We start from the raw sequence: 65087 nt of genomic DNA on the forward strand, positions 1-65087 counted from the left end.
GTTTCTCAGGGGAAAAAAAATAACAGAGAATTTGAGAAACTCCGAGACCCCTTTTTATTTATGTACCTCTTGCCACCAAAAATGCTTACCGAAGAATTCAAGAAATTTCATTTTAAACCAAAGTCAAGGGATTTATTTACGTTTTTCGAGCAATTTTTTTCCAAGTTCTCCAAATCTTCTAATATTGCGAAATTATAGTACTTTGCACCTATTTATCGAACGAAAATATTGAAATTTTAGTATTTTTTCCTATATTCAAAATTATAGTATTTTGGGCGTACTATACCCGTTTTATATCGTACATACTACGCGGACCAAAATTATAGTACAAACACTATAATTATAGTACGGTTGGCAACACTGGCGTCAAATAGCTTTCAATTTTTATAGCAGTGTTGTCATTTTTTTACAATACTGAATTTATTACAAAGATGTAAAAAATATTAAACTTAAAAAAAACCATAGGTAGTACACAGAACATTGTTCGTTTTGTCTCCTTCAATATTGTAGTATTCGTGGTTTATTTGGCGTAAAATAATAGTATAATATACTTTTATATATTTTCGCGGAATCATTCAGTTGGCAACACTGACGTGATGTTGAACAGAGGTCCATCGATGATGATCTACGTGCGCTAGCATTTTCATCACGAAAAACGGCCAATCTGAAACCGGTTTGAGGCGGGCAATGCGCAGGCTACACATGCAGTGAAATGCGTTCATCTAGCGAACGAAAAAATGCCCATTATACGACAGAGTTCTCTCGCAAATAACTCATGCTTGAGGGATCATGATAGGTAGGTATATGTCACATAACAGATCAATGTGATAAAAATACGAAAGCCAGTCGCTATAGACGGCAATTTTGGTGTATGCCTTAATCCAGTGCTTCTCAAACTTTTTTTATACCACGGCCCCCGAATTCAGAAAAAAAAATCAAGGCTCCCCTCCCCGAAAATTTTAGTCTTTAGCGACCAACAGTACTTTATTTAGCATTAAAAATATTGTTATATGTACATTTTTATCATGATTTTCTAGAATTCAGATTATGGTGGATGTATTCTTTTTGGTGTCGCCAAAAGTTCCCTACAGAAAAGCAAATCGTCATGAATTTGGGAATCGTACTCATAAGTATCTTACAAAAACCGTTTGTCATATCAGTAGATTCATCGATTTGTACCGCAAAGAAGTTGCTCTGTTTAAATTATTAAATCACGTTTTTATAATTTTTTTTCAAAATACTGAAATATTTCGCGGCTCCCTGGCAAGAGGTCCATGGCCCCCTAAGTGGCTGCGCACCCCAGTTTCAGAAGTAGTGCCTTAATCAACACGATGAGAGATATTAAAGGCAAGCAATACAGACCCCCCTGAAAACCTTCAAATATTACCAATATTTAATGCGATTATGATACGTAGATTTTGGAAATATTTTTTTTTAACACATGTTTAGGTGTATCCCATATTTATCCACAGTCGAGAATCATACCTTCTAACAATCACATCTAGAAGGTAACGCATTTTCCATTATTTTCGTGTTCCCTGTTATCTATCTTATAGCAATCTGAGAGAAGATGAATTCTAAGGCTGCAGACACAGCATTGCAATTGACGTGCGTCGACGCAGGTCTTATTTGATTCCAATTACATCCGATTAGAATCACCAATTAGATAAAATAAACCCAATTGGTGATTCTAATCGGATGCAATTGGAATAAAATAAGACCTGCGTCGACGCACGTCTACTGCAATGCCGTGTGTCTGTATCCTTAGTTAGTTGTAGGCGATGACCAAAGTACACAAAAAATAAAAACCTGTTCGTAGTTATTTGAATAGTCCGACAAACCACGAACAGCTGACTACATTGATATGTGTACATCGGTGGGCTCTTTTTCTAGCATATTATGAGAGAAGATGCCGTGTTATTAGTTTGATGGCCGAAACTGAGAGAGGGGTATTAGTACATTTACACGAATTTAAGTGAATTAGAAATATGTATCTTTAAACACTACAATTTGATTAATACAGATATGTTATAAGAATGATTAAGTATATTATATTAAGGTGATACATCAGTGAAACGGCAAATAATTTTCAACTATAGGCGCGACGAAATTTTGGACTCGCTGCCATTCGGAGAAAGAACGTCGAGCTGGAAACACGTCGATTTGTTTCGTGGTGGCGACGGGCGTATTAATTCTTAAATCGTGTAAAGATGGCTAAAAACGTTACCCATTTACTTTAAAAAGAAAACATGTCAATTAATATAATATTACTGTTACTGATGTTACTGTTACTGAACTGTTACTGAACAATAAACAGAACAATAAATGGACACATGTTGGATTTATATGACAAATTATTTCGTTTAACATGCGTCATTTGCACCCGCGACCCGCAATCCGCGCATCGCCTAGCCGCAATCTTTTTAGACCGAACCTCAACTGAGGTATACTCACTCAGTGGCGAAGGGTGGAGGTAGGCTGTTAAGATCCGCCATAAATAGTGCACATTAAACTTTTTCAGACATACATATTTGTTTTCATTGAAATAAGATTACAATTTACAGATAGTGTTGGTTAGTTTTTAAAATTCAATTAAACCCTGAGAAACCAAGCCATAATAGATAATAGTCAAAAAATAAATGTCTATCTATAAAACATCTAAAATTATACAATTAAATCATACATAACTTTGAATATTTTATAAATAGAATAATATTTTTTATTTATTATAGTTTGGTTTAGTCAGGGCTCAATGAATTAAAAAAATTAACCAACAATATGTGTAATATGTATTTTTAATCCAACGAAAACAAATAACTATGAATGAAAAAGTATCCACAATTTTGACGTATTCCCCAAATTAGACCAAAACTAGTATGGTTTCGTTTAGGCATGGTTTAAGTGATTTTTAAAAACTAACTAGCACCATCTGTAAATTGTAGTCTTAGTTCAATAAAAATAAATACATATGACTAAAAAAGTTTAGTGTGCACTATTTATAGCGAATCTTAACAGCCTACGTCCACCCTTCGCCAAGCCTTAATAAACGAATACTAATTCACAAGATTTATTAATGTAGGTACCATTATTATCTATTTAACATACGTACCTACATGGTTTGGAAACACTTTTGAAACATACCTATTAGAAAAAGTTCTATCTCTATTAGTAGCGGACATTATTCGAACCGGTATCCATCGGAGTCCAGTCAATGTGTTTCAGTGGCGAAGAGTGGAGGTAGTCTGTTAAGATCAGATATAAATAGTGCATATTAAACTTTGTCAGTCATACGTATTTGTTTTTATTAAACTGATACTAAAATGTCTATCATCATCATCATCATCATCAGCCGGGGTCAATCCACTGCTGGATGAAGGCCTCCCCAAGCTTTCTCCAACTCTCTCGGTCCTGTGTCGTTCGCTGCCACGTGTTTCCGCCGAACTTTACCAGTTCGTCAATCCAGCGGCTTTTAGGGCGACCCTGTGGCCGTTTCGTACCCCTTGGGTACCACTGGATGACGGCATTTGTCCAGCGGCCGTCCTTTCGGCGAGCAATGTATCCCGCCCATCTCCATTTCAGCTGTTTGGCAACGTCTATTACATCGCGTACTCTTGTCTGCTTCCTAACCCATTCGTTCCTCTTACGGTCCTTTCGCGTGATGCCCAACATGCACCTCTCCATGCCTCGCTGTGTGACTTTTAGCCTTTGGACATCTCTCGTGTTGAGGGTCCACGTCTCGCAGCCATACGTGAGCACGGGTAGCACACATTGGTTGAACACCTTACGCTTAAGACATAATGGTAGGTCACTCTTAAAGATAATATTCAGACGTCCGAAAGCACTCCATCCGAGCTTTGTTCTTCGAGCAATTTCATCGTGCATGCTTCCGTCTATGGACACCTGCTGTCCGAGATAGACGTAGCTGCTGACTTGCTCGAGTTGGGTGCCAGAAATACAGATAATCGCAGGGTCCGAAATACACCCTGCCTAAACCAAACTATAATAGTTTTGGTATACGGTATGGGCGATCCGACAAAATTTTGCACACTTTTTCATTTATACACAATAATATGTTGTTGGTCAGTTTTTTTTAAATTCATTTAGCTATGCTTAAACCATGCCATAATATATAAAAATATTATTCTATCTATAAAATAGCAAAAAATATTTATGATCGAATGTCATAATTATAGATATTTTATAGATAGATTAGTATTTTTGACTATTGTCTATCATGGCTTGGTTTTCGCATGGTTTAATTGAATTTTAAAAACTAACCAAAACCATCTGTAAATTGTAGTCTTAGTCAGCGCTCGAAATGGGAAAATTTACGAACCGGAGCAGTCTACAGTTTTCTGAAGATATTCACATAGTTATCAAATCGTATGTGTTTTTTATAAAAATAAGTGTATTAGATGTTCTATTATATGGCCTATCTAGCTCATTCGGTCAAATTATTTTTTCCACGAGACGGAGCGATAATTTTACCAATTTCACGAACAGGAACGGCGCTCCGGTGCGCTCCGGTCCATTTCGAGCCCTGGTCTTAGTTCAGTGAAAACAAACACGTACAACTGACAAAGTTTAGAATGCACTATTTATATCGGATCTTAACAGTTTACCTCCACCCTTCCCCACTGATTGATGGATGTTTCACATATAAATTAATATAATATACTTATTTACAATTTGTGTCATCCTTTGTTTTTTCAATGTATCTATGGGTTAATAGAATTGCTTAAAGTCTGTTAATCCAATGTGGAATGGAACTGGTAATGTAAACTATTACACATTTTACGCGGCATCATTCGGTTTGAAACACTTGCGTGTTATTGATAAGAAGTCCATCGTTGATATAATTACGTGCGCTAGCACTTTCATCATGAAAAACGATCGTTTTGAAACCGGTTTGAGACATACAATGCACCGGCTACGCATGCAATGTGATGCATTCATGTGAATAACGTTATGATTCCCAGAGGCTACAAGATGGCATCTGGTGACGTCATTATAATCATGAGCTCTACAACCTCTTAAAAAATCCTGACATCGTCAGATTTATAAAAACCCAACGACCCTGCGATGGACCGGCTACGTCACACGTATGTAAGAACAAGCGCCTCACCTTTCATGGTCCAGGAAGAAAACGAACTAAGGGAAGATCACGGCTACGATGGCTTGACAGGAGTAATCTACTGGAGAACGACAGCGGAGGACTGGGCATAATGGAGAAGAATGCTTGAGACGGTCAAGTCCCACTGTGGGGTGTAAATTCAGAGAAGATAAATGAATGTTTATTGAATAAGTCAACTGTCTGTTAAAATTTACAAATTATTCTCAAATTAAACTTAATAATATTTCAATAATAACTGTTGAATGTCTGATGAACTTGAGGTTACACTGTATCCTACGATGGAGGGGATACACGCATTGGCATTTACAATTACAATAATATTCGTCTATTTTTTAAAACCTGTTTTAAAACAGCTGAAAACACATAATGTGATAAAATTTCTGTCCGATAGAAAAAACTAAATAAAACAAAATAAAAACAACATTTTATTTATATTTTAATATTTATAAAGCGGACTGGATTTCATATTCTTAATTTTATTCCGTATTTAATATTAAATAAAATAATTACTTAATTAATTCTTTACAATGTTTGAAGCGATGAGTTATTCAACCATAGAGTTGTGTTATAAAATATATATCCATAAGATTTCAAATTCAGAACAGTTTGTTTTAAGTAGGCGAGAAAGACAGTTGACTGTCGACACACGGCCAATAAAATAACAAATGAATAATTGATTTGTGAAAAATTTATCCGAGAAAATGGTGCGTTTAAGTTTATTGATCTGTGTGGTGTTAAATATTATCTGTTTGTGCAAATATGGCAGTGCAAAAGCGGGTGATGATGTCCTGTTAAAGATACCCCAGGGAAAATTGGTGGGAGATTGGAATACGGCGTTAAATGGAAAACTTTACGCGTCGTTCCAAGGAATTCCGTTTGCTAAACCTCCCATAGGATCATTGAGATTTAAGGTTTGCTAATATATATTTATAATTCTTTACTAAATAAAGATTTTCAACGAACTTTACTAATTCTCTAAGTATATTTTACTATTTTTTGTAATTATTCTGCAGCATTTTAATCGTTTTCCAAATTTTTTATTCAACACTTTTCAACCTACGGGTGGGATGTGTCCCTTTAATTAGTTTAATTGTATTGATGTGCTGAAGATTAAACGAATACAAGTACATCGGTTAAGAAACAAAGTTGAGTAAATTGATTAGTTATATAGGTACCTACGTACATAATAAAAAAAAAAATTCCGACCATGTCCGATCCTAATAGGATCATATGGACCTCCACAGAAATTTTGTTTTTTACGAGCAATGGATGTCAGCCACTTGCTCAACCTATTAGGTCCATACCCTGACTCACACACGAATTGAAAAACAATATGTGTACTTGCCAGACCCAGGATTCGAACCTGATACCCACGGCGTGATAGTCCAACGCTTAAGCCGCGCGGCCACCGTGGGTGTAGAAGGGTGTAGGGTACATAATAAGATGCGATTGTAAATCCTACAAAACTGTTTTCTAAATTATATGACGGAAAAATAATATTACTACTATTAAAAGATGAAGCAATGTGTATTTTACAACGTTTTTATTAGGTCGTATTCTTATTTGTCCAGTGGTTGTTTATCCAGTACAAATCTTGCAATCGATTTTTAACTAACTTTCCGACTAGCTAGACATTTGAAACTTTTAGAATATATCAGAACACGATGCCAATGCATTATTTTAATACTTTTAGCCCCATATTTGTAGAATTTAATTCATTTTCAGTTAATTTTGTTTTGTATGAAAAGTTATTTCGACACCATTATTGGTTGCTAGGCTGGGGTCCTAGCAACTAAATTATTAATATACCTATACGTGCGTTACTATGGAAATCAATATGACATTTCAGTACTATTTATATCAAGTACATTTTTTTTGATCGTTTAAGCTAGCAAGTCAAGTTTATATGATTCAACAGAAAATTTAAGTTGTAAGTATATGAAAAGTTCTTTTTATCCTGTAATTATATATGTTTATTAATATGGTTGGTGTTTAAATAAGGAAGTAGGGCCAAAATATTCATAATACTTCGGTTGCTATGAAAATAATAACATTTTATTCACCATACCCATGGGATATAAGTACAAAAATCTTATAAATAAAATGCTTACATTTTTTCATAAAAAATAATAGCAGGTATATTTTATAATCTTGTTTCACGCATAAATAGGTACCTATGTGGTGATATGAAAATGGTTCCTAACAAATTTATTAATTCGGTTGTATGTCACTTATATTCGCTTCCCCTCGTCATATTAATTTTCTTGATAAACTAATATTATGTAGGTACTAGGTGCACACCTACTTTGATCGATCTACAGTAAAAGTGCTATTGATCAATGGGTAAACGACATTTCATAAATTCAATTATGGACAATGCCAAGTCTAATTTATTCGTATTTTGGATTATTGTTCAGCAACGTGTATGCTTCAGCCTGCTGTAAAGTAGGGGTTTTCTTGTTTTATACCAGTGCTCCGTAATCTTTTCTCACCCACGGCACACTAAAGGTCCTCCCAGAATTCCGCGGCCCACCATTCATAAACCAATTTCTACAGCAAAACATGAAACCCACATACTCTAAAATAGCGTTTTTTAAATGGTGTTCGAGGTAAAATAATTAATGATATTGATTCTATGTTAAGCGATTTTTTGTAAGTATTTATTAATACATCCGCTTGAGTTATGGTTAGTTACTCGGTTAAGAATAAGTATTGACATAATAATAATAATAAATTGTATCCTACAATCGCATGTTTTAAAATATTAATATCAACGCAATAAAATAGCGCCGCAGGCGACTTTTTTTAACTATTAGAGCAAATTTGCAATTTGTGTTTATCTCACTTATCTGGTTGACCTGCCACGCCGGCCCCCATAATCCTAAGTCCCGAGGCTAGGGCCCTGTCAGACCCCCCTCCCTAGTACCTTATTCGTAGGTCAATAATTATTATAAAACAATCATTATTCGTAGGATGTTTATCACATTTTAAAGACATAGCTTATAATCAGTATCTTTAGAATTGTCTTCAAATATGGTAATCTTGTCAGATTAGGGATCACAGAGATTATAAATATATTATTTTATCGTAAATATTTCAATAAGTATAATAATGTCAATATAAATTTTACTAATGGTTTTATAAATGCGTTTAAAAATTAATAAATCTAAAAAATTTACCACCACTGCACATGGATGTACTGAAATATGACCATATTCTAAAACATTAGATTGAGAGGTTTAAAAGAATACTACTTATTTTATGTAATAAAAATACTTAATGCAGTCAGCAAATGTTTAAACTAAATATAAAGGATAATAAGGCTTCAAAAATATATAAATAGATTATCTACAACGTTTAAGGAATGTTCAGGCTAATGCTTTGAAAATACCATAAAATCTCCATTTTGACCTACGTTGGGCATGTGGGCCGTTAAGAAAAGGAATTGAGACGATTTGCCAGACGAAAATTGGACTGAACTTTGAAAATCACCAAGGCCCCCAGGGGGAGGGGGAGCTGACAAGACTAGCCTGGGGGATCGACCAGATAAGTGAGATAAACGCACATCACAAATTTGCTCTAATCGTAAAAAAAATCCTTCAGTCGTATTAACATTTTAGAATATGTGGTTGTGTAATTGCATTTTTTGGTTCATGTTTGTTGATATACTGCAGGGGTGGCCACACTTTTGTTTTCTAGGATCGACAAGTTGAAAAAAATATTTATGGCGATCGACTGATATCACTCCATTGTAATTATATCATGCGAGAACAATAAAACCCCATTTTTATAATTCAAATAAAATATGTATTTTGAAAACAGATATTTTATACATATAAAAAATAGCGGTACAGAAACATCGAATTAACGACAATAATATAGGTACTTAAGTAATATTAATTATTATGTCTTTCACTTCTAAAAAATTGAGTAAGTACACATTAACTGTAATTTCGACATAATTACACAATTCACCTATATATCGAATATTAGAAATTTTGTAGTAGCCAAGATGCAACCCTCCGCCTGAAAACATACTTAAAATAAATACTATACTACATGAATTATAATTTCAATAATCATATCACATCAAATTGCATCGCACAGCCATGTATTTTAAAATTTAAATATCCCTTGAGAAAAATAGCCCGCAGGCGACTTTTTTACTATTCGGGCAAATTTGTGGGTTGTGTTTTTCTTACTTAACTGGTCGACCCGCTATGCCGGGCTCCACCATAGATAACAGACGTATATATATATATATATATAGATTCGTAAGTTCCATACAAGAAGATGCCCCCTATAATTGGCACCATCTATTGGCGTGACTAGAAGCTTTGGCTATGACAGAACCATAGATCCGAACCCAAAAAAGTATTTATAATTATAAAAACGAAATTGTGACAAAAATTAATAAAAAGTCGATATTTCAATTCAGATAGGTACACTTTATTGCAATGATAATCATATTGACAAATTATGAGTAACAATATAAATTTATGAGGACATAATTATGTAATAATAATAATAGTAATGCACTCCCACCATGGAAATTATTTGTCAGCACTTCCTGTCAGATTGATGACTTCATTACGTATTTCATATATTGTGTAGCTTGAAGATTTCTTTATAAATTTTCATCGCTTGACGATCAACAACATATTGATGTAGATTCTGAAACAATAATTTTAAAATCTAATTAATCTCAAAATATAAAATGACAATGGTCGCCATTTACACTTTTGTAAGAATGCGCAAATATAATATAGACATTTTATATATGTAGGTACGTAATTTACTCAAACATAATCTTCTTTATATACCTACCTATTTTTTATGTTTGCCTTGGTAGATTTGCAAACGTGAAAATTACAATAGGAAGGTACTATCATTATTTCGATACCACGACTGCAAAGAAATTTCAAGGGGCATACAATTGTATATACCTATAAACATAATATAATAAAAGTAGACTTACCCATTAACTTATTTTATCAGCTATCGGATTGCAAAACCTTTTATCAATATGGTTTAAAAACGCCGAACAGCAATATTATTCTGACACTTGACACTTGGACGACTGCTTTTGTTTTGAAAATATCATGTAGAATTGACATGAAATTTGAAAAGACTGATCGAAAGCTCGAATGTTGATTGGCTGGACCATGGGTGAGCTCTGATTGGTCATTGAAATGGCCTTGTATCATGCGACTTCGTGTGTGACCGTGCTACCATCTATTCTGAAAACTGAGTATTAGGTGGTCACGTTCGCTGTATGGAACTTTCATCCCCCTGGGCTCCACTCAGGCTAGAGCCCTGTCAGACTCCCTCTTGTGGGAGCCATGCCTGCTGGTGTATAATGCAATGATAACTGATAAAAGTGGGTACTGTTGCCTCACTTTTACATAAAGTAATAAACCCAACATGATTCCCAACCATAGCAGGAACTCCATCAGTCGTTACCGATACTAATTTATGAATAGGAAATCGAGTACGATTAATATTCGACTTAAATGCATTAAATATATTATCTTCTCTTTTGGATCAAACATGTCTTTAAAAACCAATCGAATAAGAACGCATAGTTGTGCAATATCCCTGTAATCTACCGACTCGTCAAATTGCAAGGATAGGAATTTACATTATTTATTTTATTAATATTTTCCTGTAGAATTTCTTCCAAGTTCTCATCACTTGTGTTCTTCGCATGAGTGTATTTCTTGATAATGATATGTAAGAGAAGAGATAAGACCCAGCGGATTTTAAGAGCTGGAACATCGAGTAGTTTTAACTCGTTTGAATAAGAAATAGTAAAATATTATTATGTCCGCTATCAACCAAAAACAACTTCGCGATCGACGCACTGGCCATCCCTGATACACTGAATACCCCTAATTTTACCTCTAACACCATTTGAACGCTACCATAGAGCGTCACACTGCCTTTAACCTTAGTGATAGGTAGGGGGATAGATTCAGGGTGTAGGAGCCATGGAAATCACTATATTATACTTTTATCCAAATATATATTGTTTTTACAACTTTAGTTGTTTATTTGTATTTGTTTGATTATTTATTTTTTTATGCGCTTCGTGGCATAGACCGTTCGGCAAGTACCGACGACTTTGTAGTAGTATAAAAGCTCGAAAAGTAAATGAGTATAACTCGCTGCATGAATTTAATATTAAATTTACGTTACATAGCAAAACTAGTTAGGCACAGATTTTGTAATACCTATGCAATATTATTATTTAAACCAGCGCTTCCCAATCTGTAGTACATCCGCAAAAAGATTTGGACGGTCACGCATTTGAACTGTTCGTGTAAAAAATATTTTTATGAATCACCATCGACGTATTAAATGGAGGAAATCTGTGAATAACAATAGGGCACAGTGCTCTATCTATATATGAATTTAGAATAATATGCTCATTCAGATTTATTATTAAACATAATATTATGAAAGTGACTACAGTATTGCAAGTATTTTAATTTGTATACGTACGTAATTATTGTTTAGGCGCATACACAAGCGGGAGTTTTCAGGTCCAGACCCCCCCCCCCCCACAGGAACATAAAAATTACAAATTGTTTACGTGAATGGAAAATACTTCTTTTTCCTTTTTATCAGGACCTCATGACTGAGGAAAATCATAGCAGCACAACTCTACTAGGTACTATATTTTAACACTCATTGGAGGTAAATGGTGCAGGCTGAATTTCAGAAGGAGATCTCCAAACATGACATAAAAGATGAACAAATAATAAATTAAGCTGATACATATTATATACCTACGTCGTCTGCTTGCGCAAATAAAACATATTGTGTAAATTGTATACAATACGTTTATATGCATTTGTTTTACTAAAAGTTGGTTGGATTAATTTCGACCGCAGGGAGCCTCAAAATTAGTCAGTGTCTGGGGCCTCCATGCGCAGTAAACCATAACTTTCCAACACCGATGACTTCAATTAAAATTTTAAATATCATTCTTTTTTAATTCTTCTATATAAATTATACTGATGGTTTTATAAATGCGTTTAAAAATGAATAAATGTAAAAAACCTTAACACCACTGCACATTTATGTACTGAAATATGACTATATTCTAAAACATTAGAGCGAGAGGTTTAAAAGAATACTATTTTATGTAATAAAAATACTTTATACAGCCATCATATGTTTAAAATAAAATATATAAAGGATAATAAGGCTTCAAAATTATATAAATAGATTATCTACAACGTTTAAGGAATGTCCAGGATCATGCTTTGAAACTAGAAAAAAGCTCCATTTTGACCCACGCTGAGCACGTCCGCCCTTAAAAATAAATTGTTTTCTCGATTATCTCAAAACTGTATTTTTGTAATTACACCCTTCTGACACTAAATCCCATTGCATTGCAAATTTATACATGAACCCGTTGAAAATATCTCACTATGGATTCTAATGGATTTAAATTCAAATTGCTTCGGTTGATAGTATTAGTATATCTCTTTATATTAAATAGGCATATATACAAAATGTGGATTTTAAAAAAATCAAGTTATACACATTTATATTACATTTATACTTAAATATAAAAATATTAAAACGATGAATTAGTCAAATATCTAAACGACGAAAAATTGAAAACTTAATAAACTAAATTTTAAAAATAAATATGATCATCTATATTATTATATAAAACAAAGTCGGGTTAGTTACACTATTTATAACTCAAGAACGGGTGGACCAATTTTTATGATCTTTGATTTGTTGGATTTGTCTCTGCCCCGAATAGCAGAATAACTATGAAAACATAGAAAAAATTCACGGAAAAAAAATATGAAGAAAATTCATTTTCTCATACATTTCGTATGGAACAGCTTGTTTGATGATATCCCGAGAACTGATTGACTAATTTCGATGATTTTTTTTTTGTTCGTCTCGGCCTCGAGAAGTTTCCTCGCGCATTGGAAAAATAAGAAAATCACAAAAAAAATCCGTGTTCAACGCCATCTCTGATACATGACAGAAACAAAACACGGACAAGAATGAACATGGCGTTGTATGCTGGTTCCGATGGTGTAGTGTGCCCAACGTTTCGTGCTGCATGTCAACAGCTCAATTTTCTTGAAAACGATACTCATTGGGATATGACAATCGCTGAAACAATTGTTTCTGCATCTCCAAGTCAGATACGCACATTATTTGCTATCATTATTTCGACATGCTTCCCATCGAATCCACTTGAACTGTAGATCAAGTACAAGGATGACATGTCAGAAGACATTTTACATCGAATTCGTGTCAGTTCAGGGAATCCCGACCTCGAGGTGAATGAGGAGATACATAACCAGGCTTTGCTTTTGATCGAAGACATGTGTTACCTCATGTGCGGCAGTTTGTTAGTCAAGTTAGAAATGCCAACGCCACATCGTGGAATGAACGACGCTTTCAATCGAGAATTGGAACGTGTACGTGAATATGATTGAGATGCATTGAACCAATCAGTTCAAACGAATGTACCACTGTTGAATCCCCAACAGAAGGAAGTGTACGATACGTTAATGAAGGCAATTTATGATGAAAATGGTGGCTTATTTTTCCTCGATGCACCCGGTAGAACTGGGAAGACATTCCTCATGTTCATGATTTCGCCACTGTTCGTGCGAGATCCGAAATTGCTGTAGCAGTTGCTTCTTTTGGGATAGCGGCCACGTATACGGATGCCGAACGGCTCATTCAGCGTTGAAATTGCCGTTAAACCTTCAAACAACTGAAAAACTGACATTCAACATTGCGAAACACTCAGCAATGGCCAAAGTTTTGGTAGCAAGTAAAATCATCACCTAGAATGAATGCACAATGGCTCACAAACGCGCATTGGAAGCACTCAATCGAACTATGAAAGATCTGCACAATGACTCAAGATGTTTTAGAGGCACAATGATTCTACTATCTGGCAATTTCAGCCAAACACTACCAGTCATTCCAAGATCGACAGCTGCCGATGAAATAAACGATTGCCTCAAATCATCGACTCTGTGGCTATGTGAAGAAACTTCAGCTGACGGCAAACATGCGAGTCGCATTGCTAAACGATCCATCTGCCGAAGATTTCTCCAAGAAATTGCTGACTATCGGTAACGGCCGTATTCCTGTTGACGAATCAAACGGATTGATTTCGTTTCCGCTGAATTTTTGCAATTTCGTCTCAGCGAAGTGTTCCCGAACATCATTGCTAACCACAAAAATCACAATTGGTTGAGTGAACGAGCAATTCTTGCGGCAAAGAACAAAGATGTGGATCACTAAAATTTCACAATTCAAAATCAAATCGTTGGTCCACTGCATTCCTTCAAATCAATCGACTGTGCAACAAACGAAGACGAAGCAACCAACTATCCAACTGAATTTTTAAACTCATTGGATCTGCCTGGCTTGTCACCGCACAATTTACAACTGAAGGTTGGCTCAGTAGTCATCATGCTTCTAAATCTGAACCAACCAGAACTATGTAACGGAACGCGGTGGTGAGAAAACTCATGGGCAATGTGATTCACGCGACGATAATCAAAGGATTGTTCAAAGGTGAAGAAGTTCTAATTCCGAGAGTTCCGATGATCCCAACCGATATGCCACTCTAATTTAAACGAATTCAATTTCCGATTCGTCTTGCATTCGCCATGACGATCAACAAATCACAAGGCCATTCCTTGGGTGTTTGTGGCCTGAATCTAGAAAATGAATGTTTCTCTCACGGTCAATTGTACGTAGCATGTTCACGACGTGTCGGCAAACCATCCCCTTTGTTCGTTCTCGCACCTGACAACAAAACGACAAATGTCGTATATCACAAGGTGCTTCAATGAATGGAATCGACCCGAGTGCAACCCATCCGCAAATAGTTTAACAGAAAGTAGTGCAACAATGCTACGCGAATCATTTTGATTCGCTTCAATAAAGCAAATACCTTGCTGCCACGTGAATTACATTCATTTCAATGTAATTGAAATACTTTTCATTTTGATTTGATTTTTGCACATTTATTGAACTTAATTCATTTTGAGTATTCATTTTAACTTAATAAAAAACTGAATTTAATTCAGCTAATAAGTTAACACAAGATTTCTTGATTCTGAGGCGGTACGAAGTTCGCCGGGTCAGCTAGTATAATATAATGTAATAATAAGATGTGACCCTGCAACGAATTCAAATTTTATTACATTTTTTTACAATTGTAAGTTTATCTTTAAATGCTAAAAAAAAATAAAAATCTTTTTGGTTTTCAGATACATATTAATTAATTAATACAGTTGAAATTGTAAATTATCAAAAAAAAATCTCAAATTGCAAGCTTCGAATTTTTCCGCTAGGTTCTCTGCTGGCGTGCCTACCCCCCTAATGCAGGCAGAAATGCAGCAATACAGCATTTAATACCTACTCGCGACTCTTGCGAGTATCGATAGTAGATGCGTAGATGTACCTCTAATGCGTATGGACTTCTTTCACGTATAAAATGTTCAATTCTATAATAAGATATTTGTGTACTCACGTCGGCGAGTTTAATTTCAGAATTATCTACTACTACTTACGCATATTATCTTCAGATGTTCAAGTCCTATAAGCCACGATTATTTATTTATTTGATTATTTATCGTAAAACGATAAGTAGAATGTGCGGCGTGTTTATTCTATTTCGATTGTGAAATGTTAAAAATTAGCATACTGTCAATAAACCTTATATCGAAATTGAGAGTTTTCTTTCAGCGACTTATAAGTACAGCTTGTGTTTGTTTGCAAAATATTGTTTATATAATCCATTCACTCGTGTAAAATAAACATTATAGGTAATCAGTGTACCTGCCCACTGAAAATTGTACTAATTATGTAGGTACCTGACTGCACTATTTTTTCTGTTTAATTTTTAGGTACCTGGCGGTTATTCCATAATACAACATTATTTTTTAATGTATTTATTTAGTATATTTTATTGAATTTCGAATGCCATCGACACACTTGTTACTGTGGTTATTTTTGGTTTATCTCACTTCTGTATTAATTGTATTATTATAAGAAAATTGTCGTGGAAATCACTTGAAATTACACAGTAATGTGCCTATTATTGTACATGGTCACATTAGTCGACGAATCATAATATTTACTTGCGTTAACGGAAATACATTGTCGATGTGACAGTGTTGCATAGCCGCTACGACCTACGCCGTAGCACTGCGCTGATGGGCCAACCCGCCCGTAGATTATGCCCGCCTCCAGCGTAGACGGGGAGGCTCTTCCTACTCGCGTAATATTAATAATTTATTGGTAAAACTATTTAAGCTCTCATACTAAATACGATGATTATGTTTCATTTCAGGAGCCCGAAAAGGCAAAACCATGGCAAGGAGTGTGGAATGCCAAACGGCTGTCCAGCGTATGTTTTCAATACCACCAGAAAGTATTGACATATGACCCTGATAATATTAAAGGTATTTACTTAATTATTACATTGTGTTCGACTTATAAAACATGAAGATTGCTAAGAATTTTTGTGTAACACGGCGCTGAGCGACGATAATATCTGGAATCAATTGTCGGAGATCAAACTTATTATCGACATCAGTTTGTATCGGTCTCCCCTCAAAGAGGACCGATTGGCCGAGATAAATTTCGGACAAGGAAGGCTAGATTCAATTTACACTGGCACCAATTTTTTTCAAAGCATTGTAATATGATTTTGCATATGCGTGCTATATCATAATATCAAAGACGTACTTATTATATTGTGAACTAAAACTACATAACATAGTGGTCAGTGGTCATTAACTCATTCACTGCTGACTAGATAATGATTTTTTAATTACATTACATCGATCGACCGCCTGGTCATTACGCGCCAGGTGCGTCTTCGGCGTCCAAAGTATTAAGCTATTATTTTGATGCAATCGATCATGACAACATATTTTTTTATCTTAGAATAAAATGAGAAGTAATAAATAGTTAGAAAATATTTGTATCGTATCGTAAATTGTATCGACAATCTATTTTTATGAAGTGCGCACTTCACTTCCACTAATATTATGCTCTGTTAAGTTAAGATTATTAGTATTAACTGTTATTTTTTAGCTAGGTGCTTTTTACCTATTCTAATCATTCGGTTAATTCGACCAAAATTTATATGATTTCAAAATAGAGGTTTTTCGTGAATATTAAAAAACATTATACGGACAATATTATACTTTCATATGACAACATATTAATGCAACCTCATTGTCCTCCTTAATCCTACGTAGTATTGGCAGTCCGGAAAGTTTCTAATAATAAAACATGTGTTTTGTCTTAAAAAATAAACTCCATTTATTTCAGGAAAAACTGAAATATTATTTCAAAACGGTCAACCATTTAACTAACGTTACTAGAGCAGAATTTCCCAAAATTCCCAAAAAAAAAACTCCCGGGCTTGAGGAATTAGATTATGTAAATATATTTGGACCTCACCGGGAATCGAACCCAGAACTCCGAGATGGAAGGATAGCGCCTTACGCACTGCATCACGAGAGCCGCCTAAAGAAAGCTATTCAATTATTGTAGGTCAAAATACCAATAAGCATAACATAACAAACTACTCGCAATAATTCATCGCAATAATTCATCGCAATAATTCATCGCAATAAGTGAAGTATTACAGTAAGATATAGTGTCTCTAAAGAGGTATCGATTGGTTATAAGTTTGGGAAACACTGTTTACACTGATACTACTGTATTTTGTATCGAATTATCTGATATAAAATCTACGGAAAATCCCAAAGTGTAGGTATTTTCTTAAATAATTACACAAAACATGCAAAGATACGTCATTTCAATCACTCACCTGACGGCAGACGAATAAAAAATGTCAATAATCACGTTGTAAAATAATAGCGTGCTACCTGACAAAAAACTCACAAATTAGTAACAGAAACTCACAGTGGCGTCGCTAAAATCTACGTAATATCACGATCATCACGATAGAACTATCGGCTCATGCCGCTGGGTTTCTGAAAGTTCTCCGTGGAATGGCCGAATGAATTTTAATTGTATTTGTAATTTTATAAATTAGCTATTGTCGATTTAGAGTATACAGTTATTATTTATTTGTAATATTGTGTTATTAACAATAAATATTACTTTTATTATTTCAACTCTTCATACCTGTGTACAAATAAAATTGCAATTTGATTAAAAATTGGTGATAGATACTAGGTATGAGTTCGTCTCACAACGCCTATAAATATTCGTAGTGATTCACCGGGCTATACCGTAATTTATAACAATAATACCTAAAATGTGCTTTTACTAAGTAAATTCCACTTCAATTGCTAAAACAATGTTAATGCCGCAATTTCAGGCGAAGAAGATTGTCTATATCTGAACGTGTATACCGCAAATCCGAAGTCATCGGCCAATCTTCCGGTGATCGTATACATCCACGGAGGAGCGTTCGTCTTTGGTTCCGGAACTCAATATTTGCCTGATTTCCTTTTGACCAAGGATGTCATACTGGTCACCGTTAACTACAGGCTTGGGCCATTAGGTAAGCAATCACATTATCACCATCACTCCACCTATTCAATATGATGTTCTTTTATTATTATTGTAGGATGTGGATAATAATTTCATTTCATTTATTTTTTTAACATATTGTGGACATTACAAATTATAAGTTTAAGGCGTTCACAACATGACATTATTACATAAAAAAAGAGATATATCAGTAGATGAATTAGATAGGTACAAGGAAGTACACCGGATGAGTTAAGCAGACCCTATTTTAAGAATTTATAAAACAACATCCACCTAAACTCATTTTCACGTAGGTGGAATATATCAACACCCGAAGCAATTTCGTTGAACATAGTTATCACTCTCCCAATTGGCATTACCAGTGGCAGGTTGGTTCTGCACCTTGGGAGAATAAACAACTGATGGTCTCTATTTCTAAGATCATAATATAATAATATAAATGGGTACATATTAATTCAATAACAGAGATACACATATCCAAGACGAAACTGATTTTCATAGGACATAGGTCGTAATAATACTATATTGGTATTCGGGGTACCCAGTGGCAAAAAATCAGCGGCGATTTTCTTTGACGCAATCGATTCGTCAGAAGATTTAAAAGGGGGGCTCGATACAGCTCAAACCGTCATACAACTATTAAATTATATCTGAATATTAAGAAGCCTCTGAGATTTGGCCTCAAGAGAAACCCGGAGACTAGGCATTTTTTAAATGTGGTGCTGAAGACGGATGCGGAGAGTTACGTGGACGAGTTCGCCTAACTAAAGGTTTGGCCTGGCGTACTGCTGAACGCCGCGAGGGATGGGGCCACGTCGCGGAGAAGGATGTCAGGCGGCCAAATCATCCGGGTCACGATCCTCAGTTATAGGATCCCGATTAACAGTCCCGGTCTGAGGGCGATCGAGTCCAAGTGACGTCGTAATAAAAAAAATGAAACGGTAGATTAAAGTTGGGTTTTAATTTCAATCAATTATTTGAGTATTAGCTACCAATATATAAAATAAAATTAATATAAATAAATATATTTTTTTACGAAAACTATAGTTAGGGCCTTGCTCCTCCTTGCTCACGCTCAATTGGACCTCTTACTTGGTAGGACCGACCCTGTTGATGACCCTACAAATTGCTTTTATCTTCGCTTGGAAATATTGTGGACCCCTAGTTAAATTGATGGAACACCGCAATAGCAATATAATGTATTAAACTTGTCTGTGTTGGGACTTCTGACTAACCTGAATAAGACTTGATTTCAATAGCCATAATATTATGTTATACACGGCGGCTCTCGTGGTGCAGCGCGTTATGCGCTGGCCTTCCATCCGAGAGGTCTGGGTTCGATTCCCAGTGAGGACACAATATGTATGTGTTTTTCTCAAAGCCTAATAAGAACCTATCTACATTGTAGAAGTGGTATACCCTACTGTGTATGATATTATTATCGTACCATTACATACCTACCTAGAACCTGCCTACATTCTTTACTCATTTACCAATATTATTTTTATTATATTACGCATATTATGAATTATTGTATACTTTACTAAGATACTAAGGCATATTTTTGTAATTCTGTATAAGTTATCATAGTTTCTCAATACATAACAAATCGTTTAAAATTAATTTTTTCACATTGTTTTTACAAAACTAGCAGAAACAATCCGCCATTGCCGACTAATTATAGTTATATCTTATATCTTTCAGGATTCCTCAGCACGCAAGACGAAGTGGTCCCAGGAAACAATGGCCTGAAAGACCAGACCATGGCTCTGTCGTGGATCAAGGATAATATCAAATATTTCGGAGGAAATCCGAACAGCGTGACAATAACCGGGATGTCGGCCGGCGGGGCCAGCGTCAGCTATCACATGCTTTCGCCGCTTTCCAAAGGTAACAAACATTATGTATAACTACGCCTCTGCAGCGCTCGAAATGGAAAATTTTACGAACCGGAGCGCTCGATAATTTTATGAAAATATTAAGGTTGTTATTTAATTGCATATGTTTTTTATAAAAATAAGTCTGTTAGATTTTTATTATATGACATATCTAGCTCAGGCGGTCAAATTAATATTTCCACGAGACGGAGCGATAATTTTGGAGATGTATGAACCGGAACGGCGCTCCGGCGCGTTCCGGTCCATTTCGAGCCCGGCGCCTCTGTCTCTTGACTCTTCACCCACCATGCCCATCTTGAAATAATAATAGTAACGCCACTCCACGCTTCCAAACATTTTTTGCATTTTTTTACAATAATATTGTTAATATACATGTTTAATATCTATTATTAATTACATGTTTTTCGCATCCGTGTGTGTAGTCTTTTCGGGCGCAATTGTTTTTAGTATGTACATAATAAATACCTTCATAAATACTTAATTATTTTATTCAGATTAAGTAATACTACATAACATTGTACGCCTTACTTCATTAAAACTGAAGGCATACGTTTTACGACAATAAATTGATGTTATTCGAATGTTATACGATATTAAATTAAGAATGTGACGTGACGTGTGCATCTGTGTCGGCAATCCACCTAGTCCAGACTCCAGCTTCAACTGGAGGAGAATTGTGAGCAAAGTCGAAAGACTGAGAATACGTATCCATTACGTGATCAATTATTTCAATCATTGCTGCAATATTTATTGGTTGGTTTAGATATCCGTCAAAACTTAATTTGTTTTGATTTTATGCCTATATTTTTTTTAAGAATGTAGGTAGGTACCTGTTGTTCTGAGCAAGAAATATAGTGACAGTGACATATTACATACAAGATAATAATATATTATTATACTTATCTAATAATATATTAATTTTATAGAATATCTGGATAATGTTAAACGCTCAAAATTACCATGCAATCCTACTAACTAAGGAAAAAATTCGTGCGCGTTATGTGTTGTGTTTTATTAAGTCTGTTTACAAAAATATTTTTCTTGTAAATTGTAATTTAACATCAAGGTAAGTTAATCAATCAGTGTATCGTTAACTTCCGTGTACACGGCATCACCTATGTGTATTACCTATACCATGATATTATTATATTTTTAATGATTTTTAAAGTGGAACCTACATAGGTATTGAACGTTATGTATAGGTATATACAGCAAGCACATTATTATATCTAGGTAGGTACTTAATATCTACTAAGATTGACAATATAATCAATTTTGTAATGATGGTTAATATAGTAGGTATGCAATGTTATAAAAATAAACAAAAGCGATCATCTTGTCAAAAGTTGTGATTCATTAATAAATCTCATAGCCGCCCTCAATCAGTGCATGGCGTGGTTACCCTCGCGGGATATCACCGGGGACCTCTGATCAATTTGTAACGAGACCCTCTGTCAAAATATTTATGCGACGTACACTGTATGTTTAAGAAGTATGTATTAAGAAAACTATGTTGACATTACAGGATTATTCCACCGCGGAATCTCTCAGAGCGGGACAGCGCTGTGCGGTTGGGCGCTGCAGGAGAACGCTCTGGAGAAGGCGCTGATGGTCGGGGAAAACCTCGGATGCCCCACCTCCTCCACAAAAGAAATGATCGACTGTCTACGGCATAGACCTGCGGCAGCAATCGTTGAAACTACATCTCTGTTCATGGTTAGTCATTACGTCATTACTTACTTACTAATCGTACCTTTGTATACCTACCCATCAACTGCCTGTAGTACAATTTATTGAAGTTAAACTCAGTGGCACGTTTAGTGACGTACAGGGCCGATGCAATGACAAGTTTTGAGGCCCCCTACGATAAAAACGAAAAAGCAAACTTTAATTTTCTCACGCTCTCGCTCGGCCATCGTGAAGTAATTCATATAATCACCAAATATTAAAAAATGTTATAATTCTGTAATTCTACGATAGAAACCGTTTGGACCAATGCCTTTCAGAAGACAAATATGGTGAAAATTGAATCGTGAAATTGAAAGTGAATCCACGAGGTGGTCGCTATCGCCGACGATGTTTATATCGCACCTGTTGTTTCATCTTTTATATATATTTATCTCACTCGACTCCCCCTACTCTTTCTTGATTCCTGTCCAAACTATCAAAATGTATATATATATTGTAGTGTAGGTACTTTTAATAATTATGTTACATGAGTATATTAAGATTTAAAAAATTATACACCTTACAGCCTTGGATTCACTCCCCATTCTCTCCATATGCACCAGTGATAGAGCCGGTCAACACGAAGAATGCTTTCATAACCCAACACCCATACACCATTATCAAGAGTGGTCGAGCGCAGGACGTGCCGTGGCTTGTTTCCACCACGACGCACGAGGGACTCTACCCTGCAGCCAGTAAGACTATTTTATAGATTGCTTTGAAAGTATTGAAAATACAGGGCATTCATTCATCACTGATTCAATAATATTAGTATGTACCTACCTAGGTATGTAGTACCTACGTACAGTTAAGAAGACAATTAACAATGCTATACATATTTTTAGTCCACTGAGGATTGAGATGTTGAAAGCATCTATATTGAGAATTGTTAACCTAAACTCTAAAGCAGTGCTCCGCAACCGGTGTGCCGCGAGACAATGCTAGGTGTGCCGCGGAGCAATGCTTAAAAAACACAAATTATTTTCTATATTATACAATATTTGCTTAATAGCCAAATTTGCGTACATGGCTACATTTGAGCACATGCATGAACTTAATAAAATATTGAATGGTCAGAATGAAAATATATTGACGTGGTCTGATAAATTAGAAGGAGTGAAGACAAGGATATCTACAAATGTACCAAAGGACCTACCAGACCACCAATGGAAACAAGCAATTAATTATTTTGGATTCGTCTCAAAAACATTTAAGTAACTTTGCTTCAAAAGAAATTTCATCATTACTTTCATACTATCAATACGACTGGATCCGAAACCCTTTTGCAACCAATGCCGAAAATTCTATAGAAGCGCTTTCCCTATAAATTCGAGAGTAATTTTACAGAACAACGGAACGCTAAAACTGAACTTCGCCCATGTTCCATTGGCTATGTTCTGGATTTCGGTTAATAAAGTATATCCTCGTATTTTTGACAAGGCTATCGCAGTTCAGCTCCCGCTTTCTACGACATATCTAGGTGAGCAAAGTTTTTTTTAACTGAAGTTATAATTAAAAATAATAAACAGTCTTGCCTGAAGGGTCGTGACCAAGAACTTCGGGTTGCTCTTTCAAATATCAAGTCAATATATATTAAACTTTTACGTTCATTGAAACAAGCTCAAGTATCACATTAATTAGTTATTTTATTGATAATACAAATACATGGGAATATGTACATTTGTTTCTTCGTCGGGTGTTATGTAGGTATATTTAATCATTTATCAAATAAAAAACATAAAGTATGTGAAGTCATTTTGGTGCGTGTCCCCCACAAGGTGGAGGGCTCTAGCCGCAAAAAAGTCGCTGTTTCCTTTCACTGACAATAATATTTTAAACATATGATTGTGAAAAACATATATTGTGTCAATACTCAACAAATAATTATTCTTCACCCGACAACTAACCATAATTTAAGTGGATGTATTAATAAATATAAAAAATCGCTAAATATACAATCAATACCATTAATTTTACCTCCAACACCATTTGAAAAACGCTATTTTAAAGTATCACACTGTCTTCAACCTTATCGATTGGTAGGGGGTGGGGGCGCCTACGATTCTGGCCTGGAGTCCATGTTTTCGTGTATAAATGTTTTAAGTGTGGTGTGCCGTGGGTGAGAACAGGTTGCGGAGCACTGCTCTAAAGGATATGACCCAAAATTGGGCCGATTGGCACGTTGAGTGGGTCGCAAAATATTTACAATACGTATGTTTGAGATCATCATCATCATCAGCCTGAATCTATCCACTGCTGGATGAAGGCCTCTTCAAGCTGCTTCTACTTCTCTCGGTCCTGTGCATTGCGTTGCCACGTACCTCCGCAGAACTTTATCATTGCATCGATCCAGCTGCCTCTAGGTCTACCTTGTGGACGTTTTGTACTTCTTGGATACCACTGGATGACCAGATTTGTCCAACGATTGTCTCTTCTTCGAGCTATGTGTCCAGCCCATCTCCATTTAAGGCTTTTAATAAACTCTATTACATCGCAAACCCTTGTCTGCTTCCTTATCCACTCATTCCTCTTTTTGTCCTTTCGCGTTATGCCCAGCATGCACCTCTCCATACCACGTTCTGCTACTCTAAGTTTCTGGATCTATCTTTTACTTAGGGTCCATGTTTCACACGCATATGTGATCACGGGAAGCACACACCGGTTGAACACTTTGCGCTTTAGGCAAAGTGGAAGGTCACTTTTGAAAACATTATCCAGGCGGCCAAAAGCACTCTAGCCTAGCTTTACTCTGCGAACAATGTCATCAAATATACATTCATCTATTGACACTTGTTGTCCCAGATAGATGTAGCTTGTCACCTGTTCGAGCTGTGTGCCATTGATGAGAACCTCTTTTTTGAACCTCTGAGCAGTTGGACATGACTTTCGTCTTTGTTTGAGATGTTTTGATAATAACATATTATTACGATACGTTACAAATGTATGAAAATACATCTAGGCATGAGCACAATCACAATCACACTTTTATTCAATTAGATTAGATGAACAGATGCCACGCTAAGATAAATTTAAGATTTAACTATGGGAAAAGTGGAAGAAAATAAACTTACATGTTTGCCATCCCTCAATTATTAGTGTATTGAAGATAAAAACATTAATTTTATTTGCATTGACATATAAAAACATGTTGTGCATTATAAAATTGTATAAAAAATATCAAAAAGCATTCTCTCAGTCTCAATAGAACAGCTAACATAATAGGTAGGTATAAAACGTTTCTGAAAAATGTAATAGGTACATGTTAGCAATTGAAGGATTCTTTATACGGTTAAGGGAGTCAGGACATAAAGCTATAACATTTGAACGGGCATTTTCTCATGAATTTGTTCCATGTATAGGTAAAAAAGTCACCTGCGTGGTAATTTTCTTTATTCTTATTAAACATTGTAATTTTTAAAATATATATGAATTTATTTTGTTATAGGTATTAAACAATTAGATGGAAAAAAGAATTTTACATCGTCATTAAAATTATAAAAAGAAAAGCTAAAATCTGCAACGTTTTAAAGTCAGATTTTTATGTGTCATGTTTTACGCTCAATTTTCGTCTACTCAAAAACTTCAAATTCTCGGTAGGTGGATGGAAATTTTAATAGAATACATTCTATTAAAATTTGATGGCGGTCCAGTAATCCAAACATGTTATTCAAAATAACTAACCTCTTTGTTAACGTTCCTGTCGATCTGAAACCGTCACTAATAGAATAATGGACTGTTTTCAGATAGAAATGTAAAAAAAGCTGTGTATCATCGCTCAACTTTTTCTAACAATGAAATTTAAAGATTGCATTAATATGGTAGAACCCCCCCCCCCCATACAATGTTCTACAAATTACTTATGTTAATCTATTGATCTGAAACTTTCACTATATTCCTCGTGGACCAGACGGAAATGTAAAAAACATGGCTGCTGTCACTCAACTTTTCGAGATAATACAATTGTAACATTCCATTAGTGCGGGTTGTGGTTTTGCGTGTGTAAGGGCAGGCGCAGCGAGTACGGCGGCCGGTCGGAGGGCGGAAAGCGGAAGGCGTTCACTGGTCAAAGCCCCCTAAATAAAATATTAAATGTATTTAATTTTTATCTGCATCTGTAGTTTTGTTTATCTTATTTATGATTATTTTATTCATCTTCTGTCGGGTCACAGTTCAATAGTAAACCCTGATTTATTACATGTTTGAATCATTTTTCGCCCATAAATAGGTGTGTGGTGATGTGAAAACTGCTCTCATTTCTTTTCCTTATTTGTTACTTGTACTACTTTAATCCTCAGTAAAAGGTTGATGAGTTACGTTAATCATTCTTTTAATTATGTATAATATATAGAATAGGTACATACCGTATAATAATTCAAAACTATCTATTGTAATTTGTAATATCATCTGGTACTCAATCACCACCTACAATAAACAAATAATTATACCCAAGTCACAATCCACCGCACGAAATGCATAATTATTTTACAGAGATTATTTATTATAAGTACCTACCTAATTATATAATTAGTACATGTATATACCTACCTGCTGTTGTTGCCTGTTGGATAATATTATATTGTCATCGATAATAAAATTTTAATGTTAGTCTAATCTACTTTACTACTAAATACCTAGTAATTATTTGTACATAAATTACAGCTGAGTTATGGCATTACTTATATTAAATTTGTCTATGTTGTCAGCGTATTTTAATTATAAAATATTAAATTCGCTTACAAAAATATCGAATCGACTTAATTTTATCTAATCTATAAACATGAATTATTGTTTAGAGCAGTCAAAGCCAGATGGGTGAAAAAGCATGAGGGTGAAAAAGGGCCGACCCTCAACCCGTTTTCATGTGGCTTCGTGTAATTATAGATACAATGTAAAATTTTACTAAAATAATATAAATTTAATGTTAATAATATATTCGCATATCTTTCTTTGTCATTATTGCTCTCGCTTTTGTGTTGTTTTTGTAGCCAACAGCAGTTTTACTGTAATATGACCTGATACGGCCTAATGGCCAAATACTGTTGCCCGGTTACCCATGCCCCTATAAGAAGACACATAGTAATAATTATTGACATATCTGCCAATTTCCATGATAAAACTAAAATATATTTTAATCAATATTGATTGACTTCATTTTCAGTCTTTCTGGAGAAAGATGGACTCCTCGAAGACCTGGAGAAGCGATGGGCTGACATCGCCCGCCACGTCTTCGACTTCAATTTCACGCTGCCGGCGTCGAAGCACACCGAAGTTTCACAGAGTATCAAAAACTTCTACACAAACGGAAAACCGATCACAATAGAAACGTTCCCGGGCATCGTGAAGGTCAGAGACTTATTTTTTTTACCAATCCTGCGGCTGCGAGCACTCCTCACTGTAGTGCAAACAAGGGAATCACGTAATCAGCGCTGTGTGCAAGGCATAGTGCAACCGATACTTCCATATAACTAAGTCGCGGGGAGAAGTGCACTCTATTGTACAAAGTAAACATATTGCTAAAAGTTAGCTTTAGTTAGAACATGTACCTACCTAAACGAAAAAAAAATATTTATTTTTTAAACGGTTGGTACATGTTCAAACACGCGCGTTAACATCATTTTACTCCCTACTTCAATTATAGTTTGTCAATTTATGACTACGGCCGTATTTCAAAAAAACACTACCTTATTATTAGGTCAATAATTATTATAAAGCAATCATTATTCGTAGGATGTTTATCACACTTGAATGGTCAAAGACATAGCTTATAATCAGTATCTTTAGAATTAACTTTAAATGTGTTAATCTTGCCCATTTTTTGAAAAATAAAATGCCCAATTCTTGTCAAATTTGGGATCACAGAGATTATCAATATAATTTTTTATCGTAAATATTTCACTATAATAATATCGATATAAATTATACTGATGGTTTTATAAATGCGTTTAAAAATTAATAAATGTAAAAAATCTTAACACCACTGCACATATTTATGTACTGAAATATGACTACATTCTAAAACATTAGAGCGAGAGGTTTAAAAGAATACTATTTTATGTAATAAAAATACTTAATGCAGTCATCAAATGTTTAAAATAAATATAACGGATAATAAGGCTTCAAAATTATATAAATAGATTACCTACAATGTTTAAGATATGTCCAGGATCATGCTTTGAAAATAGAAAAAAAGCTCCATTTTGACCCACGCTGAGCACGTCCGCCCTTAAGTATTTGTTATTTATTTCATTACTAATAATAAACACAGTGTTGGTTGAGTGGGAGCATTTCAAGGAATATTGTGATTTTGGCTCATTTCTATACTATGAGCCAGTAGCGAAGCGTGGAGGTAGGCTGGATCCACCATGAATAGTGCACATTAAACTTTGTTAGTCATACATATTTGTTTTTATTGAACTAATACTACAATTTACAGATAGTGTTGGTTAGTTTTTAAAAATCAATTAAACACTGCCTAATCAATCCATATTTAGTTTTGGTATATTTTGGGCGATACGCCAAAATTGTGTACACTTTTTCATTCATACTTCTTTGTCTTCGTTGGATTAAGAATACAATATAATATTACCTACACATATTGTTGGTTCATCTTTTTAAATTCATCCAATTTAATAAAAACTAGGAGAAACTACAAATATGCCGCCATGTATGGTGAAAATATGTAAAAATAATTATATGAAGAAGAGAAAGAGCCTATGGGAGTAATTTACATTCTTCTCCTTGGGCTCCCCCAATATTAAATCCTGGGTGCGCCACTGAGCACCACTACCCTTAACCTCAGCGATAGGTAGGTGGGCCCGCTTCAGGATGTGGGGCCTATGATAGAATCCATTTGTCAATGAACAATGATGAATTTGAATTGACTGCTATTGAAATTGATTGTGCTATTGTGTGTGTAGCGCATTCATCGCATGAAAAACAAATAAATTTAAAAATGAATATAATATAAGTAGTAAAACCTTGTTAATTTTTATATTTTTTTTTCATTTTTGTATTAGTACATTGTTGACTATTTAAAAAGGTGTCTTATTTAATGAAATATAGGGGGGTGGGAGGCGCCAAGATTAGATTTTTTAAAGGGGAGGTGTAATAACATAAAGTTTGGAAACCACTGCATTAAGCCCTGCCTAAACCAAACTATAATAGATACAAATATTATTCTATCTATATAATATCCAAAGTTATGTGTGATTTAATTGCATAATTTTAGATATTTTAAAGATAGACGAGTAATTTTTGACTATTATCTATTATGGCTTGATTTCGTAGGGTTTAATTGAATTTCAAAAACTAACCAACACCATCTATAAATTGCAGTATTAGTTCAATAAAAACAAATACGTATCACCAACAAAGTTTAATGTGCACTATTTATGTGGGATCTTAACAGCCTACCTCCACCCTTCGCTTCTGTTAATATCCTCAAGATAGCAAACAACAGTGAATCATAAAAAAATGTTTTGTTTTGTTCTAACTGATCAGGCTCTGGGAGATAGGATGTTTATCGTAGACATAGAGAAAACTATGAAACTGCAAGCATCCATTGGAAAGAAGCCGATTTACTATTACGAGTTTGGATATGAGGGCGTTGGCAGCTTGGGAAAGTTTTTGAGCAACTCTGACAAATCCTATGGTACGTATTTCAAACATAATTAATATTAGTTATATAATATACAAATCTCCAGACCAAGTTGACCTCTTTATTAAATTCTACTAATGCATAATTTCTTATTTATTATTTTATTGTTTAACATTTTCATAATTTTTTTGTTTTTTTCTCTTCTAATATTAATCTTTGCTTTATATTTAAATTGTTTTATTATAACCAGTTATTTTAAATGCAAATATCATGTTATAGACGTCCCGAATTCATAGATTGTTATGAGTATGTACATTTTTTTTTTAAATAATTGAACCCTCAGAAATGAAAATTAACCTATACCTACCGTACTTCGGTGCGTTGACGTATTACTATAATATGGATGAAGTCTATGAAAAATAAAATTGCTACGAAATTTTAGTCCACCCTGAAGTTTAGTATGCCAGAATTATTCCATATTTCTTTTTATTCTTTCATATTAAACAGATAAATTTAGATAAAGGTGTTGGAAAAATTAACTCTACCTGCATAATAAGAAGGGTCATTTCCCAAACTCCGTTAATTTGTATGGGACAATTTCACTGTCACTTCATTTTGAAATAATTATTTTATAGGCTATTTTTAAGAGAATTGCTATAAATACTTACGTATTGTATGTACCTTAAACTGAACTTTATCTACATTGCAATAAAGGTGATTCTTACAGAATTTTTATCAGACGTCTATTTCTGGGAAAAGTACCCATTTTTCTGTTGGATATTATATAGAATAATATACCAATATACCTATCAATCATAGAGGTATTAAATAAAAAGAGGGGCAAGGAATCGGCTTTCTCATACAACTGAATGAACCAGGCCAATAGCCGACAACTTACGAGAAATAGCGACGCGATTAAAAAAATGCAGGGCATCACGAAGGATTTACTTCAGTCAATATAATGTACCCATATAATAAAATGTTAACGTGGAAATTTTGCCACAAATTGATTACCAGCCTGCCTTACCATACTTGCCTGCTTCACCATGCTTTCATATAACCTGCTGCCTCTAGCTATCAATGCTTTGGTAATAAATGGAATTCATTAATTGACTGTTTTAATATCTACAGGTATCAGTCACGGAGACGACACCGGATATATCTTGAAGACAATTTATATGAATCCCACCACCACGGATACCGACAGAAAGATGATTGAATTCATGGTGGAACTGTTTGTTTCATTTGCAACCAAAGGGTGAGTTATTATGAAAAAAGCCACTCTGTATTTTATAATGTAATATTACCGTTTCCCCTATATCTACATAACATTTGGTTTACCGATCATGCATAATATTCTTCATATTGCGCTCATAGATATGTTGAGCAAATGGCCAATGACCAGCAATCAAAAGAAACCCATCAACATCCATACTAGGTAGTCTGAATCGTGACAACTTACAACTTACTGTTAGCGTACATAAGTGAAACGGCAAATAATTTTCAACTGTATGTAGAACGAAATTGCGGCCGCGTTGTCATTCGGAGAGCGATAGTCGAGGCGTCTGCACATCGATTCGTTTTGTCATGGCGGAGGATGAAAATATTCTTAAATCGTGTAAAGATGACTAAAAAACTTTACGTATGTACTTAAAAAGAAAACATGTCAATGAATATACTATTATTATTACGAATATGATAATAAACATAACATAAAAAGGACGCATGTTGAACTTTTATGACAAATTATATTTCGTTCAGCTTCCGTCATTTGCACCCGTGAGCCGCATTTCGCGGATCGCCTAGTCACGATCTTTTTACACCATGCCTCAGCTGAGGTATTATAGCCTTAAAGCTATTCCTCCATAAACCGAACGTCTACTGAATAAAAAATTACTATACCCCCGAGACATTCTCATGAATATGGATAAAATAATAATTCGATCATCTATTTGGTTATCAAAATATAAAAATTTCAAATATATTTTTTTTTATATACTCGTATAACAGACCTATAGTATAAGTAGAGACTAGGGCGTCAGAAAAGGATTGATACTACGATTAATAGTTAAGATCCACAGATTGACTTTATATTGAAAACCACCATAATTCCACATGGTATCCTTGCCCACCATGCAACCAAATAAATTTACGTGTGAATATAAATAAAGATAAAAGATTTTTTCATTTGAAGGACAGCCTCAAAATACCACCAAATCAGGTTGTCTATATCTATAATATTCATCTGAGAGCAGATTTGGTAAAAGACATCATCACTGGAGGCATAATCCGGGATCCAAAGTCGTCCTCAGTTCCAGTCCGGTGTACGCCCTCTGCATTTCCAATCAACCATCTACACCATACAACCACAATTTGGGTCTCCACATGGCTTCGCATAAAAAATTCCTCCCTACCGATCTGCTTTTTATGTCTAGGTTATCCGTGTGTCATAATTTGGCGAGCGCCATAGAATATGGAGCCCTTAGATTTGATTTTACTAAATGTGAGAACTTTTTTTTCGTTCAAGGGTCCCCAACATCGGTGGTGCAGAATGGAATCCTCTCAACATCGAAAACGACGAAATGAACTACCTGGAGATATTAGGTCCGCACAAAACGTCGATGAAAAAAAGCGCTGACCTCAGCCAGACAGACGGCTTCTGGAATACGCTAGGCATCAAAGAAAATGACGCCATCAGCTGTACCTCCAGCAAAGACGAACTGTAATCAGTATTAAGCATTATGCGATAAATTGTAAATAAAATTTTATCTATATAGGGAACAAACTCTCTGTTGACATTCCCAATCATACCTACCTTCCACTGGGACGGGACCAAATTATCAGCTCTGTCCATTTTATTATAATCTACTCACACGTATTATTAATTTAAACCATTCATTTAAATTATACGTAAGTAAGTTTAGACCACAAATCTCATTTATGTAAGTAATGTCTCCATTCAAATACTAGATGTTACAATTATATTTTATATATTTAACAGAATTTATTGTAAAAAAAATCATAAACACTTGTAATAATATGATCACTTGAGACAAAGACTGCTTGCCATCGTGTTGTAAAATACCTAATAAATCAATAAATACAACATCTATTCTATGCTAATATATTATCAATTATTTAGTTAGACCTTGGCAATAATTGTGGTCGGATAATTGTACTCCACCATTTCACTCCTGCCCCCTCCGCTTTTTGACAAGAAAAAAACAAGACAAAAAACCACAATGAAGCCTGGTTTTTTTGGGTGACTGCCATCTTTTATAACAGCACAATTCACTCACAAGAAGAGTTGTAGGTACCATGCGGATAAGAATAAAATAAAACACTTATATTTCAACTTATAAAATAATTATATTTAGGGAAATACCGACAGTGAGTGTGTTTTTACTGAATTTTTTAAAATTATAAATGAATCATAACTTATCTAGGTGAAATAATCTCTAATAATAAACATAAAGACAATAATAAAAAGCTTATATAGGTAATTTGAATATTCATCAACATTATAGCAAAAAATTGTCAAATAAAATTAACATACGATCTTCAAAATTATCATAGTATTTTTAATATGGGCGTCTAATTCCAAAAAGCGATAAGTCCACATTTGGTCAAAATCGAGAAAAAAATACGCACGTATTCTTTGTATAATTTTACACAATTTGTATTGATCTATAAATTCCAAAACGCGACATAACCCTATGAAAATGCGGAATAAATTTAAAAGTGAGATACAAATAGCGCTACGTTCAATTTTATTTTGCCTATATTTATTACATTTAAGAGTTTATCGGCTGAAACAAATTGCCATTTAGTTCTAATTTTGACATAGAATACAACGGAAAAATTAATCTCATGTTAATACAAATAATTGAAGCTTGAAATATAAAAACGTTGTTTCCCGAAAATATTGAATTGTGGACTTGTCGCTTTTTGTAATTAGACGCCTCATATGTAGGTAACTAAATTGTGTCTGCAAAAAAACAGCAGAGAAATAATATATGAATATTATTCATTGTACTCATTTCTTATCCTAGTTCAAACAAAGATGCACATACATCAGTTCTGTGAACAATGAACTTTGTAAACTGTTCGAAAGTTTAATCAAAAATTGTTTCCAAACATTTACGTACATTTAATATGGTTTAATTGGGTCTAATACGTCCATGTATTTTCATTTTCCATTTTGTAAAGTTATGGAATTTGTGATTAAGATTATCAACTCCATTATAGCTAAAGCTCTTAATCATCGCCAATTTAAAGATTTTTTAGTTGAAATGGAGAGTGAGTACGCAGATCTTCTGCTGCATAACAAGATACGTTGGTTATCAAGAGGAAACGTTTTAAAACGTTTCGCTTCCTTATTAACAGAAATTAAAATTAAAGCATTTCTCCTTGAGAAGGGTGTTCACTATCCAGAAATAACAGACGATCAGTTGATCCAAAAATTTTATTTCATGGTAGATGTTACGTCTCATCCTAGGGACGGCAACTTATATGAAAGTATGGTGAGGCAGGCTGGGAATCAAGTTATGGTAGCACTTCAACGTGCGTCACATTGACGCTCAGTTTGTATTGGTAAATCAACGTGGAAGGTTCACCTGAGCTAGGTAATATTCAGTAAAAATGGTTGTGTGTAGTGTGTTAAATTGTAAAAACGATAGCAATGAAAAGAATAAACGCTTAGGAGCCGTGACGTTTCACAAGTGAGTATATTTAATTACTTTTATACATGTTAAAATAATAATCTAAAATAATCTCGGCTGCTAACGCGTGGTTAAATTCGTTCCGAATTACTCTGTTTACATCGCATGACACAGCAATCGTGTTTGTATTGCTCAGGACCGCATTTAAGTGAACGCATTGATTATTAATATTATGATTGAATATAAGAAACACATTTTGATTGTATCGTATATTTGAGCATTGTTATATCATTGTATGCGTTGATACTTTGATATTATTCACTGTTCATTCTTCGTGGAATACCAGTACACAAGATTTTTTAAGATTGTAAATAACGTGATATATATTTATTTATTTTGTTTACAATATTAATTGATTATGAGACGTGTTTGTGTTCAGATATTTATAATCCATATACCTACCTATAGATATGTACGTACTACTTATATTATGTTTGCCTTAGGTTTCCCCGCGACTAGGAACGTCGGCTAAATTGGTCAAAAATAGTACGTGGCAAAGGACCATCACGTCGTTTGTTCGGCGCATTTTGACAGGAAATTTATTAAAATTTTAAACAAAGGACAGCACGTATTACAACAAAATGCATTCCCATCAATTTCTCCAGAATCATCGTCCTCAGAATGTGTGGTAAATATAAGTTGTTTATTTAACATACATAACTTGAAAACACCTCAGATAATATATACAGAAAAACATCACCGCCAATATTTTTTTTAAATGTTGTTTTTTATTGTTTATAGCAATCCATGAATGTCATAGAAACAGATGATGACATTGGCATATCACCCAGAAATGAAAATCTTCCCCAGGACATCTGTGAAACACCCCGAAAACAATATTTAAGAAAACAATTGAAACACTTTCAAGACTTAATAAAATTATTGATGACTGTACACGCGTTGAATTGAAGAGGCATTTCCTGCAAACCCACTTATTTGCACATCTTACTGAACTAGCCTTTTTGATAGTTTTAGTTAAAATTATCAATTTATTCAAATTATTTGTATAAATCACCAATTCTACAATATTTATGATCAATTTTAAATGTCAATATAATACATGTAGGTAAGTAGGTTTTTACTATAAAATAATGTTTTAAAGAGATTTTGATAGTTATATTTTTACTGATAAGTACTTTTTTATGTTTCAATGAATACCGGTATTCAATAAGAAACACCGAAAAACCGGCATTGATATTTTCATTCGGTATTGCAATCCCTAGGTAAACGTTTTGTGATATGTGATAATGTGATCTTTGTTTCTTATTTTTAAATGATTAGTTGTTATTAATTCAAAATTTTCTTATTAATTAATAACAGAAATTTTGGAAAGTTTTTTATATATTATATATATTGTAAATATATATAATATTGTAGTATAACTTAATTAAACCCGAACTAATTACAAATATGTAAGTTAAACTTAATTAAGGCTGAATTAATTACAGTGATGGGATATTTGCAAGAATTAATGTGTTTTCTATATCTTTATGTAAACTTTATTTTTGATTAATATAATATGACATATATTATCCTTTTATAATTTTATTTACTTTAATTACTTTATTGCTATTATTATAATCACTTTATTACTTGTATTACTTTTGAAAGACATATATAGTAAGTACCTAAATATCCTACCTATCTTTTCATAAATTCCCAACTTTCAAATATAATTATACTAAAATCCTAACAGTGTTGTTATTTTAAACCTTCCTTCGATGAACATTATTATATTATATGAGTACGTAGTAACTACGTAAGGTACTACGGTCAAAGGGCCAACGTAAATCCTCAGTGATGCCCTGCATTTTTTTTATCGCGTCGCTTTTTCTCGTAAGTTGTCGGCTGTCGTCGACATGCTTCATTTGGTTGCATGAGTAACCCGCTTCATTGCCTATCTCTATATTTATAACATCTATGGTCTCATCTAAATCAGCTTAATCGTATACTGCGGGAGGAAGGAAACACATTTTTTTCGATGTTAGAAGAAGTTATTTCATTTGAAAACAAATTTTCTCAACAGGTTTTAGGAATTCAGAAACAGCAAACTTAAATAAAACCTCTTAATTCTGCAATAACAGAATTAATTTTTTCTCCCTTTAATTTTGACATTGCCAACTTTGAAATGCAATTGCTGGATTTAAAAATTAAAGACTTATGGAGCTCTAAATTTGAACGTTTCTGTGCTGACAAGGAAGACATGATGATTTTTAACACTTTTTCTAACACAAAAATAATATTCCTGACTCATAATCGGTTGAAAAAACTAGCGTTTGCTGTTCTTTCCCTTTCCAGTATATTCTTGCTAACAATCTTTTTCAAACATTGACCTTATCAAGAGTAAATTGAGTAGTCGTCTTATTGATGAGAACCTGGAATCGTGCCTAACATTAAAAACAACAACATACAAACCTGACTTACCCAAACTTTTCAAAGAGATGGATATTAAGTGTTTGTCATGATTTAGTTTTATGGATATTATTTATAATTTAATTTTTATCAATAAATAAGATCAAGTATGATATCAAGTTTCATTCAGTGTACCTATAGTTTTGTACCTAACCTTTATAATTTAAGTTTAAGAAATTTGGCTCTCAAAAGAAATCTCAATCGTTGTATTGTTGATATTTGGCTCTGTTGACCAATGAGTTTGCCGACCACTACTCTATGCTACAAGGTGACATACTAATTGCGACAAATTTTAAGGTGACGCATCAGTGAAACGGCAAATAATTTTCAACTGTAGGCGCGACGAAATTTTGGACTCGCTCGCATTCAGTGAGAGAACGTCGAGCTAGAAACACGTCACTTTGCTTCGTGATGGCGACGGGCCAATTAATTCTTAAATCGTGTAAAGATGACTAAAAACGTTAGCGATTTACTTTAAAAAGAAAACATGTCAATGAATATATTATTATTGTTACTGATAGAAAAATAAACAGAACATAAAATGGACGTATGTTGGATTTATATGACAAATAATATTTTGTTTGACAGGCGTCATTTGCACCCGCGACCCGCAATCCGCGACCCGCAATCCGCGCATCGCCTAGCAACGATCTTTTTAGACCGTGCCTCAACTGATATACGGCCTTAACTATTGGCTTTTTTAATACCCACTCATCAGCGCTCTTCTAAAAACCAATAGAAAAAATCTTTTTGAAAAAAGTAATAGTAAAGGGAATCGAACCCTGCATCTCCTGGGTTTACGCCCCGCCCATGCATTATCCCCTATGCTACAAGGTGACATACTAATTGTGACAAATTGTAACTATTGGCCTTTAATACCCACTCATCAGCGCTCTTCTAAATCAATCAAGAAGAGCGCTGGTGAGTGTGGAAATGGGTAAAAGTAATATGCAAAAAAGTTACAATAACAATAGTTAAAAAAAATTAGCAATACATTCAAATGACAGCAAATTCATAAATTATGATTATAAATGAGGTTACACTGCATACAATTATTTTTTCTAATTATTTTTCAGGAAGACTAGTATTTAGTATTGTAACTACGTCTTTATATTTGATGATTAAGGTCTCCCATATATGATATCACCTTAATGGGTCGGGGGTCTGATATAATGTGGATGTTTACAGGCCCAGTCATAGAGCGTTTGGACTAATTTGGGTGATGTGTCCTGGGTCAATCAGGGGCATCACAAGGGACAAAAACAAACAAAAATTAAATTGAATATGTTATTGTGAAACATTTAAAATGTGGGGCCAATAACAATATTTTTAGACAAATCAAAGTGGCCATAATATTCATTCATGAGTGGACATCCTATATATGGATAGACTGGGAAACAAAAATGCCCCTGCGATGAGACAGATATTTGCCTTATAATAATTGATGTGAATGTAATTCATTACTGCAAAGAGCAGTACCGAAAGAAGCTTGTACCTACATTACCAGCAATGCAAACGAAAATGGTGGTGATTTAAGTTAGTTAACTAGTTTGTTCTCTGAACTTTTTGTTAAAAATGTGCATTTTGTAAATCACATATTTAAGTTTTGGTAATTTACCAGAATTATTTTACTGTAGAAAAATATAAATTTTTACTTTATCATATTAATTAACTTAATATTTTATTATTTTAAACTGATTTTTTTTTTAGTTGAACTGGTTCCTCTTGTGCCCTCTCTTAAACTCACAAATTATTAAAACAGGTAGAAAGGTCCAGTGATAAAATACCTTTTGTAATCTGTGAACATCAAATCAATTGGCATTTTTGTTGCAAGCACACAGCAGCGCAAATGGTTAATTATATAACTGTTCCTTGTGCAAGGACCTTTACCGCTTCTATAGCTTCAGATACAGCAGTATGAAAATTGTCGTGTGGGCGATCCAAATTCTTATTCCATCTATTGTCTTCAATCCCCATGAAGTAGTACAACGATGGTAAAACAATCAGTTTGTACACCACCAATGTATCGACGAATCTCTCGGGGAGACAAAATATATACTTTATTCTTTGATCAACAAAACACGTGGCAAAAATGGTCATTCCGTTAGGGATAAACAATAATTTGCTAAAATGAATTGTAGCCTGGAAGTCTTCAGTCAGGACATATTTTAAAATTTGGTCGTAGGGATGTGGTAAGTTTTTGGCGGCGGCGGTAACAACAATTATGTCACTTCTCTTAAACGCTTTCTCCATAGCTGCTTTCATAAGATTAGGTTCAGATTTCACCAAGCCCCCGTCGCTGTAAATTATGTTCAGTTCCCTGAAACAAAAGAAGAATATTTTGAAATAATATGAAATACTAATATATACTTCGGTGAAACTAAAAAATAATTTGTCATGAATTTTTTTCCATTAAATTTTGTTCGAATTTATGATCTACTTTAATGTTTGTACCCAGCTTCGCTTGTCGGTTTTCCTCGATGTTGATGTATTTTTAGTTTTCCATATTACTTAACGAATAACAAAATAATGAATGCGTTGTTAGTTCTCTTACCCAGTGTCAAGTATCAAGACTTAATAGGTTCTGATTGCGCATTTGCTTGGTTCATTGAACGATTGACCTTATTACTTACCATAACTTATGTTATGGAGAAGGTAAGGCACATTAAGTGCTCAGTCGTAGTGGTTTGGCGGGCGCGGCGTCGTCTTGCGAATCGCAAACGTATGATCATTGAAACAAGCTCAGGTATCATATTAATTAGTTATTTTATTGATAATACAATACATGAGAATATGTACATTTGGTTCTTCGTTGTGTGTTATGTATATTGAATTATTTAGCTCAGGGGAGCGGCGTGGCAGGTTAAGCAGATAATTGAGATAAACACAAATTACAATTTTGCTCTAATAGAAAAAAGTCGCCTGCGGTGCTGATTTCCTTCGCTGGCATTATTATTTTAACACATACAATAATTGTGGGATACAATTTATTATTATTTTGTCAATACCCGACAACTAACCATAATTCAAGTAGATGTACAGGCGGACCTCGACTTACGAACGTTCGACTTTCGCACAATTCGCTATTTCGCACATTTCAAAAAAAATCGTTTTTTTTCAAACGTCGCGCTGGCCGTGGGGTTAAGATATCCCCTTCTCGCTCGCTCACAAGCAAGTGCATTTCTTGCGTCACTTGCATCCTGCTCGCACCCATCACTTTTCTTGTGAGCTAGCTAGGATAGGTTTATTCTTGCGCAGGAGCGCGTGCGGGCGTGTCATGTTGTGCGTTTTGCTAATTTTATTCATTTGAAATATTTTACCCTAAAAATTTATAAACATGAGTGAGAAACGGAAAAACTGCAGTGTTGATACGAACGGAGAGAAATCAAGGATTTATAAACTTCACATGACGTTCTGATTGCGGTGAATCTTTTGCTTCAATCGGACGTTCGTATGATACAAACAGATCTACTACGATATGTTCAATTTTGAAAAGTAAAAATAAAATTAAGGAATATGTTCAAAATTGTGGAAATATATCTTTAAAGGTTGTTTCCAAAAGACACGGCATAGTTATGGATGAAATGGAAAAATATTTGTCATCATGGATCGACGACCAACATCAAAAAGATGTCCCTCTGAATATTTCAATTATTCAAGCGAAGGCTCTTAGTTTGCACAAAGATTGGAAGGCTAGATTAAAAGAAGATTCTAACACGATTTTTCAAGCAAGTAACGGTTGGTTTATATTAAATTCACTGGAGAATCGGCTGATGCGGATAAAGATGCTGCAAAAGAATTTATTTCCTCATTATCCAAAATTATTGACGATGGAGAATATTCATCTAGCCAAATATTTAATGTAAATGACACAGGTTTATTTTAGAAAAAATGCCTAGTTGTACATTCTTAACTAAGGAAGAATCAGTTGCCCATGGGCATAAACCTTCTAAATACCGATTGACATTGCTTCTTGGTGGAAACTTGGCTGGTGATTTAAAATTGATGCCAATGTTAATTTATCAACCAGAAAATCCCAAAGCATTGAAAGGGAAGGATAAAGAATTGCTTCCAGTAACCAAATAAGAAAGCCTGGGTTTACTGCGTTAATATTAAAAGATTGGTTCACTTTACATTTCATGCCAGCAGTTAAGCAATATTGTAAATTTAATGATTTACCATTTAAAATATTTTATTTAAAATAAAGAAGAACTTTTTAAGGGCCCAAAAAAAACACCCGCAAACCCCACTTAAACATGTCTCTTAAACATCTTATAATATTTCAAAATACACACTATTTAATTTTTTTTTTACTTCCCTCTACTTTCGAACATTCAACATTCGCACACCTTTTCAGGAACCAATTATGTGCGAAAGTCGAGGTCCTCCTGTATTAATAAATACAAAAAATCACTAAACATGGAATCAATATCTACGATTAATTTTACCTCGAACACCATTTGAAAAACTTTATTTTAAAGTATCACACTATCTTTAACATTAGCGATAGGTAGGGGGGGGCGCCGAAGATTCTGGGCTGGGTCCATGTTTTGGGGTATAAATTGTTTTACGTGTGGTGTGCCGCGGAATTCTGGTAAGACCTTTAGTGTACCGTGGGTGAGAAAAGGTTTCGGATCACTGATTTAGAGCGTTGTAGTATAAAATATACATTTTATTATTTCGACGAAGATTGGACCCAATAGATCGGCCAATAACTATATTTCGTAAAAGGTTTTTCAATTTAACTTCCATTCTGCGAGGGAGGGCCATATGCCTGAAGCAAAAATGATAATTTATTTTAAAAATACCAAATCATTATAAAAGTCACTCGATTGTCGCTAGTCATTCAAATTGGATGAACTTGGAGTGCCTGATTGTTTTCTGTAATGGGTATTTAAAATGGGGGATGATTTGTGCTTTGGGGCGAACTTTGGAGATTTGTCACTTGTGTGAAGATTGCTTGACCAAAATGGTCAAAAATCTGGAGTATAGACCTAATAGGTTGAGCAAGTAACTGACATCCATTTCTCGTTAAAACAAAAAATTGTCAATACAACTCGTAAATACAAACTTCCACTTTGTGGGGGCCCGTATGATCTTATTAGGATCGGACACGATCAAAAATTGTCATATATTTATAATAGTTATTCTACAAAGTGCAGTTTTGTAATCATAATGGCAACTATTCATAAGGTGTACTAAATTGTTAAAGAAGATAATTACATATAGGATCCCGGGATCGTCAAATTGTAATCCCGAAATCTCGGGATCAAAAATTTGGCTCGGGATTGGATTTCCTAAGTAAGAGCACAATTATTTACACTGAAATAACACAAACAATTATTATAGAAATGAAAAAGCAATTGTATAAACTTTGCTTTTTAAACACTTGCAGAACATTAATTTATATGTACGTTAAGTATTACAAAATTGTCACAATCACAGCACAATAACAGCACAATAATAATTGTTCAAGTAAAGAAGTCTCAAAAATTTCTTTTGAACTCACTCCACCATAAGGTCGTATTTAAACTGATCCCAAACAATCGACCAACTCTCAAGCCGGCTTGGCTTCTAACTAAGTAGTTATAAAGGATTTTCAATACTGTAACATCCAAAAAGACCCGGAAAGTACACATGACGAAGCTAAACATTAATTATTGTTGTGCCCTTTTTTACAACTGACAGCCATATGGCCACTAAATGACAGCTTACTGTTTTACAACTGTTTAAATCAATAATGTAATCATTTACACAGAGCAGTCAATTTTGAAAGCACAATCGCTGCTGACCTTTAAATTACCACATAATCCGTTAATTATATCTAATGGCCAATTACTTCAAACGCGCCAGTCACGGTGTTAGTGCAAGAACGTAGCGGTCGCGCGGGGGCGGCGTCTTGCGAAACTCAAACGTATAACCGTGTATAAAATGTTCGTAGACAGTGTGTTTTTTGGGGCATAATACACACGGTTATACGTTTGAGTTTCGCAAGACGCCGCCGCGCCGCGCCCGCCAAATGACTACGGACGATCACTTAGCACTAAATGAGTTAATTTGTATGGTTCCATGTATTTTTCAGAAAGTTGTAGAGGTATTTGCTAAGCAGCAACAACGCTAAATAGATCTTCTTTTTAAATAAGGTAAGTACATGTTTGTGCATCCTCACCGAAAACAATTTTATTATTTTCAAAATAGAGGCATTCAAAATATAATTTATTCCCCAAACCTTGAATGATACAATTGACCATTTGGAGCTTGTAGTTCCCCAGCCACAATGGGTTCTCCACTCAACATTTTTCAAATAAAATTTTATTTCAAATTTAAAGCTAACTGAAATACACAAACAAATCGTCATTATACTGGCAGAAAATGTTAAGTCAAAATTTAGGTGTTTTGACTTAATGCAACTTGATAGATTTTACTCTATCGTCTAGAAAAACAAGCTCATTCATATTCCATTAATTTTTTTCGTAATTTAAAGATGTCAATACGAATTAAGTCAATGATGTTCGCATTTCTTACTGGAAAATAGCTATAAGTAACTTTAAAGTTTTATGGCTATAGAGATTTAATATTTCTATAGGTGCACAAAAACGTCAACGTGACTTATATCTTTTTGGCTGTACACATTCTTGCCACTGCTCGGCTATTCGTACCAACTTAACTAAACTACATATGTCACCTGCGCATTCTACTCATCGATTTTAACAGTTGATTTGTTGACCATATATCGTAATAATATTATATACCTCTAGAACTACATCCGTGGTATGGTTGATTGGATAGGACGGCATTACCTGAGCCATAGGAATTTGATTCTGATGTGGAAGAGGAATAACATTAATGTAATTTATCTCAATTTGTGTAAAATTAAACGTGGCTAACATAATTAACTATTACTTTTGTTTTTTTTATAACATAGATTATAGGTAGGTAGGTACCTACTTTACTCTTGTTTCAATATTTGTGGAAATAAATTAATAAACAAAATACTATGTAATTTCCATTTTACAACGTTTTTCTTAGCTCGTATTCTTATTTGTCCGGTACAAATCTTGCAATCGATTGTTAACTAACTTCCTGACTAGCTAGACATTTGAAACTTTTAGAATATATCAGAGCACGATGCCAATGCATTTTTTTAACACTTTTAGCCATCTTTAAGTAGAATTGAATTCATTTTCAGTTAATTCTGTTTGGTATGAAAAGTTATTTCGACACCATTATTGGTTGCTAGAGGGGTCTGGGGTCCTAGCAACTAAATTATTAATAGATATATATGTGCGTTACTATGGAAATCAATATAACATTTCAGTATTATTTCTATCAAGTACAAATTTTTTTGATCGTTTAAGCTAGTCAAGTCAAGTTCATATGATTCAACAGAAAATTTAATAATGTATTTAAAAAGTTTTTTTATCTTGTAATTATTTTATAATAATGTCAAACAGAAGTATCTCTATTTGTGTGTAAATATCTAATTCATATAAAATTGCAAGTAAAAAATCCAATTCTATAATAATTAGGAGTCCTGTATATTAATTACTAGCCAACTATAACATTTTGCCTATTGCCACTCCATTCACTCCAAAGGTGTACTGATAGAAAACAATAAGTCACCATTTTATTTATAAATTCAAAAAACCAATAATAATTATTACAAAAAATACTTTCTTACGCTTGAATCGACTTCTTAAATGATTAATGCATTTGATAGAGTGGTTGGTTTAATGAATAATGATTTAGGTGAAAAAATAGATAGCTCCAAACTTCTTGATTTTAGAAAAAGTCGATTTTCTCAAAACAAGGATTTTTGACTTACAGCTTTCTGCCAGTGTACGGACGAAATTCAACGTGCACTGTTTCCAGATGGAACTTTTCGAGATAACTTAACAATTGTATTATTACACATTGTCATTTTGCGCCTATAGTGAAGGGAAGATAGGGTCTCAGGCGGGGGACATGGTAGAGGACATAAAGTGGCCAGGGGGACGGTGCCCGGTATATAATATAAGCACATTATAATTAACATACCTTAGATAACTTTGAATTATTGTCCTGTTAGATGCAGAATTCAACAGAAAATTTGAATGATTATCTGTATCTTCCATTGAAATGAGTGTGATCTTAGGTCTTGAATATACAGGAAAAACTTTATCTCCATTGGTTAGTAAAGCTTTTTCGAGTGGGCCAATCAAACTGCCTTTGGATATGATAACATCATTTTTCTTGGAATCCGAGTATACATTCATTCCAGGGGATGGTTGTACAGAAAACTCTATTTGTTCCGGGAATACATCTATGTCACTGGATTCCTGTCAAGAAAACAATAATTATTAGACATTACCAACAACTTTCAAGATATAATTTCACCAATATCTTTTGTTTTAAAATGTTTAGACTCCTTATTGGTTTACTAAATCTTTATTTTATTTTAATGAATCTTAGGAATGGCCCCCACATCCTGATACAGGCCCCCAAGCTAGGATCTTTGGCGGGCCCCTTACCAATTGCTAACGGCATTGTGATGTTCTACACCAGTGTTTCCGAACTGATATTCAGCGGAACCCTAGGGTCTATAATGAAATCAAAAATCAAATACATACCACATGTCACGCAACTACATACATTGAAATGATAATGTACGCGTAATAAAATAGCGCCGCAGAACATTTTTTTATTATTCTTACTGAATGATAATAAATAAAGAATATGATATGTCCATTATCATCAGTTCATTAAGAGAAAAATCATATAATTTTTATTGTATGACTAAATTGGTCCACGATGGCCGAGCGGTTAACGCGTTGGCTTATATTATTGTGTGGCAGTTTCAAATCCTGGGTCTGGAAAATACACATATTGTTTTTCAATATGTATATGTTCGAAGTCAGAGTATGGATCACATAGGTTGAACAGGCTGGCTAACATCCATTTCTCGTAAAAACAAAAATCTGTTAATAGAATCCTCCACCCACAGAGGCCCATTCTGATCTTCTTTGGATCGGACATGGTAAAAAAGAAATAAAAAAAACTTGGGAGATGCTGCACTATATCTATAGTATTTAGGATAAAATAAATCAATTGAAATGATATGGATGGACAATACAAAAGTCAATATATTATTAAGACACTTTTGTTCTCTGTTCATAATAATTAGCTTGCCATAGTTACAGGTTTATGTTATTTTTTTCACTTTTCTTTTTGTTTTGGTTTGTTTTTTTTTCTCCACTACCTACCTATACATAAAATTATAGTTTCATATGTTAACTCTCAGGTTGGATAAAGCTATGGGCTATTAGGGACGGTCAACTGATTGTAAAGATTGGTAGGCTCTGCAACTGTGCTCTATTTATCTCTGTTTCCTGATAAAATGATTTTATTACTACGAAATAATTCTGCACCTTTTTCAATGTCAAATGTATGTAATAAATGTAATTTTCATCCAATAAATGGTTAGCAAAAGTTCATGTATCTCTGATCTTTGGGCTGATTGATTTATTATAAAAATACCAAATTTATAATGACATCTTTTACATTCAATCGGGTTTTCATCTACAGCAGGGGTAGCCAAACCGTGGCGCATTGGATGATTACAAATGGCGCATTGCATCTTTGCGCATACTTATTCTTTTGAAGTAGGCACCGTAATTAAATCCATCTTCATATGTCTTCAAGTCATACAGCCTTCTTACTCATCAGTTCGTTCTTGACAGTTTACAATTAATTGTAGGAATAAAATGAAATTAAAACTGCTCAGTTAGAAAATGAGGATTTGAGTCAATTTCCACACTTGAAAGAGCAGAATGAATGTGCTGCGGATAATAGCAATTTGACCAAATATATCGAAAAAATCAAGATATTGCAAGGGTGATTTGAAAGTCGTTTTCATGATTTTGCTAAAGAAGAAAACTGCATGCTCATTTATAAACAAATTTTCACTAAGTGAACAAAATTTAATGCAGATGCCTAGTAACATGCAAATGGAACTGATTGATTTAAAAACGAATTCATTATTGAAAATGAAATTCGATGAGATTTTTCCGGATCGAAATGCTTCTGACATAATTAATTTCTGGCGTTCATTGCCCTGTGAACATTTCCCAGAGCAAAGAAAATTTTCAAAAAGTTATAATATAATATGTCGCTTTGGATCGTCATACAGATGTGAACAAGCATTTTCATCCATGAAATCGATTAAAAGCAAAACAAGGTTGCGAATAACTCATTCAAATTTGAAGAATTCTCTGCTGCTCTCAGTAACAAACTTAACACCAAACATTGAAAGAATAGCTAAATCCAAGCGCTCATAAGCTCTCAGTGCTCCATCCCGCTCAGAGCTCTCTCTCTCTCTCTTTCATCACAGCCAACAACCTTACTGTGGTCCAGAGTTATCTTCACCAAACGAGACTCTTCGGCAGCTGTAGCACCATCAGCGGGGTCCACGAAAGCGATCACCCTCTCGTCCAAGAGATCATTTTTGAATATTGTAGATTGGTGCTCCAATAAACGTGTGTTTTTTGAACTGGCATAAATTATTTAATTTAATTGCATGATTGAGTTATTCCTTTTCCTCCCCTATGCGAAGCAGATCTTATCCCTATTTTCCAACCCCAACCGTGAGCGTAAGAAGGTAGAAAAGGTGCTCAAGCCGTCTGTGAAGAAAATTGGCTCATGGTATGCAACAGGTTGGCCACCCCTGATCTGCAGTAATACTTCTACATAAAAATTGTATTTCTCCCTATGACTGAAATAGCATGCATGCTTGGTAATCAGGTCTTGTGTTCAAGACCGACTGCTGCATAAAGCTTTCATTTCTTTTATTTCATTTATCAAGTAAACCAAGATAATTAAATAAGTGCTAACCATTACATCATCAATCATGACAACTTTTGACAACCAGAGGTTTCACTCTACCTGGAATGATGCATGTACCAAGCGATTTACTTAATATATAAAAGTTCCACTTCAAAAAGAAAAGTCAAAAATATCTACCTGTACAACGCTATCAGCACCAAGAGGAAGTATGTCACCAATATCGACTCTCGCACATCCTGTAGTAATACCCACATTGGGATCGGTCTCCATTGTATCAGGAAACAGTATAGTATATTTGCCACAAATACTTTTGTCTTCATTACCCGCCTTGTAATTGTAAGCAAGTCCATACACTGCAGATATCATCCCAGATACACCAAAATGGTGGGAGGCGTTTATATCATGAGCTACAACTCTCCCCATGATATTTTCAAAAGAGCAATGTTCCAACTGACGGTTGTAATCGGACGATGATTTAAAAATAATCCACAATGCTTCATCAAGGTTGAACAAGTTCGGAAATGTTTGGCTTTTTAAAATTTTTTTAACATCAACCTTACTATCGGAGGAGTTACTCTTTTGATCAGATGTACTTTTGTGATCATCTCCAGCCACTTCAACAGATTTCGACAACATGTTCAGTGATTGAGGTAACAATGTTTTGCAGGCATCATACAACTTCGATACGTCATCAACGCTGCCTGGAAAGTTGATGATGAGTGTGGAAGCTCGAATTCCATAGTGAAACAAACAACGCACATCAGACGAAATAATGTCCAAGCATTTCATGGACAAAGTGGATGGCATATCTTCTATTTCACTGAGAACGATGTTTGAGACACCCATATTACCTACGGTTATTATCAAGTTGACCATCAAAGTGTCCGAATAAATAATTAAAGCTTTTTGAACAGCTTCTTTATCTCCAGATACACATTGAGTCTTAATTGTTGCTCGTTGAAATGTCTCTCCAAGTGCCTTCTTCAGGAATGTTCCCGATTTCATAACACTCTCATTTACTTCATCATTATCATTGGTAATTATCAATATAATGCACTGCATTTCCTAAAAAATAAAAAATTATTACATAAAATGACATAGATACGATAATCTATATCGTTGTTGGTCTCAAAAGACCTCGAGCACAAAAAATATAACATGAAGTAGGTACTGCATCTTTACAAACCACTATACTATATATAATACTAGGAATTCTAATGGATTTAGTGAATGTTTTTTCCCACAAACTACTACCGTGGCTGGATGGATTCCGGTATACACCACCACCACATCCTATGATGAAGCAAATTGGCGTAGCGTACCGTACCGTACCAATGGTTTATCACAAACTTTTGGAATGTCAACGTGCACTTTGTGATAAGAGCTAGAGGTGAGTTGGAAATACTGTCACCAGTTTGTGTACTCAAGTTTCGGATGTAACTACCCATACTCAGTATGTGTGGCCCAATAAACTTATTCCAAAAAACTTGTGATGATATCATCGCAAGTCGCTGTTCTGTGCATTCGCCAGTTGGTAGACTTTCAACACTTTTGACATTAAATGCACGCGAACGAGAAAGCACTTGAATATAGGTATATTTAATTTATTAGTCTATTGCGTTCGAATGTATGAATAATATGTCATAAATTTTGTGTCGCAGCACAGTGGTGAGATGACGCACAGGCTTAGGCTTGTTATATGACCGCTCAAAACATGTTTAAAATTTAAAAAAAAACACTGTTATTCATTTTTGTTAACAAGAATATTGTAACCTAACAGAAAAACAACTCATAAATTTTAAATGTGTTTAAAATTTTATAATAGGTAAATGGGACGTTTGTATTTTTCTATTGAAGCCGATACATATTTCAAATACTAATATGGAGTTGGTTTTAGTTTCAGTTGAGTATGAAACTTTTGTCGCATACGCACGCCAAACGCTCTATATAGTTTTCCAACAAGTTTCTATACTAAGTATTTTTTATACTGGTAGTAAGTATACTTAGTCTTCAAAATCGACCAGTTTTCCCATCTCTAGTAAGAGCATATAATACACAATTTAAATTTGTAACGAAACATAAGACAGTCCACAAAATCATACATTTTGAAATAATTAGGGACATTTTACACGGGCAGGTGAAACACCACAGATCACCTGCTACCGACACGCCATTAAACAGAAACATTGGTTTATAATAATTATTAGCCCGTCTACACGAACGTTTTATCAACTATAGGAGGAGGTGCTTGGAAAGCAAGTGGAGGTCATACGTGATAAGTCAGTTTTGTGTTCTGACGCTCAGATTAGCCACGTTTTGCCTGTCACTTTTAGTTTGTAAATTTAAGAAGTAGTCGTTGGCTGATAACCTGTAATGTGTTACCTGCACGTGTGAAATGGCCTTTAAATTAACAATAGTGAAAACATGCAGTCATTGCAGATTGAGTTTTTTTTCAATCATCCACCACACCTGTTTGTGGCGACTACTGCGGTCGAATTCATCGCTCAGTTTATTTTTGACATTAGTTTAATGACAAGCCGGTGGGAATTTGGTTAGATAATAATATACATTTTGCGTTTTGCAGAAGGAACCACATGGGTTTGATTATTTTCCATGTTTAGCTCCAGAATTACTCGACATGCCGTTTATTTCAGATCTTATTAACTGTAAATTGACAAGTGGCACATGGTGACCACTAAACTTTCGAAGGAGGTACCGACCTCCACTGCAGCAGTCATAATAATATAAGAGGTCTTTTCAGTGCAATCAACGGCAAAACTATAATAATTGGTAGGTACTTACTGCATAATGTCTCAAGACTTAAAACAGCATGCCTTTTGCAATGTCTGCCAATAAGTGAAAATCGTGAAACCCATTTACAAGAACAGTTAACCATTTCATTTTTTATAACAAAAACAGGGATCGGTTAAATCAAAACTTACCACTTTCGAAGTTAATTGCTTGGACTAATGTACTCCTAATTATAATAATAATTATTCTGAATGCAGTTTCGCTGAACCCACAAACCAGAGATAGCCACAAACTGACAACAGTGTTCTTCAGCACTTCAGCCAGTGTTGCCATATTTTGAAAGTGGAATTATAGTACACTGACTTCAAAATTATAGTATTTCGGCAAAAAATATAGTACGCGTTGAATGACCAATAATTTTCTGCATTTTCAAAAAATTATACGTGGGGTAATGAACGTCTTGTTTTTTTAGACAAAATTCAAATGTTAAGTCAGTGGTTTCGAAACTTTATGTTACAACAGATCCCTTTTAAAAAATCTAATCTAGGCGCCTCGCCCCCCCCCCCTTATTTCATTAAATAGTACAGACACCTTTTTAAATAGTAAACAATGTACCCACTTAAGAATACAAAAATGAAAAAATAATAAACAAGGTTTTACTACTTATATTACATTATTTTTTGACGAATGTGCTTGTTTATTAGCACAATCAATTTCAATAGTAGTCAATCCAACCTTTTTTTTGCTCTTAATAAAATAATGTTGAAAGTGCATTAGCAAACTAATCAAGAACTCAGTAAACAGATTTTTGTTTGTTTTAATATAATCTGGCGTAGAAATCATTTAAAAGTGGAGACATGGCGAACTTTTTTCTTTGTCATTTTGATTTCCTAAGCTCCAATTTTTTATGAATGCCTTCGCTTTGTCGTTTTAAATCAGTGAATGCATTAGTGGTCCTTGGATTGATTTACTCACTCTTTTTTTTTAAATTTCAACCAAATAGACAAGTTTAACAACAAAATTATCGTTCCTAAACAAATTTGCCTCAAATTTCAACATTATGAATAATTTGACCCTTTTATTTCATTTTTTTACGAGATAGCCATTGCGCTTCACAATAGTATAGATGTGAGGGATTATAAAATTAGTCTCTATATTTGCAGAAAGGTTTGCGAACAACCTTTTATAGGACTGTTTTTTTGTGTAGTTTATAACTAGCGCCCGTTTTATGAACTATGTATTTGCAAACTGCAAACCTGTGGCTACATTAATTGTGTTAAACTTTTCGCGCCTCTCTTTGCAACACTCCGCTCCTTCCAGTCTTTCAGTAATTAATGTCACCTTTTCATAGACATGGGGATTATTTATTTTTTTGTTTCTCACGGATTATTTTGACGTTGTTTTTCTTCTATTGGCAACTATTTTTCCGATTTCTCAAAATTATAGTATTCTGGGCGTACTATACCTGTTTTATATCGTACATAGTACGCAGACGAAAATTATAGTACAAATACTATATTTATAGTACGGTTGGCAACACTGTCTTCAGCCATCTTTTCAAAGTGGAATTATTATAGTACAGAGCCTCCAAAATTATAGTATTTGAGGAAAAAATATAGTACGCGTTGTCATCTGTTAAAAATGTATAAGTTTTTTGTTTCTAAACAAAAATAACGGAGAATTCGAGAAATTCCGAGACCCCTTTTTATTTAGGTACCTCTTCCGACCAATAATTCTCAAGAAATATCATTTTAAAAAGTCAAGGGATTTTTTGACGTTTTTCGATCAATTTTTGTTCCAAGTTCTCCAAATCTTCTTATATTGCGCAATTATAGTACTTTGCACTTTTGCAATTTGAGAAATTCCGAAGTCTATTATTACAGCGAATTATTAAATTTCAATTTAAACCCGAAGTTTAAAATCAAAGACTTTTTTCACCCCTTTTTTTCTTGGGTGGCCAAACTTTCTTCTATTCCAAAATTATGATCCCTACTTTGCACCAGTTTATAGTACGGAAATATCAACATTTTATTACGATTTGCGTATTTTCTCCAATATAAAAAATATTTTGGGCGTAGGTAGATACTGTACCTTTTTAATATCGTACCATGATGGGCACGTAACCACATTTCATAGCCATCAAAGTATAGTGGAGGGATTTTACAATATTATGCTTCTTCAAATACCAATACAATTATTTGTTTAAAAAAAAAGTTGCACATTTTTATTGCAGTGTTATTAAAAACCCTAGGTAGGCAAGTATGTACATATATTGCATTATTTTTAGAACAAATGCCATGCTTGTCCATTTGAGAAATAAGGAAAGCAATATCTTGTTTATATAGTCTTCGAAGATTTCTAATAATTTACATTACCTATTTCTGTTTCACCATGCGCTTATCAAAAATGAAGATTCTGCCCATCGATGTCGTTCATAGTACCCGGACCAAAAATATAGTACAAATACTATAATTATAGTATGGTTGGCAATACTGAGCAGAGTGCAGATTGCAGTATCGGCCATAGACTATTGAATATAGTGCTGCCAGATGAAATTTTCAAAATATCAGTAGATTGACAAAAATGTGTAGAATTCAACGATTGCGTTTGATGAATGCGTGCATATTGACATAATCTCACGAGTGTCTTTTATATAAAAAGTGACTTTTATTTATCATAAATATCACACTTTCTTTTTTCCATCGAAATGTCAGTAGATCTACTGACATTTTAGTAGATATGGCAACACTCCTATTGATGATACAAACTAGTCTATGATATCAACAGAGGTACCCAAAAAAATAGGGAATACCGATAAAATTTATCGTTCAACAATGTTAAGTGCTGCCATTTTTTGTCACATTATATAATTATAGTACGCCGTCCAAAAAAAATATAGTATTTTGCAAAAGTTATAGGGTGACTGATATAGTAATTGGCTATTTAAACTTTTGGTTGATAAAATAAGATATTGTCAGACCTTATTTCCTCATGTCTGTTGATATGTATAGCCTCGTCTCCCTTTTCTTATTATGTCATGTTACAGAATCTACCGTTAGTATCTTTTAACTAGTTTGCCGCAAACGTCTGTGATTGTTGATGTCATTTCTGTTAAGGTAAGCAACTTTTAAAATACTAAAAAACTATTGTAGTCCAGTATATAATTGAATTTTTTACAGTGTATGTACCTATTTCATCCACCTGTATAGCTTGGCAGCTGTGGATACTCTCTCCTTGAGATATCCTTCGCAAAAGTCAAAAAAATCCTTAAGTGGCCAATTACTATATCATTCACCTTAGTCCGTGTGGTTTTTCGTTGAAAATGTGTTTACCCAGGAATTTAAGATACAGTCCTACAAACTTATCAAAAGAACGGTCAAAAATGGAACTACGAACTACCATATGGACACCATTTTGAAAACCTCATTCGAATGTCAGATTCTGTCCAGTTGCGAGTCTTGATTGGGTAGTTTTCGACAGTGGCTCCCCCATCCAATCTTGAAATAAGTTTGTAGGTTTGTACCTATGTATTCTGGTGCAGATGAAAGCCGATAACCTTTTTTCTTCGGTAACGATATTATTATAGTAACTTCATATCGTCAAAAATATTCTTGGAAAACGGCCGTAACTAACATTTTTAATGAATAAATCAAATACCTATACCAATTTATGTATTAAAAATTATTATTATAAAATAATTATTGTATTTCATGAAAACTAAACTAAATCAGCAACAATCTTGCGCCAGTATGCTCAATGTCAACCTACTGAAACCCATAATAAACTAAAAACCGATGGATTAACCTCACTCCAAGCGACAAGGCGATGCACCATAGGTTTTCGTTTGTTTCTGGGTTTCAGTAGGTACTGTCATCTCCGTCCAAGTCGTGAGGGAGAAGAGGCATTCATCTCCTCGCTCAGTGATGGTGTTTCGTCTGACATTAGGACTTCGGACGTGAACAAATTAAAACACCGGAATTGCAGTCACAAACAGCGAGATTTATTTTTACGTTAAGACGGTACTTCAGCGAAACGGCAAATAATTTTCAACTATAGGTGCGACGAAATTTTGGACTCGCTGGCAATTGGAGAGCGAACGCGAGCTGTGAACACGTCAATTTGTTTCGTGATGGCGACGGGGGTATTAATTCTTAAATCGTGTAAAGATGACTAAAAAACGTTACCCATTTACTTGAAAAAGAAGACATGTCAATGAATATATTATTATTGTTACTAATAGAACAATAAACAGAAAATTAAATGGACGCATATTGGATTTATATGACAAATTATATTTCGTTCGGCACGCGTCATTTGCACAATCCGCGCATCGCCTAGCCACGATTTTTTTAGACCATGCCTCGACTGAGGTAGGTATAGCCTTTTAATACATTGGTTACTACATTTTATGTAATTTTAAATAATTTTTACGGAGGACGAAATGTATAATATCCTCTTCCGCTGAAAGCGGTCTACAATGGCGAGGTTGCAGATATTTTTTAAACGGCTGCGATTTACAGCATTGCCGGCTTTATTAATATTTACTATTATTTATTATTTTCTGCAATCAACACTCACTATGCGTCAGCTCAATAACGATTCAGACTTCTCTAGACCCTCAGAGACATCCCCAATGAGGATAATCGGGGGTGTGACAGTACCTACTGGGTCAGTGGTCGGCAAACTCATTAGTCAATAGAGCCAAATATCAACAGTACAACGATTGAGATTTTTTTTGAGAGCCAAATTCCTTAAACTTAAACAATATGTAAGTACACTGCTTAAACTTAATAAACTTTAATTAAAGTTGTAAGTCTTAATTAAACTATAGGTAGGTACTCTGAATAAAACTTGATATCATACTTTAATAATGATCTTATTTATTGATAAAAATTATATTGTATGTAAGGTACTATCACTTCCCTCCATTTTGGTACGTGATTTTCTCAACTGTCACTTTGTGTTTTGTTTTCTTTTTTATCGTCTGTATTTGGGATGAAGGTGGATAATTGACACACCGGAATTGTGATGGAAGCGGCGAGTTTATTTACGTTTATTATACTATATGGTTACATTTTTTAATAATTTAATTCTACGGAGGGCGAAATGTACGCGTTCGCGATTTTGCTGCTTGTCGCGATCTGCGCGCCATCTTGTGATTTTTTCCAACGAAAGTCGTTGGCGAAAGAAGGCGACGTTGCAAACCGTCAACGGTTATATTATGGCATTGTTGCCATTCAACATATTATAATCTACTCTAAGGCATTGCCGGCTCGGCTCTGTTATTATTATTTAATTTTCGTAATCGGCGCTTTATTATTTGTTGGCTTCGATACCGATTCGGGCCTCTTCAGATACACAAAGACATCCCCAAATGGGGACCATACGGGGGTGTCACAGTACCCATAACATTAAGTCATGGCAGACATTTAGTGAACAGTGGCCTTCCATCTCCTTGAAATTTTGGGTAAAGCCGCGTTGACACGGTCCAAGTACACTTGGATCGAGTGCCATCCAAGTGACAGCTTCATACTAATTATTCCTATCCAAGCTAACTTGGATGAGTAGGACGCGGTCCAAGTAGCTTGGATAGGAATAATTAGTATGAAGATGTCTCATACGAGTACACTTGGATGGCACTCGGTCCAAATGCACTTGGATCGTGTCAACGCGGCTTAAGTCAGGTTTATATGTTGTTGTTTTTAATTTTAGGCACGATTCCAGATTCTCATCAATAAGACGACTTCTCAATTTTACTCTTGACAAGGTTCATGCTTTTAAAAGATTGTTCGCATGAATATGTAGAACCAGAAAAGTAAAGAACAGCAAACGCTATTTTTTCAGCTGATCATGAGCAATGTTCCCTGTAAGGTGTGCGCGTGCACACCTACCAAAATTTTTCCGCACACATGTTTTCATCCCCCGCACAGTCCTCACACAAAAATATTGTGAAAGAAAGTTTCCTTTGCCAGACTTTAGTAATAATCACAGGTGTGTTCAGTGTATGGAACAAACAATTCAAGTGAACAATACGATTGCTTGCACAGTTACATATTATATAGTAGGTACAATTGTATTTATTAATTATAGAAAACGTACCCCTAAAAATGTCAAAAAGGAGTGGATGTTAAATTTCAAATGCCCCATAATTAAGAATGAATCCTGCAATAAATTTAAGTTGGAATGGCTCTCTGAAATCGTTGAAACAGAACTGCAATCTTCAGTGCATTCGCAAAAAGTAAGAATAATTGGTGATAGGTAGGTATATATTTGTTTATTCGGAAACAGATGAATGTCAAATGCATCATAATATGCTCCGCACCAAATAGGTGAATCCACCAGAAGGAGAATTCACGTCTGGAAAGAAGTGGATTGCGATTGAATGGAGGTTGTATCTTTTAAAAATGGCATTTAAGTCAAAAAGTACACCGGGATGCTATAACGAAATTGAAGAGGTGGACTTTTTAAAATAATGACGGAAACACCCGAAGAACGAATGAATAGGATTGAGATTGCTGAGCGCAAAATTCTGGTTGCGATCTAGTCAAAGTGATAATTGATAATGTACTATTGGCTATAAAAATAAATGCTTCTATGCTTTATGTAGGTACATAATATTCATAATCATGTATCTAAATACACAGATATTCCCGAAAGCTGACGAAGTAAAAATAATGCGTTCGAATTTGTCGAATGCACTAATGCAGGCAAGAAAAAGATTTTTATGACAAATTACGGATTTCTCGGTTTCATACATTAATTGTTGATGAAAGTACGGATATATCTGTGCAAAAAAAATGCTAATTGTGTACGATAATTACGAAATTAATAAATACCTTAAATATATAAGATTTAATGAAAAATTGTGTGTAGGGGGGGGGGTGTAAATTTACCGCACCGGATGCCGAGTGACACTGCTCAGATGCATTGATGATCCACACACACAATAGAAAAATTAAAGGGAACGTTGATCATGAGTCAGGAATACTATTCCAGGTGTTAAAAATCATCATGCCTTCCTTCTCCAGGTCTTTCAAAGCAGACTACTTCTGTGAACCATGTTCATATTTGTTTTTCTCCAATGTGTCCATACCAGCACAGAGGCGTTCAAATTTAGAGCTCCATAATTCTTTATTATTTTTTTAAATTCAGCAATGATTGCATTTCAAAGTTTCAAATGTCAACATTAAAGGGAGAAGAAGAAAATCCGTTACCGTAGGCATTAAGAGGGTTTTTTTTAAACGAAAGACTAACGTCACTTTACTGTTTCTGAATTCCCGAAAGCTGTTGAGAAGTGTCCCTCATATTTAAAATTGTTGTTTTGAAATAGCAAATGTCAATATCAGAATTATGTTCTTGACGATGTTTCAGCAGGCAAGTGAATCGAAGATTCTCTTTCGAAATCTTGAGCAAAAAGGGATAATTTGTTTTTGGATGAAATAACTTCTTCTAACATCGAAAAAATTGTGTTTCCTTCTCCCTGCAGTTTACGATTAAGCTGATTTAGAAGAGACGTAACGTCTACCATGAAATATTTTTTTTGGATCAACCGATCGACCGTTATTTCTGGATAGTGAATACCCTTATATTCTTTAATTTTTGTAAATAAAGAAGCGAAATGTTTCCTCTTGATAACCTATGTACCTTGTTATGCAGCAGAAAATCTGCATTCTCACTCTCTATTTCAACTATCAGCACAATTTCAAAAAAAATCACTCACAAGAAGAGTTGTAGGTACCATGCGGATAAGAATAAAACACTTTTCTTTCAACTTATGAAATAATTATATTTAGGGAAATACCGACAGTGACTGAAAAAATTTAAATTATAAACGAATCATAACTTATTTAGGCGAAATAATCTCTAATAATAAACATAAAGACAAGAATAAAAAGCTTATATAATTTGAATATTCATCAACATTACAGAAAAAATTGTCAAATAAAATTAACATAGGATCTTCAAAATTATCATAGTATTTTACATTTATATAGGTAACTAAATTGTCTTTTTCAAAAAAACAGCAGAGAAATATATTCATTGTACTCATTTCTTATCCTAGTTCAAACAAAGATGCACATATATCGGTTCTGTGAACAATGAACTTTGTAAACTGTTCGAAAGTTTTATCAAAATTTATTGTTTCCAAACATTTAGGTACATTTAATATGGTCTGATACAAATGTCCATGTATTTTTTTTTCCAATGCAGATGGAGAGCATTGTTCATATACAGATATTCTCCATATGGACTAGGCTTTATAAAAAAAACAACTAAAAACACATTACATAATATTATAATAAAAGTATATATGTTACGCCAAATGTGCGAAATTGACTATAACATGAAATGGGCTAAATTTTGGCTAATTCATGTAATAGTCAAGCCTGTTGCCTTACTCATGAATTAGGTAAATTTTCTGCCTAGTACATGAATTCACAAGGGCATGGAATTCTTAAACTGTCAACATGACAGCAGAAAAAGTAAATTTAATACAGATGATTTTATTAGTTATAATTGGACATAATATAATATTATTAGGTTAGGTTGGGTTATGTTAGGTTTTGAAATTCTGAATTATTCAACTGAATGTCCATTTTGAGGTTAGCTAACAAGTGTCAACAAACTATCAAAAACATACAATCGACCATTGCACGTACGATACCCAAGCACGAATCAAATCGAGAAAATACCTCTTAATAAAATTCATCCGTTATCATATTATAGTTCTATTTTTTTTGCGCATAGAAAATGGATATGAAAGTCATTGTAGTTATTGATTGGTATATTTTTATATTATAATCAATGACATTTGACACATTTGGTTAGTTTGATTAGTTGCAAATAATACCACCGGAGCGCGACCACCTATTTTGACCATAGATAATATACGTATATTTTGACCAATCCACGAGCATTTCACACATTTAGTTTAGTTGCAAAAAATACCACCGTATCGCTACTATCTAATTTGTCCAATGCATGAACAAGGCAGAAAAATTACTGCCGAATTCATGCACTCACCAGATATTTTGTCTAATTCATGAATAAGGCAACGGGCTTGCATTTTTCATGATTTAGGCAAAATTTAGCCCATTTCATGTAATAGTCAATTTTGCACATTCGGCGTAACATATACAAATAACATGAAAATAAAATTAAGATATCATTGTCGACATGTGAATGACATAAAAATAATTGTACAAAATTCTATTTAAGAGTATAACATTGGATTAATCCTCCCTTCTGAAAAAAAATTCACCCACTGCACATAAAGTTGTTTTGAGATTGTAGTAAATAATTAGAATCCATCGTAATTTTGAAAATAAAAATGCCCGTCAATATCAATATGACGAGACAGATATTTGCCTTATAATTAATTGTTGTGAATGTAATTACTGCAAAGAGCAGTACCGAAAGAAGCTTGTACCATTACAGGCATACCAGCAATACAAACGAAAATGGTGGTTATTTAAGTTATTAAACAAGTTTGTTCTCTAAATTTAATGTTAAAAATATGCATTTTGTAAATTACATTTAACATTTAGGTAATTTACAAGAATTATTTAACTGTAGAAAAACATAAATTTTTACTTTATCATATTAATTAACTTAATATTTTATTATTTTAAACCGATCTTTCTTTTTTTCTTTGAACTGGTTCCTCTCTTAACTGCCCTCTCTTAAACCCACAAATTATTAAAACAGGGAGAAAGGTCCAGTGATAAAATACCTTTTGTAAACCGTGAACATCAAATCAATTGGCATTTTGGTTGCAAGCACACAGCAGCGCAAATGGTTAATTATATAACTGTTCCTTGTGCAAGGGCCTTTACCGCTTCTATAGCTTTAGATACAGCAGTATGAAAATTGTTGTGTGGGTGATCCAAGTTCTCATTCCATCTATTGTCTTCAATCCCCATGAAGTAATACAACGATGGTAAAACAATCAGTTTGTACACCACCAATGTATCGACGAATCTCTCGGGGAGACAAAATATATACTTTATTCTTTGATCAACAAAACACGTGGCAAAAATGGTTATTCCATTAGGGATAAACAATAATTTGCTAAAATGAATTGTAGCCTGGAAGTCTTCAATCAGGACATATTTTAAAATTTGGTTGTAGGGATGTGGTAAGTTTTTGGCGGCGGCGGTAACAACAATTATGTCACTTCTCTTAAACGCTTTCTCCATAGCTGCTTTCATTAGATTAGGTTCAGGTTTCACCAAGCCCCCGTCGCTGTAAATTATGTTCAGTTCCCTGAAACAAAAGAAGAATATTTTGAAATAATATGTACTTCGGTGAAACTAAAAGATAATTTGTCATGAATTTTTTTCCATCAAATTTAGCTCGATTCGAATTTATGATCTACTTTAATGTTTGTATCCAGCTTTGCTTGTCGGTTTTCCTCGATGTTGATGTATTTTTAGTTTTCCATATTACTTACGAATAACAAAATAATGAATGCGTTATTAGTTCTCTTGCCCAGAGTGTCAAGACTTAAGGCCATGCATTAGTCGAGGCACGGTCTAAAAAGATCGTTGCTAGGCGATGTGCGGATTGCGGGTCGCGGGTGCAAAAGACGCCTGTCAAACGAAATATTATTTCTCATATAAATCCAACATACGTCCATTTTATGTTCTGTTTATTATTCTATTAGTAACAATAATAATATATTCATTGACATGTTTTCTTTTTAAAGTAAATGGGTAACGTTTTTAGTCATCCTTACACGATTTTAGAATTAATTGGCCCGTCGCCATCACGCAGCAAAGTGACGTATGTCTGACTCGACGTTCCCTAAATGAATGCGAAGCGAGTACAAAATTTCGTCGCGCGTACAGTTGAAAATTATTTGGCGTTTCACTGATGCGTCACCTTAATAGGTTCTGATTGCGCATTTGCTTGGCTAGATTACATTTTTTTACCAAAAATAATCTTTCAGCCTGATATAGGCAATCTTTTTTTTAATTATCCTTAGATTTTTATATTATCCGCTAATTTTGATTGTCAAATTGCCCATTGGAAAAGCATTCATCATGTAAGTTATTATTTGTTTCATTGAACGATTGACCTTATTACGTGCTGTTATGGCGAAGGTAAGGCACATTAAGAATTGAAACCGCTTGAAGCTATGTATAGGCAATTAACTTGGAATCAATGGGATTTTGGGAACAGAGACATTCTCAATAAATATCATCAGGTAACTTTCTATTGATCTGCAACCTCTAAAACCATCCTGTTTGTTCGTTATAACCCAAGTTCTGGAAAAATCAGAACTTTTGCTGGTAAGGTATTGGTGGTTTACTAGCCGGTAAATGATTGTTCAATGTAGCAGCGAATCGGCTTGGAAAGACATTCATTCAGCAGTGGATTGATCCAGGCTAATGAAGATTACGATATATCTTTTAAATATTTTCAGGTAATATTAGGTAACTTCTAAAAATTAAATATGTCAGTTTGACATAAATGTTTCACTTATGAGAATAGTTTTGATTGAGAGGATAGTTTTTTCTTATGGTTGGTTATTTAGAGTTGTAGTATAAAATATACATTTATTTTTTCGACGAAGATTGGTCCAAATAAATTGGCCAATAACTATTCAGTCAAACTCGGTTATTACGATCACGGATATAGCGAGATCTCGGATGTAATGAGGAAACATTCGTTGACATTTTGGTTTAAGATTTTCTCCATACGTTTATTCACTTTTATAACGAGCTACTTATCGGGTATACTGAGCTAAAATATCGTCAAAAATTTTCTTAAAACTGTTAATGTGTAGATCGTTTAAAAACATTTCGACCCTAAGCAATAAAATCCGACCGGACAGGATGCCGCCGGGATCGGATTACGTTTATGTCACTAGTTAAGTGTCTAAGTACCTACCTAATTGGTGTTTTCACCAACAATATTGAAAAAGTATCCATGCATATCGTTGAAATTGCATATAAAAAATCCAAGGTTTGTGAAGTCAGTAGGTACCTACCAGCGTTCATTACAATAAACAACTTCTTTTGTAGTTTATGAATGCCATGCTTGTTTCAGGGATTTTTATGTTCTGCATAATATGCTTACTCTGGATAATGCATAATAAACACCCAAGAGTCTTTTAATGGGTTGAGTGCTTTGAGGGGAAATTTAAGAACAATGAGAGTGAAAACAATGAAACAAGAATCAATTTTAAATTTTTTTAAAATATGAATTGACAGAAAAATGTAATATGCGTGTAACGGGTGTGTAAATAAATTGTGTATTTTTGTTTGAATTGCGACTTTTTGTGTTATGTGACCGCTCATTTAAAAATACATATTCTCTGATATAACGAGTAACGCTTATAACAAGCAAATTCGGTCAGTCCCATCTTCCTCGTAATAACCAAGTTCAACTTCCATTCTGCGAGGGAGGGCCCATATGCCTGAAGCAAAAATGAAAATTTATTTTAAAAATCACAAATCATTATGAGTCACTAGATTCTCGCTAGTCGTTCAAAATTGTCATCCCAACAACGTAGTGATGAACTTTAATATAATGAACTTGGAGTGTCTGATGATTGATTTCTGTATGATTGCTGCATGATTTGTGCCTTTCGGGCGAATTTTGGAGATTTTGTCACTTATTCGAAGATTGCTCAACCAAAATGGTCAAAATACCTAATAGGTTGAGCAAGTAGCTGAAATCCATTTCTCGTAAAAACAAAAAATTGTTAATACAGACTTCCACTTTGTGGGGGCCCATATTATGATCTTAGTAAGATCGGACATGATCAAAAACTGTCATGTATTAATAATAGTTATTCTACAAACTGAAGTTTCGTAATAATAATGGCAACTATTCATAAGGTGTACTAAATTGTTAAAGAAGATAGTTACATATAGGATCCCGGGATCAACAAAAATTTGGCTCGGGATTGGATTTCCTAAGAGCACAATTTGCACCGTGAGTGTAAAACCAAGGCATCTGCAAATTTTTCAATTTCGAGATTAAATGCAAAACAACTGCAAAAGTCGTGAACTTGATAATGTAAAAGTGAACTAACTGAAAGAACATGCAATATATGTAGATATAAACCAAAATATCATGTTTTTTTTTTGTAGAAACTCTATTTGTCCTAACAAAACGAAGACTTCAAACCTTATTTATATAATATCCAAAATATATCTTTTGCAGATGCCTTGGTTTTACAGTCACGGTTCGAATTATTTACACACAAATAACACAAACAATTATTATAGAAATGAAAAAGCAATCGTACGATAAACTTTGCTTTTTAAACACTTGCAGAACATTAATTTATATGTATGTTAAGTTTTCGAAAATAGTCAAATAAACACAATAATAATTGTTCAAGTAAAGATGTCTCAAAAATTTCTTTTGAACTCGCTCCACCATAAGGTCGTATTTAAACTGATATGGCGCCCAAACAATCGACCAACTCTCAAGCCGGGTTGGCTTCTAACTAAGGAGTTAAAAAGGATTTTCAATTCCGTAACATCCAAAAAGACACGGAAAGTACACAAGACGAAGCTAAACATTTATTATTGTAGTGCCCTTTTTTACAACTGACAGCCATATGGCCACTAAACGACAACTTACTGTTTTACAACCGTTTAAATCAATAATGTAATCATTTACACAGAGCAGTCAATTTTGAAAGTTAATTTGTTTCGTTCAAGTATTTTTGAGAAAGTTGTAGAGGTATTTGCTAAGCAGCAACAACGCTAAATAGATCTTCTTTTTAAATAAGGTAAGTACATGTTTGTGCATCCTCACCGAAAACAATTTTATTATTTTCAAAATAGAGGCATTCAAAATATTTAATTCCCCAAATCTTGAATGATGCAATTGACCATTTTGGAGCCTTGTAGTTCCCCAGTCACAGTGGGTTCTCCATACAACATTCTTCAAATAAAATTTAAAGATCCATTCAACTGAAAAACATAAATAATTTCGACATGCACTGTTTCCAGATGGAATTGTAAAAAAACGTGGGTGTTGCCAATTAATACTTTTCGAGCTAACTCAATATTGTATTATTACACATTGTCATTTTGCGCCTATAGTGAAGGGAATGTAGGGGCTCAGGCAGAGGACATGGTGGAGGACTTAAGGTGGCCAGGGGGACAGTGCTTCGGTACATAATATAAACACATTATAATTAACATACCTCAGATAACTTTGAATTATTGTCCTGTGAGATGCAGAATTCAACAGAACATTTGAATGATTATCTGTATTCCATTCCATTGAAATGAGTGTGATCTTAGGTCTTGAATATACAGGAAAAACTTTATCTCCATTGGTAAGTAAAGCTTTTTCGAGTGGGCCAATCAAACTGCCTTTGGATATGATAACATCATTTTTCTTGGAATCAGAGTATATATTCATTCCAGAGAATAATCGTTTAGTAAACTGTACTTGACCCTGGACTTCCTTTACCACATTGGTAACCTTCACATGTGACAAGAGAA

The 65087-nt window shown here is 34.2% G+C and overlaps 3 protein-coding genes across 3 annotated transcripts in view; 1 reads left to right on the forward strand and 2 right to left on the reverse strand.

Moving 5' to 3' along the window:
* Positions 1-5735: 5735 nt before the first annotated feature.
* LOC147074034 (venom carboxylesterase-6-like) lies at positions 5736-33468 on the forward strand. Its single transcript, XM_085944908.1, has 10 exons — positions 5736-6045; positions 16497-16608; positions 18507-18692; positions 20387-20572; positions 22106-22296; positions 22835-23003; positions 27467-27651; positions 29809-29959; positions 31037-31163; positions 32433-33468. The coding sequence occupies exons 1-10, from the start codon at positions 5836-5838 to the stop codon at positions 32629-32631; spliced, it is 1716 nt and encodes a 571-aa protein (XP_085801034.1). The 5' UTR covers positions 5736-5835; the 3' UTR covers positions 32632-33468.
* Positions 33469-38746: 5278 nt separating this feature from the next.
* On the reverse strand, positions 38747-50938 carry LOC147074035 (gephyrin-like). The gene is made up of 4 exons (XM_085944258.1): positions 50802-50938; positions 48037-48924; positions 45076-45356; positions 38747-39358 (listed from the first exon to the last, which is right to left on the reverse strand). The coding sequence occupies exons 2-4, from the start codon at positions 48919-48921 to the stop codon at positions 38896-38898; spliced, it is 1629 nt and encodes a 542-aa protein (XP_085800384.1). The 5' UTR covers positions 48922-48924; positions 50802-50938; the 3' UTR covers positions 38747-38895.
* Positions 50939-60264: 9326 nt separating this feature from the next.
* LOC147074036 (gephyrin-like) overlaps positions 60265-65087 on the reverse strand; it is an 11457-nt gene continuing 6634 nt past the window's right edge. Inside the window, exons 3-4 of the mRNA XM_085944994.1 lie at positions 64784-65067; positions 60265-60876 (exon numbers count right to left, since the gene is read on the reverse strand). Coding sequence (XP_085801120.1) covers positions 60414-60876; positions 64784-65067 — 747 coding nt within the window. The 3' untranslated portion in view covers positions 60265-60413. The remainder of the gene's footprint in view (positions 60877-64783; positions 65068-65087) is intronic.

The sequence above is a fragment of the Rhyacophila brunnea genome, unplaced genomic scaffold (assembly GCF_057557595.1).
Source record: "Rhyacophila brunnea isolate RB1 unplaced genomic scaffold, BYU_Rbru_1.0 scaffold_17, whole genome shotgun sequence".
Classification (NCBI taxonomy): domain Eukaryota; kingdom Metazoa; phylum Arthropoda; class Insecta; order Trichoptera; family Rhyacophilidae; genus Rhyacophila; species Rhyacophila brunnea.

Bases quoted from the DNA above. Each gene is read 5' to 3' on its own strand.
- LOC147074034 (XM_085944908.1), top strand. From the start codon at position 5,836: ATGGTGCGTTTAAGTTTATTGATCTGTGTGGTGTTAAATATTATCTGT. The intron at 18,693-20,386 runs GTAAGCAATCAC...TATATCTTTCAG, and splicing joins CTACAGGCTTGGGCCATTAG to GATTCCTCAGCACGCAAGAC. The intron at 22,297-22,834 runs GTTAGTCATTAC...TACACCTTACAG, and splicing joins AAACTACATCTCTGTTCATG to CCTTGGATTCACTCCCCATT.
- LOC147074035 (XM_085944258.1), bottom strand. From the start codon at position 48,921: ATGCAGTGCATTATATTGATAATTACCAATGATAATGATGAAGTAAAT. The intron at 45,357-48,036 runs GTAGATATTTTT...TTTTCTTGACAG, and splicing joins GTGCTGATAGCGTTGTACAG to GAATCCAGTGACATAGATGT. The intron at 39,359-45,075 runs GTATGTTAATTA...CTTTTGTTTCAG, and splicing joins ATAATTCAAAGTTATCTAAG to GGAACTGAACATAATTTACA.